General features: G+C 51.1%; 5 protein-coding genes across 13 annotated transcripts; 1 reads left to right on the plus strand and 4 right to left on the minus strand.

The window, feature by feature from the left end:
* Positions 1-7,379: 7,379 nt before the first annotated feature.
* TIMM17B (translocase of inner mitochondrial membrane 17B) lies at positions 7,380-11,122 on the minus strand (the record flags this gene model as incomplete). Its single annotated transcript, XM_079727919.1, has 6 exons — positions 7,380-7,753; positions 7,844-7,954; positions 8,041-8,169; positions 9,090-9,153; positions 10,208-10,307; positions 11,097-11,122. The coding sequence occupies 6 exons, from the start codon at positions 11,120-11,122 to the stop codon at positions 7,665-7,667; spliced, it is 519 nt and encodes a 172-aa protein (XP_079584045.1). The 3' UTR covers positions 7,380-7,664.
* A 189-nt stretch (positions 11,123-11,311) lies between these two features.
* Positions 11,312-15,199, plus strand: PQBP1 (polyglutamine binding protein 1). The gene is made up of 7 exons (XM_079727784.1): positions 11,312-11,434; positions 11,788-11,872; positions 13,675-13,786; positions 13,983-14,095; positions 14,277-14,561; positions 14,754-14,817; positions 14,985-15,199. The coding sequence occupies exons 2-7, from the start codon at positions 11,806-11,808 to the stop codon at positions 15,139-15,141; spliced, it is 798 nt and encodes a 265-aa protein (XP_079583910.1). The 5' UTR covers positions 11,312-11,434; positions 11,788-11,805; the 3' UTR covers positions 15,142-15,199.
* Positions 15,200-15,258: 59 nt separating this feature from the next.
* On the minus strand, positions 15,259-23,008 carry SLC35A2 (solute carrier family 35 member A2; the record flags this gene model as incomplete). Of its 7 annotated transcripts, none has more annotated exons than XM_079727790.1 (5): positions 15,259-15,533; positions 16,843-16,989; positions 18,478-18,629; positions 21,221-21,403; positions 22,918-23,008. In XM_079727790.1, the coding sequence occupies 5 exons, from the start codon at positions 23,006-23,008 to the stop codon at positions 15,366-15,368; spliced, it is 741 nt and encodes a 246-aa protein (XP_079583916.1). The 7 variants fall into 7 exon arrangements, with proteins under 7 accessions (XP_079583916.1, XP_079583917.1, XP_079583914.1 ...); XM_079727788.1 differs by having other exon boundaries at positions 15,378-15,533; positions 16,843-17,579; XM_079727786.1 differs by lacking the exon at positions 15,259-15,533 and adding an exon at positions 15,700-15,760 and having other exon boundaries at positions 16,843-17,579.
* Positions 23,009-25,572: 2,564 nt separating this feature from the next.
* PIM2 (Pim-2 proto-oncogene, serine/threonine kinase) lies at positions 25,573-29,881 on the minus strand (the record flags this gene model as incomplete). Its single annotated transcript, XM_079727925.1, has 6 exons — positions 29,686-29,881; positions 29,443-29,552; positions 28,696-28,746; positions 26,452-26,824; positions 25,834-26,010; positions 25,573-25,736 (listed from the first exon to the last, which is right to left on the minus strand). Exons 1-6 carry the CDS (start codon positions 29,744-29,746, stop codon positions 25,573-25,575), a joined length of 936 nt encoding a protein of 311 aa, XP_079584051.1. The 5' UTR covers positions 29,747-29,881.
* A 3,531-nt stretch (positions 29,882-33,412) lies between these two features.
* On the minus strand, positions 33,413-59,614 carry OTUD5 (OTU deubiquitinase 5; the record flags this gene model as incomplete). 3 transcript variants are annotated; one of them, XM_079727146.1, is made up of 9 exons in its annotated part: positions 33,413-33,990; positions 34,305-34,418; positions 34,507-34,708; positions 36,186-36,389; positions 40,246-40,394; positions 40,491-40,647; positions 40,735-40,799; positions 49,150-49,243; positions 59,021-59,614. In XM_079727146.1, the coding sequence occupies 9 exons, from the start codon at positions 59,612-59,614 to the stop codon at positions 33,869-33,871; spliced, it is 1,701 nt and encodes a 566-aa protein (XP_079583272.1). In that variant the 3' UTR covers positions 33,413-33,868. The 3 variants fall into 3 exon arrangements, with proteins under 3 accessions (XP_079583272.1, XP_079583273.1, XP_079583271.1); XM_079727147.1 differs by having other exon boundaries at positions 33,413-33,993; XM_079727145.1 differs by having other exon boundaries at positions 40,246-40,431; positions 40,483-40,647.
* Positions 59,615-60,948: the final 1,334 nt, after the last annotated feature.

Here is a 60,948-nt window from a genome sequence, read left to right on the forward strand (position 1 = left end):
TGCGCGTCCGGAGCCTGTGCTCCGCAATGGGAGAGGCTACAACGGTGAGAGGCCCGTGAACCACACACACACACACAAAAAAAATGGTTGAGGTAAATTTAACATTATGTGTACCTCACCACTAAAAAAAAAAAAGGAAAAAAAAAACCTTACGTTAACTTTCCTCAGTCTTGTTTTTGTGTCCCTGAGAATTGCTTTGTTTAGTTACATCTACCCAGAATCAGGAGGGCTTTTTTTTTTTTTTTTTTTTTTTTTTTTTGCGGTACGCGGGCCTCTCACTGTTGTGGCCTCTCCCATTGCAGAGCACAGGCTCCGGACGCGCAGGCTCAGTGGCCATGGCTCATGGGCGCAGCCACTCCGCAGCATGTGGGATCTTCCCGGACCGGGGCACGAACCCGTGTCCCCTGCATCGGCAGGCAGACTCTCAACCACTGCGCCACCAGGGAAGCCCCAGGAGGGTTTTTATTCCTGGCCCAATATCAGTGATGATTGGCCTTTGGCCAAAATCTGGAGACACCAAGTCACACAAGCACCACCCTTCTGGAACACTGCAGTTCTTGGGAGAACTTCTCAGTCTAAAACCGTGCCCCTTGCAGGCACGGTTGCTTCCTTCATGTTTTCTCACTGTAATGTCAACACATTATCTAAGTGGCAATTTTCACCAGGGAAATTTTGGAATTGAAATAACCACTTTGAGAAACTTTTGCCATGAACAAGATTGTCCATTTGAGAGATTCCTTAGAACAAAAAGAGCAAAAAACCACACGAAGAGCTTGCTTGTTTTATTTTTTTTTTAATATTTATTTATTTATTTGGCTGCACCAGGTCTTAGTTGCGGTACTCAGGATCTTTGTTGAGGCCTGCAGGATCTTTAGTTGCGGCATGTGGTATCTAGTTCCCTGACCAGGGATGGAACCCCAGGCCCCTGCATTGGAAGCGTGGAGTCTTAACCGCTGGACCACCAGAGGAATCCCAAGCTTGCTTGTTTTATCTGTCTCAAGGAGAGAGATCATTTTGTTTAACATAGGAGACACCCTCCTCTTCATTTCTGTATTTGGGGATTAAGAAGTGCTTATTTTTTAATAGTATGCCTTGATAAAATTGTCAAATTGCCTGAATTATTGTTTAAATCAGCTATAATAACTCTCTTTTGAGTATGTTTATGTCAAATCGCATTTTCCTGCAGCCAAAATTCTTCCCTTCTCCTTTCATAGGGAAATGTAACTAGCCTTTTACAGTGATAATTTCATATTCATCTGAAGCCACTACAAAACCCTTATCAAGGGCTTCCCTGGTGGCACAGTGGTTGAGAGTCCGCCTGCCGATGCAGGGGATACGGGTTCGTGCCCTGGTCTGGGAGGATCCCACATGCCGTGGAGCGGCTGGGCCCGTGAGCCGTGGCCGCTGAGCCTGCGCGTCCGGAGCCTGTGCTCCGCAACGGGAAAGACCACAACAGTGAGAGGCCCGCATACCACAAAAACAAAACAAAACAAAAAAACCCTTATCAAAATGGACAACAAATGAAGGAATTTCTATATAGCTTTCCATTACTTGTGTAAACAAAGAATGTTGCCTACCATTCCAATTCTACGAGGAGCCGTTGCAATCACTCACCTACAAGTATACCCTGAAAGGAATTCAGGGGGAAACATTCTATGTTTTGGATATATGGGCCCCTAGATAGTTAAGATGCATATCTAAAGAAGAATTTCAATGACCCCAGATTCTTGCATCTTCCCATATATAGATAAGCACTAAAATCCTTAACTGAGATATGGTGTGTGTGTGTGTGTGTGTGCGCGCGTGTGTGTGTGCGCGCGCGTGTGTGTGTATGTGCGCGTGTGTGTGTGTGTGTGATTAGCAGTAATCTTTTACCAAGATGCATGCTTGGCTACATGTATTTCCCAGCCAAAAAAATTATACATTTACTAGTTCCTCCCCTACCTCTTTGAAGCAGTTCCCAGTTTTCAGAAACACTGAATAAAACTCAACTCACAGCTCTTATGTTGTGTGTTTTTTCTCCAATTGACACTTGAGATCACCATAAGAAGAGTGGAGGTTAACAAAAATGCTTCATGATAATAGCCACAATAGCAGAGATAAATTGGCCTTCACACTGAACCAACATTGATGGGGTAACTTTAAGGGTCTTGCTGAGATGGTTCCCTTGCATGTCACACCTCATAACAATCATGACAAAGACTGAAAAGGTAGGGTGTGGATAGAAACCAATAGCTTGAGGCCCTTTTGAACACCTCCAAAGGGCTATGAGCAAGTTCTGGCTGTGGTTTATTTTCCAGGTGAACTGAGTTTTTCCTACTGGTCAGAGTTATCACTGTAAAGGTAGGAAAACTGCTTGCTTTTGTATTCCCGACTCAACTTACCTCTCCAGTAGCAGGGACAGGCATTGCACTTATTTAAAGAACTCTGTTATTTAAAAACTCTGTAAAGTTTTAACTTCCTCAGAAACTCTACAGCCATTATCACCTATAATCTTCAGAAAAAGTAGAGAGACCTAATGGAATTTGGAAAGTAAAATCAACAAGCTTCTAATCCTAACCCTCAAACTTCCAGGGACTAAAGTATTGCCATTAGCCTTGATGGAAATAAGCTCTAACCCCTCTGGGGACCACCTATAGTTAGCTACTTCTGAGTTAATAACAGACTACCCTAAGTGTTTTGTAATTGCACCTCAAATCCTAGATTCTACTCTCTTACAGGCCAATGTGACTTCATACTACTAGAGACTCGTGTGATGCCTCCAGATGTCTCCATAATAGGTTCAAGCTGCATTTCCAAAAAAGTCTGCATGATCAAAGGGAAAACTGCCCTTGAGCCTCAGCGAAAAAGACCTTATTAATAGGCTTCAAACTGAGGATTCTTAGGAATTCTCCAGAAGCTGATGACTGCAGACTTGGATGGCTTCTGCTCAAGGTGACAGAACAAGATTAACTTTCTGATTCTTCAGCACCTTTTTTTCTTTTTACTTCACTATTAATCTTGACTATTACTGTACCTTGATGCCTTCTAGTAACCAAGTAAAATCTCTCTCACCCTGTTACTTTTGACCTGCTATGGATTCCCTCTGTCACTTAGGGAAAAAACGAAACTACCTTGTGTGTTTTCTCAGACTACAGTACTATGAATTTGATTGCTGGATCTCTCAATCTTGATCTCTCTCTCACTCTCTCTCTCTCTCTCTCTCTCTCATGCAGACTCACACACCTACCTCAATCTGACAAAAATGTAATAGCTCATCTTTTAAATACCTCAGAAGGTAGCTTTCTTTCTATAGGTCCTCTCACATTTCCCTTAAAAAAATAATCCCAAACCTTGATCTTGTAAAAATTGGCTGTTGGCCTCAGAGAATACTTCTGCTGAAGTCATTACAACCCTATCAGCAAGACCCAGCCCATCAGGAATGGGAGCTAACAGTTGGGGCAGTTTTTTCTCTTCAAACACACTCTAGCCTGTTTTGCTGCTACTGTTTAACTCCACTCAAGAAATCCACTCTAGAGGACTTCCTTGGTGGTGCAATGGTTAAGAATCGCCTTCCAATGCAGGGGACATAGGTTCGAGCCCTGGTCCGGGAAGATCTCACATGTCGAGATCAACTAAGCCCGTGCGCCACAACTACTGAGCCTGCACTCCAGAGCCTGCGAGCCACAACTACTGAAGCCCGTGCACCTAGAGCCCATGCTCCACAAGAGAAGCTACCACAATGAGAAGCCCACGCACTGCAACAAAAAGTAGACCCCGCTTGCCGCATATAGAGAAAGCCTGCACACAGCAACAAAGACCCAACGCAGCCAAAAATAAATAAATAAAAATAAATAAATTTATTAAAAAAAATAGTTCACACCATCCATGAAAACCTTCAAGTAACACCCACAATTAGGATGGATAATGTGTTGTCCCGGAAATTATGTTGCAAGTGACCTCTGAAACTCTATACACCGTAAATAAGACTATAAATCCCAGCTTTGCCACTTTCAGGCAGTATAACCACGGGCAAGTTGCTTTACCTTTTTGTGCTTTCAGTTTCCTCATATGTATAATGAGCGTAAGGAAAGGAAGGTTCCTCTGTCACCTCCGAAGTGATCACTGGCATATCCTTCCTCTTCTACAGGCTTGCAGGTAATCTGATGACACTGCAGATCCCGTGGAGATGGCCCCGATCGGTCAGTTCCAGAGGTTGGCCCTAAATGGGCTCCTTGGGATGGTTGCCAGGTCCCGACATCAGAGCGTAGATCTCTAAAGGTGTATCCCTGGGGAAGGCAGGGGTGGAGCTATCAGGGCTGTCCTGCCCAGCCAGGTCCCGTTCTCCAACTGCCACTAAGAGAACAGAGGAAATGAGAACACTCAGACCAGCAACTCCCAGACTCAGAGTAAGGTATGCACCCAACTCTTCTGACTCTCTTACTTTCTCTCTCTCCCACTTCTTTTTTTTCTCTGCCCCTTGCTTCTCTTTTTTTCTTTGCTATCTCTGTCTCTCCCAATATGTCTCTATCTCCTCACTTTCATTCCCTCTTTTCCCTGTCTTTTTTTTTTTTAATGTGTACTGCTTTTTCTCTTGGTATCTCTTTCTCTGCAACTCCATTTCTCCTTTGATGTCTCTGTAAACTGGCTATTTGTCTCTCTATCTTTTCTGTCTTTGATTTCCCCTTGTCTCTCTCCCCAGCCTCTCAGGGTCTCTGCCTGAGGAAGTGGACAAAGGGATTTCCCCAATCCACTGTCAGGGCTGGAACCTCTTGCTCTTCTCTGATTCTGTCCACCTCTCTAACCCTCCTCATCCACCAAATATCTTCCCTTCCCCACCGCATGCAGACAGGTGGATGGCAAACCCCAGGACTCAGGGAGGGTGAGAGCCACCAGCCAGAGAAATCAAAGCAGAGAAATGAGGAAAAAGAGCTGAGAGACAGATCAAGACATAGAGGCAGAGTTGGGGCTCAGGCGGGGAGGGAGACCGGAAGGAAGAACCTGAGGGAGAGCCACTGAAATCCTTATTAGAAACAGATGGGATTAAGTTGGAAATGAGAGAGAGAGAGAGGGTGAGAGAGAGAGAGAGAGGGTGAGAGAGAGAGAGAGAGAGAGAGAGAGAGAGAGAGACTGCAATGCAGTTTGGGCATCTCTGCCTCTCTGAGGCCCCTGAGCTGGAGGGTAAGTGGGCAGGCAGCCTGAGGAGGCCTGGCCTGACAACCCCTGTCGGTTCAGCCCCTCAAACCAGCTCAGAACTCTACACCGCCACCTCGCCTTCTCTCCCGCCTTGGCCTCCTTGACGCTGAGGGTCTTCCTACTTGCATTTCTGACCCTCAAACGGCTTCTTCTTGCTCCTCTTCCCGTCTCTGCCCTTTCTCCTCGTCTCTGTCTCTTTTCCTTTATTTCTTGTATGTCTCTCTGCCTCTATCTCTGTCTTTCTACGTGTCCATTAGTGTCTCTATGTCCCTCTGTGTATGTCCCTCAATTCCTATTTCTCTCGCCATCTGTTTCTCTCACTCTTGCCTTCCCCGTCTCCTGCCTTTTCTGGGTCTCTGCAATCTCCCCCCACCCCCGGTGGAAACCATCCGGGGTGTGACCCCGCATTCCCTTCTTTTGGGAAGAGCAGCAGGCCCGCAGTCAGGTCAGGGGGCGGGGCCTGAGGACTCGCCCTGGCTCCAACTCCCCCCAACTCCGGAGACCTGCACGACACCGGACGCCCCAGCGCCACCTAGGAGCCGGGTGACACCGCGGCAGCTAGGCTCCCACGATGCCCCACCACCACTCGATGCCGCTCTACGACTCTCAGCCGAAGCCCAGTCCTCCGCTACTAAACCCAGTACTGGTCCCGCCCGGCCCAGCCAGCAGCCCCAGGAGCCAGAGCACAAGGCCCTGAACTTCACCATGAACCGTTCCACGGCCCCACGGCTCCAACATCCTTCCAGACCCGGAGACCTTGAGCGGGGCCCCCAAAGTGGGAGGAGGGCGGGGCGCCCGGGCGTTTGAGGTTCCCGAAGCGGCGGGACCTTAAGGAGCAGGAGAGGGCGGGGTCTGAAGACGGGAAGAGGTAGGGTCTAGAGGCTGCTGAGGGCGGGAAACCTGGGCCTGCAGGAGGCTTAGAGGGCAGGGCTGAAAGATAGGAAGGGGGTGGACCTGGGGGCGGGGCCTGGAGACTTAGGGTCTGTGAACAGCACAGCAGCCTGAGGTGGGCGGAACCTGAGGGCTCAAGGAAGGAAAAGGCTCAGAAGAGCTAGCGGGCCTGTGTTTGATAGGAGCAGGGTGGGGTCTGGAAACGCAGCGGGGATGGGGCCTGGAAGTGAGGAAGGGCGCGGCCTAGGTGTACCGAATGGGCGGGACCAAAGGAAGTGGCCTGGAAATACAAGGGTTGCAGCCTGGGATACCCAGGGTCTGACTGGCATCCCGGTCCTACCCAGGCAGGTGTGTTGCTGCTGCTGGCGTGGCCATGGAGTCGGCAAGTTCGAGGCCAGGGCCCTGCTGGGGCACTGAGAGCTGTGTGCACGGCGCCTGCTACCCGCGCCTGGCACTGAGTCCATCAAGCAGCGTTGCAGTTCTACCTCCGAGGACCACTAGGACCTCGTTGGGGCCTTGGGAGGCCTGAGAACTCCGCATTTGCACCCCCAGGGAGCGAGTTTGTATAAGAGAGAGGGCATTTCCACCTCTTTGCAATGGCTTGCATAAAAGGGACAGTTGGTGTGTCTCCCATGAGGCCATCTGCACCCCAGTGGAGGCGTCTGCCCCACACGTGTTTGCATGCAAGAGACAGTGTTTGGAGCCGATGTCCATCCGAGAAAATCTCTCTCCCATAACCCCCACTCCACCCCCGAAACGAAACCTCATCTGGTACCCTTAAATACTGACAACCCTGAGCATCGCAGAGCAGGAATCTCTCTGTAGTGCAGAAGAGAAGATTAAGGGCACTGTCTTCAAGGAAGCTGGGTCTCCCCGACCCCTACTTCCATCCCAGGTCCCTGGTGAGGCCACATGGAGGGGGAATTATCTTCACGAACGGGGTGACTGGTATCCAGAAAGACAGAGTTCACTGTGAGGTCAGATTTCCCAGTCTTTGCAATGGGGACACGGGGGAGAGGGGTCAGAGGTGCCGCATGCTGAACCACCCCTCCAGCCCAGCAGTCCTGTGTTCACTCATTTCTTTCCCAAGCCTGTTCCTCTTCTGTCTGCTTGTGATTCAACACTTGGCCCCCTTATTCATGTACTATTCACATCTGGATTCATTCCCCCTCCTACACATTCATCCCACAAACCTTTACTAGAGCCCACTCTCTGTGGGACTCCAAAGCCTAGGGCCCCCAAGTCCCTGAAGAGGGTTCTACCCCTTGTCCTAGCGAGCAGCTCCAATGGGTGGCTCAAGGAGTACATACATAGGCATTTCAAAACTGGCTTTAAATACTGATCAGGGCGCCATGCAAAGGGACTGGGGTGAGAGCTTGTTACATATGAGTGGGGGCTGGGGTGCCTGAGAGAGAAGGGACCCATCCATTAGGGCAGCTGGGGTGCCCTACCCCCAACCTGGGATAAGGGAACAGAGTAGAGGCCCTCTCTGGAGGGTCCCAGGGCCACCTGGGAGCCAGCCCTCCCTTCCGAGGTAGATGATCGCGGAGGGAACCAAGGAGGAGCTCCCACGGTGGCGATGACAGGCGGTCACTTCCTCAGTGGTATTGCTGATAGCTGGGGTAGCCTGGGGCCGGGGTACCCTCCTTAGGGGGCAGCTGGCTGGGGTCCTCCAGGAATGGCGGTGCTGGAGTGGGGAGAATTAGATAAAGGTGAGTGGAGGAGGCAAGGCAGAGCATTTCCCACCTCTCCCTGGCCAGCTTCACCAGGAACTCACCATTGCGGAACTGCTGGGCGGTGTAGCGAGTGAGGAGGATGCCAACACCCTCGATGAGGGCCAACAGAATGCCTCCCATCATTGCTGAGCCCACCATGGCCAATGGGCCACCTGGAGGAATGAGGAGGCACGGGGAGACAGGTGAGAGCAGGCAGAACAGGGTGGAAGGGGCTGGGGCCTGGGGATGGGGCACTCACTGCGGGCAGCCAGCACAGCCCCGGTCAATGCTCCACTGGTGATGGAGTTCCAGGGATCTTCCTTGCCCCGCAGCCGCACCAGACCGCAGTCGATGGTGGAGAACAGGCCCCCCCACACTGCGAAGCTACCTGTTGGGGGACCATGGCCTAATTAGTGTTTGTGGAGAATCCCCAGAATATACGGCTCAGGGTCCAGGGACTCCCAAGGCCTGAACGCTCTGGCAAAGAACGGGGAGAAAAACCCAGAGGCAAAGGCAGATGGCAAACTCCTAGGGGAGAGCCCCCATCTGTCTCTGTGGTAGCTCCTTCAATCTGTCTGTAATTGCCATCGGCACTCCCTTCACCTTCATAGGGGGCTGACAAGTGTTTACGGGCAGATTTATCTGCTTCTATGTGGCTTTTTTCTTGGCCTCGCCATGCACTCATTCCTCTCAGTTCTCTGACCAGGGATTGAACCCGGGTGACGGCAATGAAAGCCCGGAATCCTAACCACCAGGCCACCAGGGAACTCCCTTCTATATGGCTTTTAACAGAGCAACTTTGATTTTCGTAACTACCACACAGAATTGGAATTCTGACCTTGGTTTCAGGGAGAAGGAAAGGGGTTAGCAAAGCCAGTTAACAATACAATAGTTAAAATGTTTACTCAAGTCTTACTGTGTGCCAGGACCTGATCTACGCACTGCATGTTACTTGACTTCTGAAAATTTATATTAGTTAATACTATCAAAGCGCTTAACAGAGCAGCCGGCACTTAGTAAGTACTACCTAAGTTACATAAATTACAGAACTTACTGCTTTGTCATCCCCATGTTGCAGATGAGGTTCAGAGAGGTTAAGCCACTAGCCCAAGGTCACACAGCAGGGAAGAGCCAGGTCCTGGATTTAAACTCCAGAACTCACCCATATGAAATTGTTGGGAAACGTCACTCCCCCAGGAAGTCCCAGGCAGAGTTGGGACTAGAATCTGGACCCCCAACTTGCAGTCTAGACTCAAAGGAGCAACTACCTCAACTCTGTTATCACATCTGTCTCCCCAAACCTCTCACCTCCAATCTGAGGGGCTCGGATCCTCACAGCGTTGACACTGCCTCTCATTCGGTGCCGAATTCCCTGGAGGAAAGTGAGGAGGAAGGAAATCAGAGCCCAGTTGAGGCCACTGGCAGACAAGGTTTCTAGCTTTTAAGAGAGGGATGGGGGCAGGAAACCTGGAGGGGTATCAGGGGTAGAGATGCGGGGAAGTGACCAAGAACTAGGGGGCTGGGGAGCACCCCAATATAGGTGCTCTCAGAGCTGGGATGAGAAATCATTCATTCATTCATTACTTAGCACCTATGTGCCAGGCACCGTGCTGTATGCAGGGATACAGCAGTAAACAAGGTAGACCTGGCCCCTACCCTCTCAGAGCTCACATTATAGTCGGGGAGACAGATCCTAAATAAGGGTACAGATAAGATAGCTTCAGACAGAAATAAGAACCCTAGAGGAAATAGGATAAAGAGCTATGACGGTGGCTGAAGGGTCAGGAAAGACCTCTTTAAGGAGGGGGGCATTTATGCTGAGACCTTGAGGATGAGAGGGAGAAACCTGGACAAAGATCCAGGAAAGAGAGCTCCAGGAGATGAGGGGAGGGACAGGGCTAGACAGAAACTGCAGAGACCTTGACAAATGCATGGCATTTAAAGTCATTACATTTGATGAGGTCTCCCAGGAAGGGGAGGGGGTTTGTCAGGGATAGAGAGAGAGAGAGAGAGAGAGAAGGAATCGACTACGTTACATTAAAAGCATTTTCTCAGCTTTAAGGCTGTCCTCCTCCTGCCAATTAAACTCCTGTCACTTCCCTCTATCCAGGCTTCCAACCCAGAATCTGCCTCTAGGTAAAATCTGACTGGCTTTGCACACACACATTTAGGTTTTGGTGATGACCCTTTTGACATCACAGCATTTCCACAGAGGAGCTCCAGTTGGGTTGGGGGGTGAGGGGCAGAGGTCATGTTTGCAGTTCCTCCAAACTTCCAGATCCTGGAGCCAGGCCTGGCATATAGTAGGTGAGCAGGCACCAGAATGAATAAGTGCATGTGACTGGCAGCTCCAAGCAGTTTTCAGAACAGTATCCCATGTGGGCAGGGCAGGACCCCCGCACCACCCAGGGAAGGCCAGGACTCACGACAGGGGCATTGCGGAAGCCCTTAATGGCCTGGAAGACTCCACCGCCGATAACACCCATAGTGAAGGCGCCACCGCAATCATCCACAATTCGCCATGGGCTGCAAGCGGGAAGGGGAGGATGGGGTTAATGTGAGCCCTCCCTCTTGCCGTGTCACAAAGACTCCAACTGGGAGAAACTAAGTCACCCAAATGGGAAGCAGAATTTCAGATAATAGATTATTCTCTCCCTCATTTAAGCAAGAAGTAGTGCGAAGGAGGGAAAATATTAGTCTTTGCCCTGTGCGCCCCTCCCCTTCGCAGCCAACCAAGGAATCAACCGCTTTACTACTATCAATGATTAAATGAATTGATAACAAGCAAGGAGTTGGCAAGTTTAAATAAGCGCTACAGAAGTGTTAAGCTAGCACTGTTACTAAAGCAGAACGGGCTCGCACCTCCTTTTCCCACAATGAGCACGTCCAACCAAGCTACGCCCTCTTTTTTTTTTTTTTTTTTTTTTTTAAACCCGTACAACTGGGAAAAACCAAGCGCAGACCGGGGGGATGATCCAGCACCGCTCAACACCGCACCACCCCCTCGGCTTTAATGGATTTGGCCAGTGTGTCTTTTCGTTAACAAAGAGAGACTGGGTGGTACGAAGGCAAGGGAAACGTGGAGTGGTTCGTCCTTGCACTGCACCTTCTCCTTTAGGCACACAGTTGTGGCCCCTCTTAACGGAGCCCGAGTAGGAGGAAGCAAGTGGAGGGGAGCAGAAGGAGACAACAAACGTCTAAGAGTCTCCCGAGTCTGGGACGTGGCGCTGTGTGGCCAGTGCCTCCCCCGCCCGCCTCCCACCGCTGGCCGTGGCGCCCCAGCAACAGTCCCGAGGCCTGCACCCCTCGCCGTACCAAGGCTCCCGAGCGTACTCCTCCATGGCGCCGACGTCCGGCCACGCAGTCTGACACCGGCCGGGCCACACCCCCACCGTAAATGCTCACAGGCGACCGAGCGTTCCACCTATTCCAGGGCAATGATTGGGTCGTTTTGCCAGAGGTCAGACCAAGGCGCACTCTCATTGGCCAGCAAGGTTTGCGTCATTTGTTCGTTGCAGCCTGAGCGTGGTGCAGTTTCCAGGCTCAGAGAGAGGACTTTGTTCTGGGCTTTGGGAGAAGAGAATCGTGTAGACGAGAGAGAGAGAGAGAGACGGCCAGGCTGTCAGCTTTCCATTACCCGCGTGACTGTATTGGTAATGTCGGGGTGGGCGCATTTTTTGGAGCTGGAGGTGTTGCACTCTGCTCCCCCATCCCAGCGCTTTGGTTCCTTCCACCCAGTAGTCTTCGGGGGAAGTTGGGTGAGCCCATTTCTGGGGCGCGGTCCTGGAGCACCCGGCCCGGGAGAGGAGGATTGTTGAGAGTTTTGGTGATATTGCCATTTATCCCTTACACCTTTCAGCGTAGGGTCTGTCGCCCAGCTCCTAGTGTAGGTGGGTAGGTGGGGATCCAGATGAGTACTTGCTGGGGGGGGGGGGGGAGGCGCTTGGTTACAAGATCAGATTCAGTCCTCATCTGAGGTGTTTTTGGTCTGTCTGTTCTTCCCTAGGTCTGTCTGCTATCCGCTATGCCGCTGCCCGTTGCGCTGCAGACCCGCTTGGCCAAGAGAGGCATTCTCAAACATCTGGAGCCCGGTGAGAGAGCTAAGAGCAGATAGGCCTACCATGTGGCAGGCTTGACAGGCACTTTGTTGTTGATACTGCCACTTGATACCTAGCATGGACCTACTTCGCACCAAGCAGTGGGGTGGCAGGCATTTCATTGTTAACAATGCGTATTCCTGACACCCATTCCTACCGTATGAGGAGGCGGGTGGGGACGGGGAATAGACATTTCATCCTTAATAATACTGGCAGCTGACGTGTATTTTGGGGTCTTCTATGTCCCAAGTTTAATCCATCCATCAATCCCTGGAAGTGGTTACAAATTATCTAATAGTAAGGATAGTAACAGTTGACAGAAGCTGACATCTACCGCAGCCTCCTGTGGGCCAAGCACAGTGGCAGGATGCTAATACTTTGTTCTTTACCATACTAGTAGATAACATTATTTTATTTTATTTTTTTATTATTTTATTTATTTATTTAATTTTTTTTTTTTTTTTTTTTTTTTTTTTTTTTGCGTTATGTGGGCCTCTCACTGTTGTGGCCTCTCCCGTTGCGGAGCACAGGCTCTGGACGCGCAGGCTCAGCGGCCATGGCTCACGGGCCCAGCCGCTCTGCGGCATGTGGGATCCTCCCGGACCGGGACACGAACCTGTGTCCCCTGCATCGGCAGGTGGACTCTCAACCACTGCGCCACCAGGGAAGCCCGATAACATTATTTTAGACCTACTGTGGAGCCAGGCACTGTGCTGGTGATATGTACCTTATTGTTCACCGTGTCAATAGCTGACATGTATTTTGGGTCTACTTAAGTGTCTGTCATACACATTATGGTAAACAGTATATAAAATAATGATAGGATCTATCATTTAGGCCTACTGTGCTGCTGTTGCTAGTATTTCTACCTTATTGGAAATAATAGCAAAAGCTGGCATCTAGTTTGGGCTAAGGTGTTCCAGGTACTGGAAAACTCATCTTATTTTCACTTTATTGATAAGTGACATCTATTACAAGCCTGTTGTGTGCCAAGCATAGATCTTTGGTTAATAATACTGATAATGATCATTGATATGACATTTACTTTAAGGCTGTTGGTACCAGGCCCTGTGCTGATTGTATATATCTTACTAACAATACCGATGATTATAGCTGACATCTATTTTGGGCCTGTTGTGTGACAAGCACTCTGCTGTTGCTGACATATACATTTCATTGTTAGCTATATCCATAGGTGAAATCTATTATAGACGTATGGAGGTCCAGGTACTCATACACCTTTTTTATTCTGTTGATAGTAACTGACAACAGTTGTAGGCCTCAGGAACTGAATAGATTCAGAGAAGCGTTTGGATAAATCCCTTGCTATCCAAACTCGCTAGTCAATATACTGGAGTCAGAAACCTCATATTTGCCAAGCTTGGGAGCTGAACAGATTTGGACATATTTTTAGATAAACCCCTTGCTGTTGAAACTAATTTTATCCAAATAGATTTGGATAGTATGGTATCACATACTATCTGAACTCAGGAACTGAATAAATATGGATACATGTTTTTTAATGAATCCCTGTCTAAAGTCTGAAACCGGATAAGTTCAGGTAACATTATGTCATATCTGAACCCAGAAACAGAACAGATTTGGGTAAATTTTTTGGTAAATCCTGATATTCAGATACTTGGATTTGGAATGTGAGCAATATTTTTTAGGGCACTTGAGACCTGGCACACACACGTGGTCCATGTGAATGTGAGTGTGTCTCCTCAGGCCCTGACTGCAGGGTGGGGATCCCTCTGGTCCTTACTGCTGTCCTCCTTCCCTCCTTGTCCTGCCAGAACCAGAGGAAGAGATCATTGCCGAGGACTATGATGATGATCCTGTGGACTATGAGGCTACCCGGTTGGAGGGCCTGCCACCAAGCTGGTACAAGGTGTTTGACCCTTCCTGGTGAGTCTGGGGATGCAGGGGCGTGGGCTGGGGGTAAATGGGGGCCACAAGGGAAGAGATCTGGGGGTCCTCCCTGTAGGGTCCTGGCATGGGGCAGGTACAGGCAGAGATTGGGGAGACAAGAGCTGAGGCTACAAGGAGAGGATATCCGTGCTGACATTCCTTCCCTCCCTCCCTCCCTTCCACTGCCCTGCAGCGGGCTCCCTTACTACTGGAATGCAGACACAGACCTCGTGTCCTGGCTGTCCCCACATGATCCCAACTCCATTGTTTCCAAATCTGCCAAGAAGCTCAGGAGCAGTAATGCAGGTGAGTTGGCAGATACAAGGGTGCCTCAGGTGTTCTAGCAGTTCTCCAAGAGGAATCAGGTAAAAGACCAGGGCAGGTAAGACCAGGCAGACCCAACCCCAGGCAAAGGAGGCTGTTGAAGGCAGAGGCTGCTGGGTCCTGAGGTGGGAGGAGGAAGGTCACAAGGCTTTCGAGTCACCAGATGCTGAGGAGAAGTTGGATCGGAGCCATGAGAAATCGGACCGGGGCCACGAGAAATCGGACCGAGGTCACGAGAAGTCAGATCGTGGCCATGAGAAGTCAGAACGGAGCCACGAGAAGTCTGACAGAGACCGGGAGCGTGGTTATGACAAGGTGGAGAGAGAGAGAGAGCGGGACAGGGATCGGGACCGGGACCGCGGGTATGACAAGGTGGACCGGGAAGAGGGCAAAGAACGGCGCCACCATCGCCGGGAGGATCTGGCTCCCTACCCCAAGAACAAGAAGGGTAAGCTGGGGTGAGGCAAGGGGGGCACCAGGGGGGCACAGTGTAAGGAAGCCCTCTCTTGGCTTCACGCGAGTGCCTGAGCCTGGGGCCTGGCAGCCTCAGGCTCCATTTCTTCCGGGGATGGGAGAGCTCGGTGATCCGGGACTCCTTGTGCCCCCGTCGAAGACCCCACTCTGCCACCTACTTCCACAGTGGCAAGCCGGAAGGATGAAGAATTAGACCCCATGGACCCCAGCTCGTACTCAGATGCACCCCGGTAATTGACCACCCCCTCAAGAGCCCTTCCTTTTTCCTCTTGACTCACTGCACCGCTGACCGTTCCTTTCTTCCTGTCTCCTTTCCCCCTTTGTCAGTTGTGGGTGGGAGGTGCCTGCCACAGTACACATATTATACATTCCCGCCCCCACCCCTTGTCACCCCCAGGGGCACGTGGTCAACAGGACTCCCCAAGCGGAATGAGGCCAAGACGGGTGCAGACACGACAGCAGCCGGGCCCCTCTTCCAGCAGCGCCCTTACCCATCCCCGGGGGCTGTGCTCCGGGCCAATGCCGAGGCCTCCCGAACCAAGCAACAGGACTGAACCTTCCCCACCCCGGCCCGCCCTGGGGTTTTGAATAAAAGCTTTTCGGTGAATCATGCCCATGAGACCTGAGTGCTTCCTTCTCTCACACTTTTGAGACTTCCCAACCCAAGCCAGCAAGATGCAAAACACGTTTTATTTACAAAAACTCACCTAAGAAATAGTGTACGGGTAGCAGGGGCGTGGGGGTGGTTGGGTCCTGTCTGGGCCAGAGTTTAGTCATGTCAGCCCTGCGTGGAAGAGGGGGTGTGGGGACAGGGGGTTCGGTGTCTACCCCTCCCAATACTGATCAGAGCGTTTGGTCCTGGTTGGACCAGGGCAAGAAGGGAGAGCGAGGCCAGGCCAGCGTCTTCAATCCCAGCGGCTAGGAACCCTTCACCTTGGTGAGCAACCTGTGGTGGGAACGGGGAGGAAAGAAAAACACAGAAAGCTGGGGTGGGCTGGCAGGTGGACGTCCTGAGCAAGCGAGGATGACTAGTGAGGCTGGTAGTCCCCAGGGTTAGTAACAGAGCCCGTGTGGAGAGAGCGGGTCCCCTGGGTCAGAAAGCTACACGTGGACTAAATAAATACAGTATCTTTATTTGGCATTGGGTATCCTGACATTTGTTCATTACAGTTCCTTAAAAAAACAAACCAAAAAATCAGAACAAATTAATCAAAAATAAAGATCCAACGGCCCCATGTACATATAGCAAAGACAGCCCAGGCACTGTGCACACGCACGCGCGCGCGCACACACACACACACCCATGTACACCCTGGGAGACAGTTAAGGGGTCAATAAGCTTTGGGGAGTGCAGGGGGCAGGTTCCACATTTCAACAATTTAAAGACACCCCTCCCCATGAAGTAAGGGTGCCTCATACAGCCAGTGGGGTATCACGAGTGTGGCTGGCAGCTTTATTTTTCCTCTCAGGATATCTTAGAAAATAACCCTGCATCCAGCAACTGACGGTGTCTTAGATTGCATGAGATCAGGCCACTTCAAGGACCTCCCTTCTCCATTTTTTCCCACACCCTGGATCATTCATCTGATTACACCACAAACCCCCAAATCACAAACAAATGGCCCCTACTGCACCCTCCCCTTGAATGGGCTGATGCAAAAATCTCAGCTGTCGCCCCCCTTCCTCTCTCCCTGGGTGCTCACAAGAGGCCCATTTTCAAGCCCCTGTGTTAGGGAAGCTGCCCCAAGGCCACAAAAAGAGCTACTAATATGATCCAGTGTGGTTGTCAGGGAGGAGAGAAGGCCTCAAGCTATCAGAATCAGAACCCCACACGTAGGCATCAGTCATTACTAAAGAGCTGTAGGATTTTTGTCCAATTTGTCCCTACAAAGGTGGAGGGATTGCTGGGAGGGACTCTCCCAGGCATGAGACACAGGACGCCTCTGGCTGAGGGGGGCAGACAAAAAAAGCCTTGAATGACAACACCCCCAGCCCGGTCCCCAAAGGGGTTAGACTGAGACAGAGGAGGCAGCTCTAAAAACCCCTGGCTACAAGGAAGGGTTCACGGGATGCCCTGCCCTAGTCCCACAGGCTTCCAGGAGTCTCGACAACCTGGAAGCAAAGACCCTTCCAACCCCAGGGGAGCCAGGCCCTGGTGGCAACTTGGGTCCTGCAGATGCCCAACACCCTCCACCCAGTGTCCCTCCCTGTCTCCCCCCACCACCACCGCCAGCCCTCACTTCACCAGCACTGACTTTGGCAGAAGGGGCTCCGTGCTGACGTCTCCACGGTGGGAAGACAGCTGCGGTGGCGGTGGCTGCCCCGGAGGCTGCTGGCGAGTGCAGGGCCCAGAGGTGGAGGCAGACGCGGAAGCTATGGCTTTGGCTGCACCTCGGGGCAGGCTGTAGAGGTAGACGGCACCGATGACCAGCCCTGCGCCAAGGGCAAACAAAGGGTCCACGTGGAAGCCAAAGAGGCGGATGGAGGCAACAGTGGACAGCACAATGGACAAGGAGGTGGCAAAGCCCTTGAGGATATTGTCGGCATACTTGACGACAACAGCCACCAGTAGCCCGCCGAAGGCCTGGTTGAGCACCACGCCCCAGACAGCAGGCGTGTACCCGAAAAAGAAGCCGCGGTGGGCTACAGCAGTGCCCTCGGTCCACCAGAGCCCCACCAGGCCCAGGGCTGTGCCGAAGAGGCCCAGCTGCAGGTTGCGCAGCCACACGGAGCCTGAGCTGCCTTTGAGGATCTTCTCAAAGTAGACACCTGCAAATCCCGAGGACAGACAGGACGCCACGACAGCTGCTAGGCCCACCCCAGGGTTCTGATCCAGAGGCCGCGGGCCCCCACCGCCGGCTTGCTGTGCCTGGACAATGGCGACTCCGGTGAAGAGGAGCAGCAGGGAGGCCCACTGCAACCGGGAAAGGCTGCGGTTCAGCATAAGCACGGAGAACAGTGCCGTGGTCAGGATCTTCAACTGGTACGTCACCTGCGAGTGGCATGTGGAAGACACTGAGGGCTGCTCCCGACCCCCAACATGTACATGTCGGGGACGGCACCCACTGTGGGCCCCCAGGCACAATGGAGGGACAGGGTGGGGTAGATAACCATAAAAACAGCAAAAATATCCAGCCACTGGCCACTGACTGAGATGCGGCTAAATAGCTCTGAGGTGCCTCCCAGAAAGTACACAGGAGGATGGCTGTGCAAGAACGTCCTGGGCCACACCCAAGTCCACATCCCAACCCCATGTCCTAGCTGTGTGACGAGGGACAAAGCACTTGCCCTGTCTTGAGCCCTGACATACCATCTGTAAATACAATTGATGTATGTGAAGCACCTCACACAGCAGGTAATGAATGAATGGTAAACATCCTGATGAGGGAGGTCTTGATAAGGATGTGTTGATACAAATGAATCAGCCATGAAATGACGTCAGTAAACATTTACATAGAGCTTACTATGTGCCAGGTGTGGGTCTAAGCACTTCACATGAATTCATTTAATCCTCACATATGAAGTGTGTTATTGTAATGTCCAATTTAAAGATGAGATGGAGAGGTTACGTGACTTGCCCAATATCACACAGCTGGAAAGTAGAGCTGGGATTTGAATCCAGGCCCTTTAACCATCTTAAAGGTTGCTTGTAAATAGCCTAAAGCTTATCCATCACCAACCAAGGGCTCTTCCCAGATATTACTTCTTTTAATCATCTCAGTGAGTAGCTACTATTACCATTTCCATTCCCAGTTCTCACAGATGAAGAAACAGAGGTTGAGGAAGATCCAAGGACATTCTGGAGTAAACACAGCCCCTGCTCTCTGCAGCCCTCCCTCCCCAACATCCTATATCCCCCACCCCAGCCAGTTCCTGGGCTTGGGGCTCACCTGGAAAGTGGCAGCTGGCAGGTTGGAGATGGCAACATACTGGAGGTTATTCTGCAAGGTGTAGATGAGAGAGGGCACTGCGAGCTTGAGTGTGTCCACATACTGCACCAGGACAGCCTCGTGGAGGAAAAGAACCAGGTGCTTCACGTTACCTAAGTGGAGGGAGGAGAGCCCTGTTTAGCACTGACTTCCAAAGATGGGGATCCTCTAAAGGACAGGACTGGGCCTGGTCCTGTGTCTCCCCACCACACTCTGACTCCCTGAGGGCTAGAATGAGGTCTGCGCTCTCGGTTTCTCTACAGTACAACCATGTCTCCAGCAAGCCTTTCGGATGCTCAGTCTGAGAATCACAGACCATATTTCGCTCATCTTAGAGCCCACCTCCCTGGCACAAAGCCCCGGGGCAAGCACTCAGTACAGTTTGTGCAATGAAATAATCAGCACTAACTAGGAGCTTGTGAAGTAGAAGCTCTAGGAGTGTGGGTGGAAGGCTGTTTAACCAAGCAGAGGGAAAGTTTTAGACTCAGCTTTTATTATTTTATTTTATTTTTTTAAAGATTTTTTTGATGTGGACCATTTTTAAAGTCTTTATTGAATTTGTTACAATATTGCTTCTGTTTTACATTTTGGTTTTTTGGCTGCGAGGCATGTGGGATCTTAGCTCCCTGACCAGGGATCGAATGAACCCACACCCCCTGCATTGGAAGGCGAAGTCTTAACTACTGGACTGCCAGGGAAGTCCCTTAGACTCAACTTTTAGACTTTTTCTAGTTCCTTCGTAGCCTGAGAGCTGCCTGAGGGCAGGGGCCATCTTCCACTTGGCCGCCTCCTTCTGTCAGCCCCACACACACCAAGCATTTGCCCCTGTCACATGGAAGAATGCAGGCTTGACTCTAAAGCAGAAAGTCTGGTTGGGACCTGCTCCAATCAGTAAATGGGAATACTTTCCTATATAATAAGACCTTTGCAAATCTCACCCCACTTTTTTGCAGTTCATCTTCTAAGACTCATCTGAGTGTCCCTCCTCAGGGAAAACCCCACAACCACTGCACAAGGTTACTGCAGGAACTCCTGCTGATGCTCATTCACAGAAAACCCCACAACCACTGCACAAGGTTACTGCAGGAACTCCTGCTGATGCTCATTCACAAAACCCTGCCCTTGCCCTACATGGCATTAATCCCAGGAGTAATTATCAATCTCTAACCCTTTACCCAAATTCCCTGGGCCCAGGGGTTTGGGTGTTCAAAAATGTCCAGGTGTTAGAAAGGTAACACAGCATATATGCTATATATTTCACATAACACACACCACGTATATGGGGCTGCACGCCGTAATCAAGCACATTCATATTTCTGCAGTGACCCGTGACACATTCACACCAAATGAGAAAACTAAAAAAAAATAAAACGGGGGGGGGGGGTTGCTGAAATTATAGATAAGAAATGAAAGCTGTGATTAACCTGTAGCTGTTTGTTTCTCCCCATCTAAAGTATCAGCCCCCTGAGGGCAAGATGCACGTCTGCATCGCTAACATGTCCACCTCCACAGCCAGAACACGGCCCGCCACAGTGTTCACTCGAACCGTCTCAGAATCAATCTAGAACAGAGCAGATGAGTTCCTAAACTGCTGCCTCCCAGGGCCCTGGTGCTAATGAGTGGGTGAGAATGCTTTCTTCAGTGTAAATACCTAGGGCAGAGCCGCATGCGAGGCCTTTATAGAGAAATGACTGGGCAACATTTTAAAGAAGAAGGCCTTTGGGGAGGTGTTTAAATTAGTAAATAAATTCAACTTATAGGAAATATAGAGGACAGAAGAACATGTTAAATGAGACCACTGGGAGGCACTCAGCAAAATCCAGGCTACCCAAAGTCTACAAGACAAACAATCTTTTGTCTTCGAGAACAGAGAAAAAAAAAACAGTTGGAGGGGAACCTAGAGGCTAGCCGACCTAGAAGACACCAACCAATTACAAGGCACTGACTTTATATAAACCTGATTCAAACACAATTTTTAAAACTTTTATGACATTTGAGAAATCATTACGAATTTAAACACTGACTGGATATTTGATTATTTTATTAACTTAAAAAATTATTGTTAATTTTTTGATGTATGATTTCTAGCAGTCATGACTGATTGAAGTCATTATTTTAAATGTACCAAAATATTTACTCAAGATAATAAGAGGGAATTTACTTCAAAATAATACTTCATGTGGGACATACTTCAATATAACAAGGTGCAGGAGTAGGTAAACAGACACATAGATTGGTAGTGAGTGGATAATCACTGATGCTGTTTAACGGCAGAGTGGCCAGGAGTTGATCATTGTTGAATCTCGGTGATGGGACGTGGATATTTTACCATTTTATTGTTTTCTCTGATTTTGTGTTTGAAATTCTCCAAAATGAAAAGTTAGAGAGAAATCAATAAATCATCATGTAAGGGTCACCTGCTACCTTATGGGCACAGGCTGTCTCATTCCTTCAGTGTTTCCTGGCCAGCTCCTGGGGAGTTAGGGGTATAAACATGTGGATGCAGCTACTCATAGCTGGAGGTACAAGGCAGCCAAGCCGCACTTACACAGTCCCCAGGCATTTTCATAGACACAGAGATACTCCCCCAACCAAATCCTCCACGTGGGAGCGGGTACGCACACACACACACACACATACACACACTGCCACCCACCGACTCCAATGCAGCCCCCTCCCTGCAGCCCCCCTCCCTGGCTCATACCCCTCTTCTGTGCGAAGAGCAGCAGCAGGCAAGTGAGACCTTTGAGCACTTCAGCCATGACCACAGCAGTGGTGGCAAAGAAGCGGTCCCCAGGCAATGTGCGGGCATAGCGGATGCTGAGGATGAGGGAGGCATTCTGGACCACCAGCACAGCTAGGGATATGTATTTGAGGCGCCGGCGAGCTGTGGGGAATGGAAGGAGTAAGGGGGAAGAAGGGGTCAAAAACTGCTGTGGCATAACCACACTACCACCCTCCCCTCTCCTTTCTCGACCAGGATCCTCCTAGCCACCGCTACTTCCTCCTTCTGCCTGCCTATCCTGACCCAACGTGAGTCTCATCCCTGCCAGCTTCCACTGCCTCAGCCACAGGCAGGAAGAGCCAGAAAGGGAGAAGTGGGCCTCTCCCTGTCCAGCCCATACCTGGAATCCTTGCTGAGGTGTCAGGAAATGGGTGGGGCAGGTCCTGGACACCCACCTCAGCCCTCTCTCTCCCTCCCCTGAGTGAGAAGCAACCCTGCCCTGGGCAGAATACCAACTGTATCCTCGACATTTATTGAGTGCTTACTGCGTGCCTATCACTGGGATAAGGGATTTATATGGATCACCTCAACAGACCCCTACATGGCTCTGATCTCTGAAGGAACTATCAGTGTTCCCATTTTATGGATGAACAACCAAAGATGTATATGAAATGATGGTTCTATTTAGTGAGGGATTGTCTTATGTGAAAAATGATACCCTAATACAAGGAATGAGATCACTGTATAAGGCATGTCCATCCCCTGAGGAACTTTCTCTCACCTAAATTATTCCATTCCCTTACACTCAGAATGGTCTCTCCAACCCCTCCCGCCTATGATGACTGGTTCCTCCCTGCCCCAGAATGGTCTAACAAATATAAGAAATGATTCCCTCACTGTCCAAAGGATTGAACCCCATGTAGTAAATGGTTACTCCACTAAGAATGGTCTGGGTCCCTTAACGATATAAGGAAATATTTCCCTATACACCAATCATCCTCCCCCCACCGCATACCCCCACCTCCAGCCAAGGAATTACCCCTTGTCCTGCTCACACTCACAGTGAACTCTCCCCATTATAAGGAGTGGCCTGGCACCCTCAGAACGTCCTTTCTCCGCCATATAAGGAAGGCCCCTCCCACTGCAACATACAATGAACTATCTCCATCAGGAAGGGACCCCCAGAACGGTCTTCTCCCCATATAATGGACATCCTTATCCTCAAAACATTCTAAGTCATATAAGGAAGAACCCGCCCCACCCTAACTCACAATACCCCTGTCCCTTTACAAGGAAGAAACCACTACTCTCAGAACAGCCCCTCCCTTCTGTAAGGAAGAACTCTCCCGCTCTCAGAATGGTCTCTCCCTTGTATAAGGACGGACCCCCACACACACTCAGAATGGTCTTAGTGGTCTTAGCCTCCCCAAAAGGAAACACCCGCCTCCAACTCAGAATGGTCTCTACTCCCCATTTGCAGAAGGGACCTCCCCATCACCCTCAGAATGGTCTCTTCCCCGCCCCCAAAACACACGTCCTCCTCCCACCCCCCACTCCCCACACATAGGTTGGTCCGTACGGGATGCTCCCTCTCGCCTCAGTGAGGAACCTTTCTGACCCCCCAGCGATCCCGCCCCCCGGCCCGCCGCCGACTGCTCAGCCACAGCCTGTCTCACCCGCAGTCGCGGTCCCAGGCTCCAACGCCCCTGCGGAGACCGCCCCTGGCCCGGCCGCCGCGGGGGAACCCCCGGACCCCACCGCTGCCATGTTGGCATCTGCCTGGCCCGTCCCCTCGGCAACAGTAGGCCACTTCCGTGTCCGTTACTTCCGGTTCCGGGACCCCAGGGTGGGGATGGGGCGAGCGAGAAGCTGCCCAGAGCGGTGGCTCTCCTCGTTCGCTCCTGAACGCTAGTTTAAGAGTGGCCTCAGGATTTCCAAATTCCGTTGGGATCCGGAGACAGGGCACGCAGCCGGCTCAGTCTCCCGCCGTCTTTACAGAGCCTCTTTAGCCTACTCCCATTACTAAACCCGCCCTCATCTTCTTTGACCCCGCTTTCCATATCGCCCGCCCATTCTGTCTCCTCGTCTCTTTGGTTCCGCTGTCCGTCTCCTGTCTCGGCTCTTTATTGCCACCTTCTGATGGCACCGCCCTTTCTGCATCAAAACTCCTGGGTCCTTCCGGGTTGGACTGAAGTTCTTTCCCCTTCTGCCGGCGAGGCCAACCCCCGCCCCCTGGAGAGACAGCGGGCTCCTGGGAGGGAAGTGAGACTTTGAGGGAGCAGGGCAGGTGAGGGTCAGGCAGGTAAGCGAGCAGATAAAGGCAGGGCAGTTGAGGATACACTAGTGAAATGGCACAGGAGAGTTCAGGCTGAGAAGGGAGGACAAGTGAGTCACCATTAAGAATAGAAAAGTGAGAAGGGGGTAGGTAAGCCAGCAGGTGAGAGGTTTACAGCTTAGTTGTTTTTTTTTTTTTTTTTTTTTTTTTTTGCGGTACGCGGGCCTCTCACTGTTGTGGCCTCTCCCGTTGCGGAGCACAGGCTCCGGACGCGCAGGCTCAGCGGCCATGGCTCACGGGCCCAGCCGCTCCGCGGCATGTGGGATCTTCCCGGACCGGGGCACGAACCCGTGTCCCCTGCATCGGCAGGCGGACTCTCAACCACTGCGCCACCAGGGAAGCCCTGTTTTTTGTTTTTTGCCACGCTGCCTGGCTTGCATGATCTGAGTTCCTCGACCAGGGATTGAACCCGGGCCACCTCAGTTAGGACTAGCACCTAGTCCTAACCACTGGACCGCCAGGAAATTCCCTAGGTTAGCTGTTGAAAGCAGGGCAAGAGAAGGTACAGCTGAGGTCGGGACAAGTGCAACTATGATAGAATAGGGCAGGGCAGGTAAGTCAAGAGTTGAGGAAGTTGAAGTGAGCGGGATGAACAGGTAAGAAGACAAGGAAGAGGTGAAAAAGGTAGGGGCAAAACGGGTGACTCCACCTTGGAGGTTATTAGAAAACAAGGGCGGGCTAGGAAGATTCCTGTCAGCGCTCAACCCCCACCCTGCCCTCACCAAGCCCCAGAAAGGGCTTTTCTTCTCCCATGGGGAAGGTATTTCCTCCCCTGGGGTTGGGGGAAAGGAGTTTTTTCTGCCTCTGAGCTGACCATCTTTGATTTGGGAATGTGTCCCATACATCTTCAATGTCTACGGTATCTCCAAAGCAGCCCTTCTGCACATACGGGGTGCTACATAAGAGCTGAGGGGGAAATCAAGTTTTTCTTTCACCTTAAATGAACCCATAAAAGACCTTCAGGATGGCACCACAAGACTGAGGCTTCCCGTGGGCAGAGAGGTCCAATCCATCTCCCTCTTGGCTCAGCATTCAGTAGATGCTCCACGAATGCCTCACCACGTCTACAAATGGCCAGTCGCTTCTGATTCTATTATGTTTATTAAATAGTGGGTTTCCACACATGGCTTTTTAAATAATCCAGGCGGGGGAGAAGGAAGAGGAAGATACAGTTGGAGCTCTCCTTCCCCAATACATAAGTATTTACATTTCAGCAACTGGACAACCCTGGCTCAGGAGGCAACAAGAACCCAAAAAAGGTGGAGGGTGGGGCCCTAGGAGAACAAACAACAAGATTTATTTCCCCCAACCCATCCCCCCAAAACCATCCACCCCATCCTAGTGGACTCTAGTAGTGTCCATCTCCCATCCCCTCCCAAATCATGAAAGTGGGGTTTCTCCTCACCAGAATAAGAGCACTTGGGATAACAGAGTAGGGTCCCCTCACACACACACACACAAAAGCCCTGGGACAACAATAGGGCTTACCTCCCCCAGAATAAACAACCCTGGGTTGAGGTAGGCAAGCAGCTTGACTGAATATGGGACCCTAGGCTAGGGGAAAGTGTCCCTTTGCTAAAATAAGAGCCGCTGGAGTATTGGAAGGAAAGCACCCTTGCCCAAGTCAGAGCATTTAAACTAAATTTGTGTGGTGGTAGCAGGAGGTGCCAGTGTAGGGGCTACTGCTCATCAGAATAAGAGCCCTGGAGGCTCAGAATGTAAGTAATTTCAACCAAATAAACACCCTTAACAAAACAAGAAGCAAAGAAGGACCCCCCCTCCAGAATAACAGAGCATACGTTCTGGGAGGAAGGCTCCTTAGCAGGATTGGGATGGGGACTAGGTAAACTTGGCTTATGTCTTCTGACCCCTGATCCCCAATCTCTGACCCTAGTAACACTGGATTTTTAATGACCTGTAAAACCAGATCAACAGATCTATCCCTGTGGCGTGGCCATGGGATGGCTATTCCAACTAATGGGGGCCCTGGCCAGGACTAGGGCAGTAGGGACCAGGCCAAAGGGGTGGAACTCCCTTTGGGAGTGTTGAGGGATGCATCCTCGGCTGGTATCTGCATCCAGGGGTCCAGCAGGATCTCCTCCAGTGTGGGTCGGGCAGAGGGTTTGGGGGCCAGGCACCGGCGGATTAGGGCACAACAGTCTGCAGATCAGAAGCACACAGGAGATTAGCAGTGAGTTGGGGGCACCAATCCCTGGGAGGGATGAAGTTTGGTGGGCTAGGGCAGGTGGGGCCTCACCTGGGGAGACGTGGGCAGGAAAGTGGAGCTCAGCGTCCAGAATCTCCTGGTCTCTCTCAAAGGGAATGTCCCCACATACCATGTCATAGAGGAGGATACCCAGTGACCAGACAGTGGCTGGGAGTGCGTGGTACTGGTGACGAGAGATCCACTCCGGGGGGCTATACACCCTTGTCCCTGCACACAAGCCACAGGTTAGACCATTCTCTGATAATGCCCTTCTCCCATCCCACCCTCCCCAGGAAGTATGGTTGCTTCACTAGAATTAAGAGAACTCACTGTATGAGCAGGGTCCCCTCACCAGAATAGAAGCTCAATGGAATAAAAGCACTTAAAAGGTACAGTAGGACCTCCTTACCAGAAAAAGAAGACTCAGGATTAATAGCAGGATCCCCTCATCAGAATAAGAGCCCAGAACAAGATCAGGGCACTGTCAGAAGATGGACTTATTAGAGGGCGAGGCTTGAAAGCCCCTAATATTAAAATTCAAGAACCTTATAAAGGTGTACTATAGATCAAGGGTTACAGGATATCCCAGCACTGGAGGTCAAATGTCAAGAGGCCAAAAAGATAAAAGGTGAAAACTCCCCCCCCCCCAGAGATTTAGGGAAGCCTTACCATCAAAGTCAGTGTAGGGTTCATCATGAAGCAGGGCGCCAGAACCAAAATCAATGAGTTTGGCACAGCCCCAGCGGAGGTCCATCAGGATGTTCTCATCCTTGATGTCACGATGGACAACTCCACGGGCATGGCAGTGCCGAACAGCTGCCACTACCTGGGCAAAGAGACAGCGGCTTCGGCCTTCACCCAACGGGCCCTGCTCTGTGATGTAGTCAAAGAGATCCTGGGCAGGCAGAGGCCGCTCAAGGACCAGCATGAAGCCCTCTGGTGTCTCGAACCAGTCAAGCAGGCGGATCACACCAGGGTGTCCACCACCTGCACCCACCTTCCATAGCAGTGCCACTTCCAGTGGGCATGTGACTGAGTCTGACTGGCGGGGGGGGAGCAGGGAGAGAAAAGAGAATACAGACATCAGGCTAGCAGCTTTGAGGCTGACTTCTCGCCTGAACTTAAATCATAGCTCCTCAGCCTCCTGACTGTGTGGCCTTGAGCAACCTGCTTCCTTCCCTGGGCCTCAGTTCTCTCATCTTAAGGGCTTAAAACTCACATAGCCATTGGGAAGGCGATTCAAGCTTAAGGCTATGGGGTGGGGAGGGATAAATTGGGAGATTGGGATTGACATGTTAACACTACTATATGTAAAACAGATAACTAGTAAGGACCTACTGTATAGCACAGGGAGCTCTATTCAATACTCTGTAATGACCTATATTGGGAAAGAATCTAAAAAAAGTAAAAGTGGATATATGTATATTTATAACTGATTCACTTTGCTGTACAGCAGAAACTAACACAACATTGTGAATCAACTATATTCCAATAAAAATTAATTTTAAAAAAGCCAAAGCCTTTGCACATCTGGCATGTAATAGGAGCTCAGTTCTTTTTTTTTTTTTTTTTTTTTTTTTTGGCTGTGCCGCTTGCAGGATCCTAGTTCCCCAACCAGGGACTGAACCTGGGCCACAGCAGTGAAAGTGCCGAATCTCAACCACTGGACCACCAGGGAATTCCCTCAGGAAATGTTTGAGGAATAAATGAAGGTGGTTATTTGAAGGCCTTAACAAAATAACTACACTATTACGTAGTAATTTATCTGTTTTGTCCACTGACATCTGTAAAGAGACTAGACTAGTACCTTACACACAGTGTTGCTTGATAAATGTTCGTTAAATAGATAAAAGCACTTTATAGCATAGAATCTGACACAGTTAGCACTCAATAAATACTATTATTGTGTGATGGTTTGTCTGCTTTGTTCATTGCCATAGCTCAAACACTAGAACAATGCTTGGTAACAGGGCAGAGCTCAATACATAGTTGTTAAATAGGTGAAAGAAAGAGCACAAAAAGAGCTCTCAATAAATGTAATATTTTGCCAAGTGCCTAGAATTGTACCTGGCACGTTCTAGGTGCTAATATACAGTTGTTAAGTGGCTAAAAGTGATTAACTGCAAAGGAACTGGCACAAAGTAAGAACTCATTAGTGTCATTATGTGATATTTTGTCACTGTCACCAAGCATCTAGAACCGTGTTGAATGAAAGTACTTAGTGGAACTTGGGACACAGTAAGCTTTTATGATGAAGCAAAGTCTGAGGCATACAGTCGGTGCTCAATAAAAGGCATACATGTTACTGGTCACAAAGCCCGCCCCACTCTCGAAGCCCTGCGCGGGCACACGGACTGCCAGAAGCAGCCTTCCTGCCTGAGCTAGGGCCCTCTGCCGGCCAGTGCACTGACTTGCACAGCCGCAGACAGGTTTTCTCACGGTGATGAAAATTCCGCTACTGCGCAGGCGCACCTTCTCCCTCTGGGTCCCACAGCCTGCTCAGGCGCAGTTTCCCCAGAGCCCGCCAGGGAGCGCTCCCGCCCCTACAACTTGCCCAGACCCGCCCTGTTGTCCATTAGCGCTCTAAGGCAGAAGAGAAGCAGCCACCGTCACCATGGCAACCAATGACCTCTGCCCCTCTTTCCTCACCAGCATGCCCTGCGGGCAGCCCCTGAGGCAACGTTTGGAGGCTGAGAAAGGAGGGTGGGAGGGGAGAATCCAGGGCTCTAGGGGAACTGGGGTGAGTCAGAACTGTATGGAGGTGTGGATATCACCACAGGGGAGTAAACATGGGCTGGTAGGAGTGTTCTTCTCACCGTTACAGGGCCCAAGGAGTTATACAAACCATAGAAAGGCGAAATCCATCGTCAGAGATGGCGTCGCCAGGTCAAAAAGGACTGCAAAGATACTCACCCAGGGGGACCAGCCCAGCACGCGATTCCGGGGGATCACTTTGATGGCCACCTGAAGAAGCGGGCTGAGATGAGGGGGCCAGCACATGACCCTCAGACCTCTCCCGGTCTGGACCCTCACCCTAGTCTTTCTGGTCCCAACCAACCACTCCACACCACAACCCCAAATGAGCTGGAGCTTCTCCCCTGCCCTCCAAGTCTCCAAAACCAAGTACACCTCTCCCACCATCTTTGGCCCTGGGCTCTTCCTTCTCAAGGCTTCAGGACCCCTCACTCCACGTGACGAGTTCCGAATTTCCTAACGCCCCAAACCCTCGATCTTCCCATCCAGCCCCAGGACACCCCAACCCTGTAGGGGTGGTCCTGGTCCTCACGGCTCCACCCTGGACACCTGCCTCCAAAATCCCAAAAATCTCAACTCTAGGTCCCCACCTTCCCACATATTTACACCTCTCCTGGATCGCAAGGTCTAGAGTCCTCACGGCCCCCCACTCTCCAGTCTCACTCCCTGGACTTCCAGCATCCTTGCCCTGAAACACCCCCTTCCCCCACATACCCACCTGGACCGCCACACACACACAGGCGCGCGCGCGCACTCAGACACCCTCAGCAAACCGGATCCCGGCCCTCATGACCCTACCACTCGCACACTGTAGGCTCATTCCCCGCTCAATTAGCATCCCAGCCCCGGGGCTCCCGCCGCTGCCACACACACACCTGGCCCTCCCAAGACCCTCGTGGTGGATACCTGGAGTCGGTCTGTGACGCGATGTCCTGCGAAGACGGTGCCAAAGCCCCCCTTACCCAGGAGGGGGCCGAGTCGGTACTCGGCCTCGAACGCTTCCCGGTCCTTGCCTCCTACGCAGGCGGAGGCGAGGAAGTCAGGGTGGCGGCGTGCTGAGGCCGGCCGCGACCCTCTCCCCCTCCCCCCGCGCCGCCCTCAACCACTTCAGCCCGCCCGGCCTGGTCGCGCGGTAGGGGAGTCTCTCACCTGGCGGCGGCGTGGGGGTCATGGGGGCCACCGGGAGCCCCTGAAGAGGCTTAGTCAACATGGAGGAGGAGCTGCGTAGATTGAGTCCGTTGAGCCCGCAAGGCGTGGACGTCCGGGGTAGCGAGGCCGGGGAACCAGGACTGAGGGGCACCAGGGTGGAAGGTAAGGAAACTGGTGGCCCAGAAGAGCCGGCAAAAGGCGCAACGCTAAAATTCGCCGCGCGCGCCAGCCCCGACGCTACTGAGGCAGGGAACGAGCTTCCCGAGAGAGTCGCCCCGGGCGACGGCCCCGCCCACTTGGCTTTGATCAATCCGGACGCAGCACCTGCTGTACCCCAGCCAATCGGAGCCAGCCCTTATTTGCATGCCACCCTCAACGTTTCAAGTACCCCGTTATGCAAATAACATGCCCGGATCTTCCGCGGGGGCGGGGCCTGCATGCAAATGAGGGGGCGCGTGCGAAGAGGAAACTGGTTTTGGGAATCCCTTTTGCAGCAAGCGCGTTTGTTTTGGTTGTTGCGCGGAGTTGTTTTTATATATGTGTCTGTATGTGAATATATAAACTTAAAAAAAAACTGCACCCCCTCCTTTCCTAGGAAGTTGGTCGGCCGCCGCTGCCTCGAGATTAGCGCGGAGATAACGCCAGGCCTTCTAAGGGTTCTAAGAATCCCGGCCTGTGGTTATCCAGGACCCTGTCTCTGGAAGGGTGCTCCTCAAACCAGGACCAGAGCCCTCTAAGCGCCCGGCGGCCTCCGCCCGGAAACTGAAGCCGGGGATCCTGGAAGAACCTGTTCAGCCGTCAGGGAGGGCTAACCTCCCTGACAACCACCTCAGGGGAAGCGCTGGTCCAAGGCACCGTTCCCATGCCCGGAGGCCACGGCCTGTGGGGTGTTTGTGGAACCCTTAACGTAGACAGACCTGGCTTGACCCAGCCATGAACCCAGTCAGCAGGTCTAGAATCTGGAATGGCGAGGGGGGTGGGGTTCTTGGGGGTGGGAGCAAGCCAGAGTGGTGGTGGCTTGGGGTGTGCTTCTGGATGCGAGAGAGAGGGGCTACGAGGGCTCAGCGAGGTGGTAAAATACCCTCAGTCACAAATTTGGGAAAAATAGGCCTCATGCTGCAGGCGGACAGACATGCACTCCAAAGACACACACACAGAAAGCACCATGTGAGAAATACACATACGGCCAAACACATTCACATGAACTCGTCCTAGACACACATGTACATATGTACTGTCACACAGAGGCTGAAATCTACTGTCAGGCAGGCATGCTGCCAGAAAATTATGTCCCAGAATGACACCAGAGATGCACTGTTACAGAAAGGCACTCCAGATAGATTCACATAGACCTACACTGCCATGTGACAAAGACACAGAAATGTCCTGTCAGACATACCGCCAGAACTTGTCACAAAGATACTGGCACCATCAGACATACAGTGTCACAGAAAGACTTGTACTGTCCCAGAAATGAGACCCAGAGTCTGTCACAGGAAGACACACAGATGCTCGAGACACACATGCACTGCTCCAAAGGCAGACATATACTTATGTGATAGAGCCACAGATAGGCAGTGTCACAAGAACAGACATGGATTGACCCAGTCACAGACACACACACACACACCAGCAGACATGCAGTGTTGTCACTGAAACTGTCCAGAAATAGCTACCCAGAATCTGTCACAGGAATACAAACGGACATCCACCCTATCAGAAAGAAACCACAGATGCACTGTCACAGACAGACCCACACAGACATGCACTTGTCTCAGAAACAGACACAAACTGTCACAGATAGAGTCCCACACTCAGTCACCATCTGACACACCTGGAAATAAGCCCTTGTCATACACACTAGAGAAAGACACTGTGAGATGCACATAGAGACTTGGACTCACCACAGTCTCACACACACACACAAACACCCAAAAAGCAAATACACACATGTACTCTCCCTTATTCATCCAACATTTATTAGGGGTCTACTGTAAGCCTGCAAGGCCCTAGAGGGGGTGCAGATATTAAGAGATACACAGAAAAGTCAGGCATCACAGCCCTTGCCCAGGAAGGTGATAGTACAGTTACTGGGAAAGGAGTAAAGACATATTTGTAGATAGAAGTGAGAATGTGGACGGGGTCACACAGGACTTCTCAGGAGACCCTCTACCCATCTTGAAAGACAAGGTTGGAGGCTTGGGACAGAGGAAAGGCAAATTCCAGGCAGAGGCCAAGGAAAACTGGACAGAGCGGCAAGATGAAGTAGGCAGGGGCCAAATGGTGCAGAAATTTCAACATTAGGATAATAAATAATACCTGCTAACATTTGAGCTCTCAGAATGCGGCAGGCACTGCGCCGTCGTACATTATGTTGACCATATACACTCTCTCAATGCTCACAACCAGAGAGAGCATGAGGTAGTAGACATTAATCACCCCTGTCCTACACATGGGACACTTGAAACTCAGAGAGACTGTGATTTGACCAAGGCCACATAGTTAGAAAAAGCCGAGGTTTCAAACCAACTCTCCAACATATGTGCTTAACCAGTGGATTCCACAGAGACACCCTGCAGACAGCCACACCCTCACCTGCAGAACTGGACACACATCCTTCCACAAGGGCCCCATTATTGAGGGACATCAAAGACAACTGACAAAACCTGAGGGCCAGCCATCCTTCTCTGCCTTGGCTTTACCTAGTCTAGGAAGGGAAAGGACAGAAGTGTCAAGAGACCTGGGGAACATGAACAAAAAAAGGTTTAGCTATTCCTCGGTTTCTAAAACCAAGTGTGGGGGGGTCCCCTCTGGTCACTTCCACTAAACTCATGTTGCTATGAAGCAACCGTTGTGGCTGACCAAAGCATTTCCTAATCAAACAATCACAAGGAAAGAGCAAACATATTGGGGCGAGAGGCAGGCAGAGAAGTTGGAGGTTCAGTCCCTGCCTTTAAGCTCACAGTTCTCTGCTCCCATCACACCCCAGGAAATAGAGTGGGCAGGCTACATCCTGTGCCAATACTGAGGCAAGGGCGATGGGCAAAGACAGAGCTTTCTTGGTGGTAACAGGTCCAAAAGCTGGTTTAGTAACCAGTGAATCAAATATGAACAAACTCTGGGCCCCCAGAAAGACCCCAATGGAGAGCGTATGGCCCTTAGAGGTCAAGCCAAAAGGTCTGTGCCATCACCGCCTCATCAGAGGCTCACCCACCCCGTCCCACACAGAACAGAGGCGCTCAGGGGAAACTGACATTTGGTTTTATTGTGCCAAGGACATTACAGATGGTGGATCTTGCTGACACCTGCAGGGCATGGGTGCCCCATCTGCCAAGGCTGCTCCCACCCCCCACACTCAAATCCTGGGCGGCGGCCGTGATCCTCAAAGGTGCCCCCCACCCCGAGATTCCAAAAAGACTGGTGGTGGTGGTGGAAGCATAAGGAATGCAGCAAGGTCAGAGTCTCATTGTCCAAAGCCCACTTGACCCCTGCCCCCCCCTGCCCTCCCACCCCACCCTGGCTCACACTAGACCCTGCCCGCCTCCACAGAGCTGGAGGCCAGGGACATCAATCACATCTTCATGCCCCATGGCCTGCCTGCCCCCAAACCAGAGAGATGCCACTTTCATAGAGCCAGTGCTGTTGTCTACATCACTTTTTGATTGGTTGATTTTATAAGATAAAAGTACAGTTTAATAGAGAAAAATTTCAACAATGACTGGGGTACTGGGAAGGGGATTTTCCCACTTTCTCCTCCCACCTCCTCGGCATCATTTGTGCTGGGGTGACAAGTTTCTGATCTTGGAAGGAATCGGGGACAGGGAGACTTTCCTCTGTCTGAATGTCACTCCTCAGGGGCTGCCTGGCTGCCAGTTGGTTTGTCTCTGTGTGCCTCTCGCCTACCTTCAGCACCCTTGCCCGAGTCCCCTGTGGAATGCAGGGATGGTGCTGTGCAGGGGGCAACAGGGCACGTCAGCTGGCGAAGAGACAGGTGATGATGGTGGTGGCAGCGATGAGAGGGCGCGCAGGGGTGGGCTAGCCAGAGGGAAGTGGGGAGGAGTGAAAGGAGGGGAGAGAGGGAAGAAGGAAGAAGGCAAGAGGGAAGAAAGCCAAAGAAGGTGGGGTGGCACCAGAGGGCAGGAGTGTGGGGGTTGGGAGATCATCTCCAGTCTCTGGGTCTCCATCAACTCTTGTCTGGGGGTGGGTCTCTGTGCACTTTGTTTTTCTTCATACTGTCTAGGTATTCCTGTTGGGACACTGCCAGCACCGACGCTAGGATCTCATCATCATCCCAGTCGTTCAGGCCTGCTGGGCAAGAGGAAGGGAAAAAGGATGACAGAGCACTTTAAAGCCTGCCTTCTCCTTGCCCTTTGCTGATCCCTGGCTCTGGAGAGATCCCATTCAGGCCCCCATCACTCTTTTCTCTAAGGAGAAGACTCCTCTAGGCCTACAAAACCCCACTCAGATCCGCCTCTGGGACAGACTCTTGGACCTGAAAAATTCTCTTTTCCTGGGGAGATGGCCAGAGGCCCAAGAAGTCCCCTTTTCAGGACTAGCTGGTTTTTCCATCTCTCCCCAACTCCCAGCTGGCCCCTGGACCCTAGACAGACGAGGCTTACCAAAGGCAGAGGGGGACATCTGCTGAATGAGGGCCCGGCACTCCAGAGCAGGGTAGAGGGACACGAGGGGAGAAGTAGCCCGGTCGGCCCCTGTCGAGAACTGGCTGCTCGTACCTGGGGCAGATGGACAGTCAGAGGCAGGGCCCAGGACCTAGGCAGGACCTCCTGACCCCTGCATGCTCCCTATCAGCAAGTCACTGACCTGGTGCACAGGGTGAAGGAGGTTTGGCAAGAGCTAAGACAGTGCCTGGGGAAGGGGGCTTGATGCCCAGCTCGGCATGCAGCTCAGGGTGCTCGGGTGACGAGGCTGAACTCCGCTGCCTTGGGGACCGGCTGGTCCACTCCTCCAGACCACTGGAGGCTGCCGCTGTGGCAGAGCTGCACGTGGCGCTGGCTTTCCGGGGCTGCAGTGAGGAAGGAGGAGGAGGTAAAGACCAATACCAGTCGCAACCCTCCTCTGCCCCATTCCCAAAGGGCTCGCTCCCTCCCAGGATCCTGGCTATGATATAGCTTCTACATAGGCCACCACCATTCTTGTTCACACAATGGACCACGGGATGAAGGTAAGCTCTTTTAAAGCCCCTCTCATACCCTTACAGCCAACCTGACAGGAAACCTGTTACCTCCACCTTCAAAACAGATCCAGAATCTATCCCCTTCTCACCCCCTCCCTTGCCAGCACTGTCGTCAGTCACCAAAACTGCTATAGCAGCCTTCTCCTTGTTGGTCCCCTGCTTTCACCCTTGCCCCCTAGACTCCGTTCTACACTCAGCAGTCAGGAGGATCCTGTTAAATCCTAAGTCAGATCCCACTCTTTCTCTGCTCACAACCCTCTCATGGCTTCTGCCTCATTCAGAAAAAAAGCCAAAGTTCTCACCACAGCCCACAAGCCCCTTCCAATCTGGCTCCACCGCCTTCTGACTCCATCTACTACTACATTCTCTTCTGCCACAATGGCCTCCAGGCTGCTTCTGAATCACACCAGGTGTGCACTGTCTTCAGGGCCTTTGCTCTAGCTGGCCCTCTGCCTTCCCTGGCATAGGCACTTAATCCCCTCACCTCTGCAAGCTTTTGCTTAAATCTCACCTGCTCTGAGGCCAACCCTGACCATGCTATTTAATACTGTGAACTCCCAGCCCCACTCAATCCTACTCATCCCCTTTATCCTGCTCTACATCTTTCATCCATACTACCTCTCAATTAATTTATTCATTATGTTTATTTTGTTCCATTCTGCATAAATGTAAGTACCACAAGTACAGGGATCTGGGACTGCCTGGCTCACCAACGTACCCCTATACACTGAGAACAGTGCCTGGCATAGACCTGCAATAAATATTTGTTCAACGAATTACTCAGCTCTTGCCAATGTCTATTAATCACTCTATAAACTCCTTGTGATTCCTCAAATGCCTGGCTGTCATGCCCTAAGAATTCAACCTTTCTGTGTGGAGACTCACCAGAGCCCTCACCTTCACTGGTCTCCCAGCCAGGGTCAAGGGTCCCACTGATGCATGTGTTTCCCTTAACAGACAGAATCACTGAGGGTGGAGTGGGCCAGACCTGATTTTACATCCTCAGCACAGAGCCTGCCACACAAGAACGTTCAGCAAAAGCCTGTCCCTCTGAAACTATCCATGAACCCTGCATGTCACCACCAGTGGCTGCCCTCCCTCACTCCTTAAAAGAGCTAGTTCTGCACAAGCGTTGAGAGTTCTAAGGCACAATGCCAAGACTATGGCCAAGATGAGGTACAGACGGGGCTGGGAGCTTCCTTCTCTCCCAGATGCCAAAATTGCTAGTTTTTTTCTGCCCGTTTGTGGGCAGAACGTGGGAATTAACAGGTTCTTAGCCAGGCTAGTGACAGAACCCAGGACCCACCTGGCTGGGGCCACGGACTTGGCGAGCCTGTTTCTCCTGATCCCTCAGCCACTGCAGGTAGGACTCCCGAGCCACCTGCTCCTCAATGGCCTCATTTGTGGCCTCCCAGTCTGTGGCCCGCTTCTTGTCTTCCAGCATCTGCTGTTCAATCCACGATTCCTCTGATGTTTTTATGGCATTCTTCATCAGGGACTGCTCTGCAAACTGCAAGAAGTGGGGGGGGAACAGTGACGTGGGCTGACACTCTGAACTCTGGCCAAGAGCCAGAACTGGCTCAGGGAGGTGGGCCCACAGGCCCGGAAGAGAGTAGGCACAAAGGCAGGTACTCTTACTAAGCAACCCCCTGGGCAGGCTGCCTATTCATCAGGGACTGGGGGAAGGCAGGCTTGGGTTGTGGGACGTGTCATTCCAAACTCCTATACTCAGAAGCTCTGCTCCCAACCCCAAGACACCTCAACTGAAGTACTAAGCCTGGGGCAGTCAGGTGTTCTCCAGCCAGGGCTAGAATTTAAAGAAGCCTCACCCAGTGACGACTCAGTTGTTGAAGCCTTCCTCACCTATGCCCAGATGGGACAAGGAGAAAAGATCACCCGAGAAGTGAGCTCTGTGTCCACAGGGTAGAGGGAGTATTGGGGCATTTAACTGGACAAGAGAACAGTGTCAGCATGGTGTAAGGTGCTGTGAGCTGTGGAACACTGTGTGAGAGTGTTCTCTGTCAGGCTGTGAGACATAACAGATTTTTAAAAACAGAACAATGAAAAGTATCAGTGCATATCCCAGGGAATAAATGTGCAGTACTGTTCAGTGAAACTTATTTTAATGCACATATACACACCACACACCAATGTGTGCATGCACTAAGTAATGATGTAAAATGTAATTTTTTACCCATGGATAACAGTCCAAAAAGAATGTAAAACTCTGTCAGAATAGGCCAATTAAAAAACGGGGAAAAAAATCTAAACACAACTTCAAAGAAGATATACAGATGGCAAATAAGCACATGAAAAGATGCTCAACACCATCTGTCATTAGGAATTGCAAATTAAAAATAACAACAAGGTACCCATCAGTTAAAGATACCAGTAAGAACTATAGCTTCATGTAGATACGGATGGTTACATATAGAAATATTTCTAGATATGTGTATACACACAGATTAGTATATACACATATACTTCCTTGTTTTGTCAGCTGAAAGGGCCTAGAAACAAGGATACCCCAATAGCAAGGAGCAAACTCAGCACCCAGATGCTGGTTTCTAATAACATTCTCCAATAAAAGGAACTAGGACTCCTTGGAGAAATGGCTGGTTCTAGGAATGGGGCAGGAAATATACAAGGTGAGCCTGGAGCACCTTGTAGTGCCAGAAAGTAAGTATTCAAAACAAAATAAAACAGGGACTTCCCTGGTGGTGCAGTGGTTAAGAATCGCCTGCCAGGGCTTCCCTGGTGGCGCAGTGGTTGAGAGTCCGCTTGCCGATGCAGGGGACGCGGGTTCGTGCCCCGGTCTGGGAAGATCCCACGTGCCGCGGAGCGGCTGGGCCCGTGAGCCATGGCCGCTGAGCCTGCGCGTCCGGAGCCTGTGCTCCGCAACGGGAGAGGCCACAACAGTGAGAGGCCCGTGTACCGAAAAAAAAAAAAAAAAAAAAAGAATCGCCTGCCAATGCAGGGGACACGGGTCAAGCCCTGGTCTGGGAAGATCCCACATGCCGCGGGGCAACTAAGCCCGTGCGCCACAGCAACTGAGCCTGCGAGCCACAACTACTGAGCTTGCGTGCCACAACTACTGAAGCCCGTGTGCCTAGAGCCCGTGCTCCGCAACAAGAGAATCCACTGCGATGAGAAGCCCGTGCACCGCAACGAAGAGGAGCCCCCGCTCGCCGCAACTAGAGAAAGCCCGCGCGCAGCAACGAAGACCCAACACAGCCAAAAATAAATAAATAAATAAATAAATAAATAAATAAATAAATAAAAATAAATAAATAAATAAAATAAAAACGAACAAACCAAGAAACACCCCCCGCTGCCAAAACACACCACCACAATGATGGAGGTATGTCAGAGACGCAGGAACCAACAGAAAGAGCTCCCAATAGCCAAAATTGGAACAATTTGAGCATCAAAATAAAAAGTGTTGGATTATAACCCGAAGTGTAAAAGTATTAAAGATATACCCATCAGTCCACAATGATATAAATGACTGAATAAATTAATAATGGAGGATAAGAGACAAATCTCCCTTGCAGAATTCCAAATAATTTTTGCAGATACTCTGCTCTCAAGGAGATGGAGTATAACCACCACCCCCCCTTTTTTTTGGCTGTGTTGTGCGGCTTGCGGGATCTTAGTTCCCCAACCAGGGATTGAAGTCGGGCCCTCGGCAGTTAAAGCGCAAGTCCTAACCACTGGACTGCCAGGGAATTCCCTAACCCCACTTCTTAAGTGTGGGCTGTAAATGACTTCCTTCCAAACAGTACAGCATGGAAAAGGGGGTGGTGTGGGGGAAGAGTAATTTTACAGTGGAGAAAACTTGATAAACACTACTTCTGCCAGATGATCAAGGTCGACATCAACAGTTATAAATCACGTTCACAGTATACACTGTTGATATGATGTGATGAGAACGGCACTTTACCACTGTGATCCTCCTCCCTGAAACCCACAGCCCCAGTCTAATCATGAGAAAAACATCAGACAAATTCCAAAAGAGAAACATCCTACAATATAGCTGACCAGTACTCCTCAAAACTGTCAAGGTCACCAAAAACATGAAAGTGTGAGAAACCATCACAGATAAGAGAGCCTAAGGAGATATTATGACTTTAGTTAATAATGATATGTGAATATTGGTTCATATATTGTAACAAATGTAGCACAGTCATCTGATATGTGAATAATAGCAAAATTGTGTGCAAGGGGGAGGAGGGTATATGGGAACTCTTTACTATCTTCTCAATTTTTCTGTAAATCTAAAACTATTCTAAACGCGTCTACTAAAAAAAAAACTTAGGGCACTCACATTTTTAACAAAAGGAAAAAGAAAAGATACACGTGATCAAACCACAGAAAGTCACGGATGAATCTTAAGTGTACAGTGTTACTTGAAAGAAGCCATTGGAAAAACTACATACTGTATGATTCCAATTATATGACATTCTAGAAAAGGCAAAACTATAGAGTCTGTAAACAGATCAAAAACAAGGAAATTCAGAAAAACTGTCACAGAAATATGGTCTTTAGTTAATATATCAATATTGGTTCATTAAGTGTGACAAATACACTATGCTAATACGTTAATCATAGGAGGGTATATGGGAATTCTATAATCACAATAATTACATAAATCTAAAACTGTTCTGAGATTAAAAATTTAAAAAACAAAACCAAAAAACCTTTATGTTAGAGGGTGTGTTGGTGTTAGGGTGTGTTTCCTAAAATGAGGCAGGAGCACTTTCTGTTTGTAGGAAGTGAAACCTGAATAGAAGATACCAAAATCCCCAGCAGACAACTGTTTATGAGACAGAGAATCAGAATCTGTCAGTGTGTGCTGAGAAAATGTACTGCCACCTTCTGAGCACCTACTAGGCACCAGGCCCAGTGTTAGGCACTTTCTGTATCGGCCAAGCTGCCAGTAAAATTACTTGTACAATCTGCCTTAGGTCCCAAGCCAGTAAGTGGTGGGGCCAGGCCTACACTCCAAGTCTCTGTGACCACAGCTGTCTGTACCTGCTGAGGTTCAGAGGAGGATCCATGTGGGTGCCAAGACACCCAGACCAAGCCCTGGCTCACAGTTCCCAAGTGTGACTCCATATCCCCAAATGCCAACCCTTAACAGGCACAAAAGATGGGTGAGTCAGCTCAGACAGGCAAACCAAGACCACAGAATGAGCCCTGAGAGACCACCTTGGGTAACTTCCTAACTTCACAGAGGTGAGACCTTACGGGCGACTCAGGGAGGGGACAGGATATTTTTGTGGGCTAGGGGCAAAACTGAAACTCCAACAGAGATTTCTGGTCTCTATATCCAGCATCCATTCTGGGCACAGGGACCTGCTTACCCCCGGTTTGAATGATGGCAGGCCCAGCCCCACGCCAATGGTGGCCTTGTTAGGATTCACCACTGAATTGTAGTGGATATTCCGATGGTAGCTGACACGGATGGGTTCATCCTCATTTTGATGGATCCCATGGAATGTGTTGATGGGTTCTGCAGAGAAAGAGAAGGAGGGAGCATCCACAATGGGCTGGGTGGGGCAGGCTCGGACCAGGCGTGATCAGTCGCTCACCAACACCACAGAAGTACCTGTGCTGTACTGGTACACCTCCACGGGCCGGTTGTACATCTCTGCCATGGCCTGCATCTCAATGTGGTTGCCATGGCAGTTGTTTTTCCGCTTCCGGTTGATGTAGGTGGTAAAGTCCTCTGTGACATAGTTAGAGAAGTAGTCGGCATTCTTCATCTGCAGAATAGATCAGAGGAGCAAGCTCTATGTGGAGAAGAGATCCTCCCACTCTGCCCCCGCCCCAAGGTCTCTGCAAGGTCTCACCAGATAGTCCATGCAGTGCTTTCGCACAACCTCATGCATGTCCTGGTCTCCATACACCTGGTCAGCTGTGGGGACAGAAGGAGCGGCTGGGGTCAGAGCTGCCACCAAAGAAGAGTTCTGAGTCATAGAACATCCTTGGGGGTGGAGGGCTGGGGGCCAGGGAAATGCCCTTTCCTACCCTAAGGCATGGAGAGTTCTTGGCCTTGTGGGCTGGAATAGGGTCATGAAAAAAGAGGCAGGCAGGGACAGTCTTTAAGAACAAGAGTACAGGTAAGAGGGACACAACCACAGGCCTCTTGAGCAGATGACTCTGTCAACAAACATTTTAAATCCCTAAGTGGCCTTAAGCAACTTCAATTCCATATACACCCCCCTTCGCTTTTCACATGAGGAAACTGAGGCTCGGGGAGTTTGTGGCTTGACCAAGGTCACACAGAAGTCAAGTCTGTGACAGATTCTAGAATTCAGTTTCCTGACTCTCAGGAGTGAGTATGGCCTTTATAAGGTTAAAAAAAAAAAAAAAAAGGAAAGGAAAAGAAAAACAACTGGGCTCTAAGCCCAATTCTGCTAGGTACTAGTGAGCAAAATGACCAGAGGCAAATGACCCAAGTGTTCTGACCTTCATATGCCTCACGTGTAAAATGGGATGGAGCTGGATGACTTCCTGGCAGGCCTCTTGTGGGATTAATAAGATAATAGGTGTGAAGTGACTAGCACTGGGTTTGGGACAGAGCAGTCACTCAGAGCCCCCTTTCCTGTAGTGGGGCCTGAACGTGCAGTACTGTGAAGGTGATAGAGGTGAGTAAAATCCTGCCCCTATCCGCAAGAAGCATGTAGTCTATAAGAGAGATAAGACACATATGCATCTAACTTAAGCTTAATTCAGGAAAGGCAGCCTGTGGCCCCAATGGTCCAGGCATTATAGGGTTTTGGTCACAATAAGAACTAGGCTCCCTCTGCCTCACTTAAGGATGTTCAAACATGCCGTTCCCTTTTCAAGACATTATTTCCACCCTCCTTGTCTGCCTACTTGTCAAATAGCAATGTATTCTTAAAACAGTTCCCCACCCTCCAGAGCACCTCTATCACCAGATTTATCAAAGGTGCGTACAGACTTCATCTGCCTCATCACACTGGGTTCCCACTGAGGGCAGAGGGCAGTTCACATCCAAGTCCACCCCCAGCTCAGAGCCTGATGCAGTGCAAGAAATTGGGAACAGTTTGCTGAGTGGATGGGAAGGCTGGGGGAGCCAGGGAGCCTTCTCCCTGAGAAATTAAAATGGGCTTGAAGATGAGGCACGCCTTATGTCCACTGGCTAAGAAGAAGAGGGAATTTCCCTTTGTCTCCCCGGAGGACCGTTGCTCTGACGGGATCTCCCTGGGGCACTGGGGCACTGGGGCAGGGGCAGGGGCAGGTCCCGCAAGGAACACTGCAGAGTTCTTCCACGACAGCCAGTCTACCTCTGTGAAGAATCGCCAGAAGAATCGCCAGAAGAACGCCTTCGCTGCCCTCCCCTTCCTTCCCTGGAGGGTTATGTGAGATAAGGAGAAAAAGGCCGCTCTGATATAGAAAACGGGGCCCATGCCTGTCTCACGTCCTCCTGGAGGTGCAGAGACCTGAGAGGGATGGGGAGTGGGGGCTGTGAAGGCGGGAAGGGGTAGTCCCTTCACCGATGTAAACAAGGATGTGGGTTCTGCGGCCACGCTCTCCCCTGCCCCACCCCCCAGCGGCACTTCCAGCAAGTCACATGCCCTGTGCACAGGCTGGGGGCCCCCTGCCGCTGCCTTTCTTAGAAGCCAGGACCACAGAACCCGCTGTGGCTGCCGGAGCTGCCCGAGGAGCTATTTCTGTAGAATAAACTTGGGGTGCCAAAGAGGCAGTGCTGTCAGCAGCTGCAGTAAACAGGAACTGAGACAGGAGTGAAGGGGTTAAAAAATAGGAGTTGGTCTGTCAGGCTCAGGGAGGTGGCTGAGATGCTCCTAGGGAAGGGTCAACCGGCATTTCCCGGCCTGGGAGGTAGATCTACCCGACCTAGATGCCAGATGCAAGAAGTTGGGGGAAAGAGGGGAGACTGTGGACAGGGAAGGGAGTTGGGGGAGCACCTTCCCATGAGGGTCCCCCCATTGCCCTGTGACTCCTTTGCCTGACAGAAAGGCTCTCCTGCCTCCTAGCTATGTGGCACTGGAAAAGGCCTTTAACCACTCTGGGCTGCAATGTCCTTATGCATCAAGTGGGGGAGAGTAACGCCTCTTCCTCTCATGGGGCGTTGTTAAGACTACAGGGGATGGTCTGCTGAACACCTAAAGCATACTAGGTGTTCAAGAGACAGGGCTCCGTTTGTCATAAGGAGGACGATGACTCCTTCAGATAGCTAGCCACCCACAAGTCAGCTAGAATGTCACCGGAACCACTTATTAAGCCCTTCCTCATTTCTGTTGCACTTCATCAGCCAGAGGAAAGCCCCAAACTCGAAGTCTAGGTTGTCCCTCCTCATGAAGGCAGAACTGGTTCTCTACCTTTGCTGAATCCAAAGGTCCACAAGCCTACATTCTGTGCCTGTAGTTCAAATCTTTAGCAACCAAATAGGCCTCACAAAATGGGTTCCTTACATGTGGGCAAAGTATGACCTTCTCTACTTATCTATAAAATGTAAAATACCACCTTCTCTATGGTACATGTATTTAATCACAGCTTTTGGGAGGGGGGAACCCACCTCACTGGTTATAAGATGTACCCTAGGGCTTCCCTGGTGGTGCAGTGGTTGAGAATCTGCCTGCCAATGCAGGGGACACGGGTTCGAGCCCTGGTCTGGGAAGATCCCACATGCCACAGAGCAACTGGGCCCGTGAGCCACAGCGACTGAGCCTGCGCGTCTGGAGCCTGTGCTCCGCAACAAGAGAGGCAGCAATAGTGAGAGGCCCACGCACCGCGATGAAGAGTGGCCCCCGCTCGCCGCAACTAGAGAAAGCCCTCGCACAGAAACGAAGACCCAACACAGCCAAAAAAAAAAAAAAAAAAAAAAAAAAAAAAAAAAAAGATGTAGCCTAGTTTGGGGATCATCAACATGGAAGAAAATGTGCATCTCTGATCCAAGGAAACAGAGCAACAGAACTAGGCTCCCTCTGCCTCACTTAAGGATGTTCCAATGAGGCAGAGTAGAAGGATCTTTTGAATGACATAAGGCAGGAAAAACACCCAGTGCAGGGCTAAGAACACAGACATCCTCATTCAGGAGATGCTTGTCTGATTTTGCCAGCCCTACCTCTGTCCTCCAGAAAGCCCTCCTCCTCCCGAGAAGGTGGCACATGGAACCCGGGGCTGAGCTGGATTTCCCTGTGGGGTCCAAGGTGGAGGGAAAGGGCCCAATGGTCCTGCAGAGGTAGGGGAATTCACAGCACTTGTTTTGATAGAAACCGAAACTCCTCCTCTTGCTGACACTGCACTTGTGGGCAATCTGCACCTGCTCTCCCCTCCCAGAGTCCAGCTGGAAAGGGGTCCCCACTACCTCACCTCTGTCCCCAACCCAAATAGGGCTCAGAAATCCTCAGTACAATACTACAATTGGTTCCACCAAGGCCTTTTCACATTCTAACTCATTCCATTCTTACCCCAAAAAACCCTACTTTACGCAGGACAGATACTGAGGTACAGAAATGTGGCATAGTTGGCCCAAGGTCACACATTTGGGAGGTTGAAGGAGAGGCCAGGCTTTCAAGGAGTAACTGGTAACTTCACGCACTGAAGCCCCAGGTGACATTACCACCACTCCCAACCCAGCTATCCACTTAGCCACCTGACTCCCTAGGCCAGGCCTGATCCTGACTGCCTCAGTTTCCCCACCAGCACAAGCAGGAATCAGCTGGAACGCAGGAAAGGCCTGAAAGTGGGCAGAGATTACAGATATCAGGGGCTGTACCCCTCACTAGGGCCACAGAGGTCAGCATGGACTTTCCCTCCCCACACCCCACTTCTGTCCTTTCTCTGAGCATACAGAGACACCAGCATAGAAATGCACATGTGCATGCACACAGCCAGCAGATCCTGCCAAAGATGTTCCCTGAGGCCAAATACCCACACAACAACCCTCACAACTGCAGAGAACTATCGTATCCAACAAGTAGATGCCCTTGCCACCAACCAGGAAAGACTGAAGGCTGGACAAGATACGAGGCTGTGCAAACTGAGGACCCCTCCACACCTCCTTCCTAGCCTTTGCCAGGGGGCCTGATGGGAGGGGGGGAATAGCCAATGGCTCTAACAGACTTGTCTCAACCTCCCTCCCGTGCTGCCTGGGGGAAGGTCCCCCAAAATGTAGTCACTATTTGTTGAGGAATTATGTGGAAGAGCAAGACAGGAGAGCCTGGACTCTCTAAAGAGTTTAAGGGGAACTTCATTGGAGTTCCAGTGATTAAGACTCCATACTGCCACTGCAGGGGGCATGGGTTCAATCCCTGGTCGGGGAACTAAGATCCCATATACTGCATGGTGCAGCCAAAAAAAATAGTAATAAAAAGTTTTAAAAATAAATAAAGAGTTCAAGTACAAGGCCCTACAACTTGTTTTAGAGGCACCTGGGGATTACCCCCTACCAGGCTGCTGCCTGCCTGCCTGCCTACCTGCCTGCTGGAAGAGCCACAGCGAGTTCCATTGAGGACAGAAAAGGAAGCTTGGTGTGTGCAGGGAAATCTAAAAACAAACCACACAAATGTGTGTACAAAGCAGTAGAGGGAGACAGGACCTGCTCTATTCCCTGCTCCTCTCCTGGCCCAGTGGGAACCCTGGCCCCACTGAGGAGATGAACCAAAAAAAAGGCCTCACCTGCCTGTCAAGCAGCTGTGGTGCATACCTGGCCTGTGGCCCCAGCTACCCCAACTGGCACACCCTCAGCGGGGGAGACAGCAGAACTCAGCCCTCTCAATAGCCTGGTCTCTGAGATGCCTGCTCCTCTACTCAAGAATGCCCATTGCAGGACTTCCCTGGTGGTCCAGTGGTTAAGAATCCGCCTTCCAATGCAAGGGACGTGGTTTTGATCCCTGGTAGGGGAACTAAGATCCCACATGCCGCAGGGCAGCCTGCATGCCACAACTAGAGAGCCCGCACGCCACAACAAAAGATCCCATGCGCTGCAACTAAGACCCGACGCAGCCATAAATAAATAGATAGATAGATAGATAGATAGATAGATAGATAAAATGCCCATTGCAAAGATGGGAACACTGAAGGAGGCAGGGCAGAGAGAGGTCAACAGAAGCTGGTGTACATGGTGGCCCATGGGATTCTTCTCCTTCTGGCCTGGTTCAACCTCAAACACCAATGTTCTGATACTGGCTGTGTGACCTAGATAATAAGGCCCTGACTTTCTCTTAAGGCCTATTTCCCTTTTATAGAAGAGTCAAAATTGATCTAAGATCCATTCCTCCAATGCTGATAGTCCATGTTCCAAGACTAAAAGGTCCAGAGCAGTGGGCCTCGCTAATGTTTCCGGGCCCCATCACTGTAACGTGCACAGTCCCAGCTGTATCCCCAAGGTCCACGCAGACACACGCACATGTGGCTGCCACTCTGCCCACAGAGGCCGAGGCCAAGGCTAAGACCAGGGCCAGGGCCAGAGGTTTTGCTGAGTCAAAGCCATATAGAGAGAGGGAGGGAAGAGAGATGCAGACTCACGTTTCCAGGAGGAGGTTATCTGAGCATAGCAGGGGCAGGGTGGACCACAGGATACCTCTGGGACCCAGGCTCCCAATTCCACTCCACCCAAGCCTGTGCCAATGCTCACGAGTTCCCAACAGGTGGTGGTGGAAAAGAGAACTGGGCACAAGCAGTGGATATTGGTTCACACTGGGGACAGCCAGACCTCAGAGGTAAAACAGAGGGTAGAAACCCACCTGCCTCAGGATTCCTAAGAGTAGAGGACCACAGGCTCCTAGTTGGAAGAAGTAAGACCCAGAGAGGTCAAGGAATAAAGCCAAGGTCACCCAGCCAGTTGACGGCTAAGCTAAGAAGCTAGGGCTTCCCTAGGGTCATAGAAAGAATGTATCCTTTGGATACCTCTTGGTTCCCATGCAGTTCTGCCACTAATGACCCTGAGCATGTCACCTCCCTTTCGTGAGCCTCAATCTTCTCACCTGTCTCATGGGATAATGATCGCAATTTTGCAGGTGAACCTGAAGCACCCTGAGGAATGCCTAGCAATCACTTGGGGTCAAGGAACGACAGAGTGGTCTCTGTGTTGGTCCCCCCTCCAACTCCAGCCGTCAGTTACGTGGTCCTTCTACTATTCAATATGTGGCAGCCTGTAGCCCTCCTCACCAGAGCCTAGGGTAACTACCACCTGTCCCTGTCCCAAGCTAGGCTGGAAGCAAAGGGGCAGCAGAAAGCTTGAGGATAAAGTCCCCTCCCCAGGCACATGTCCTGTGCACTCTGCCCCAGGGAAACCTCAAGGTGAGGCCTAGAGACCCGGGGGTCATGTACTTCTCAGGGAGAGGCTGTGGGGCTTCTGAGGTTTTACGAAGAAAACCCAAGGGCAGCCCAGTCAGAGGAAATGTGTAGCCATAGTGCTGATAGGGAAAGGCCTTCAACCTGTCATGGTCAGCTCTTCCTGTAAACTTAGGCCCCTTACTGGAAGGCCCCAATGAGGGGGAAGGGTCAGAAGGTGTTTGGGGAGAACAGCTAGACGGACACACACTTAAATTTTGTTCTTGACATGGGTTACTGCCAAGCCAGGTCCTCACCAGGCCCAAGGTCTGCCTCAAAGACCACCCAAGACCCAGATGCCCAGCTGCATTCTCTGACCCTCACGCCACCAGCAGCCTTGCTTACCCCACATTCAACCTAAGGTCTCGGCACAGGCCTAACACCTAATGGGCCCCCACCTCTTCTTTCTTTGCCTTCCTTTGGTCCAAGATGCCCCCAAACCTAGCTCTTTCTCTAGGAAACATCCCAGGGAGAACATGGACTTGAGCCACAGGGATAGGAAGGTTGGAGTTTTCCCAGCCCAGCAGATTCCATTGCCTGAACCTCTTCTGCTTGGTAGAATAGGGAGGCAACCAGTCACCCCACCTAACTTTCTTTCACCCACTCAAACATCTGTGGCTCTGAGGCACCACTAATAATAGCATTCAAGCTTTATCAATGCTATTGTTCCATGAGAGTCTACCAAGTCAGGCACTAAAGGGATTTACTAAAGTAATCTCATTTAACCATTATAACACGACATCTTTTAGCCTCATGGTACACAGGTACCTGAGATACAGAAAACAGGCTCAGGGAAAAAAGAGGTGCTTGCCCAGGGGCACACCAAGAATCAGTGGTAGAGCCAGAAGTGGAGCCTGAGTCAGTCCAGCCCACCAACAGACATGAAGGGTGTGCACAGACTAAGAGAATAGCAGACCCAAAAGGGATTCAATGAGCCCTTCAGAATCAACACCATTCACAGATGGGAAAATGGAAGTTATGAGTCAGGGGAAGAACTAGAAGAAAGGGCTTCTGACTCCCAGCTCAAAGCTCCTGTGGGAGAGCACTTTTCCTTGGGAGATATCAGAGCTCCAAAGGGAGGATCAGATCACACTCCCAGCTTCCCTTGGACACCAACACAGGACCTCACAATTGCTTGTTGAGTCAGAGATTCAGAGCCAGAGAAGCTTCAAAGATCTAGCTCAAACTGGACAGTAGATGGTATTAAGGAATTATTAATTTTGTTAGGTATGATAATGGCATTTTTGTTATGTTAAAAGAGAAAGAGAGGGCCCTTATCTGTCAGAGAAACATACAGAAATATTTACAAATGAGATGATCCATGATGGGGTTTTGCTTTAAAAATACTCATTTCAGAAGAGTAAAAAAGAGTGGGTGGGGTAGTGATGAAACAAGCCTGGCAATATGTTAACGATTATTTTGAAGATGAATGATGGGTACATGAGGGTTCATTATTCTTCTTTCGTGTAAGTTTAAAAAAAGTCCTATGATTCCAGGGTGACAGCTGTGTGCTGCAGTTAAGAGGCCTCAGACTAACCTAACCCAGACTCCGACTCCCGACTGTTCTATGTACTCTCTGACCCTAGGTAAGTCATTCCCTATTTCTGAGATGCTTTTCTCATCTAACAACTGGAAGCAATAGTCCTACACTTACCTAGCTTGGAGGAGAATTAAAAGGGTTTACTGTAGCGTCTGACAGAGCAATCTGTCCCTAAGTAATGTTACTTTCTTTATCACTATTATTGCTGTTATTACTCTCATACCACCATACTACCTCATGACTGAGGGGTAGAGGCCAGATACTAACTTGAGGCTGGGGACTGGAGTCCCTAAAAGATCAGCTAACTCTGCCCCCAACCCTGTCACACGGGTTACTCCTGACAACTGGGACACAGCTCAGGGGCAGCCCTAGGCCCTTGAAGGCTGAGGCAGAGACTCACCTACAGCCCGGAAGAGACAGGCGCCGTCCTCCTTCATCTGCTTGATGATGAAGCCCTTCTTGTCTCGCAGGGCCTTTTCAAACCAGTGCTCCTGCTGGAGGGAAGAGGTGGGGGTCAGCAACAGGAAAGGCCTGTACCCTCGCCCCAGGGCCCTGCCCCTGAGCTCTCAAGGGGCCCAGATGATTGGCTGAGAGGACAATGGGCAGGGTCCAGTTTTCTGCCCTGCCTGACAACTCTGTGCATGTGAAGCAGGAGGAGACCCTTTCTTTTAGGGAATCAGTCACTGTGTGAGCAGAGCAGACTTGCTCCCAGAGGGGTCTCAGCTGCCCTGAGAGCAGAAGCCCCATCTGTATTCTGACCACTGCTAACCATGCTGGGAATCCAGTGTTGGGCCTTCCCCTAGGCAGCCAGAGGCCCAGACCCAGCAAGTGCCTGGGGGGAAAACCTGGCTCTACCTCGAGGAGTTTCACTTGGGGACCCTCTAGTCACTTAGGGTAGGGGAGATGTTTAGGAGGGAGTGACTGGCAAGAGTCTAGTTCCACATACAGCTAGGGAATTCCAAGATATACTGTATAAGGCAAAATATATACAAAGTATGATCTCACTTGTGATAGAACACATTTAACATATATATATATGCATATGTATACAAACACACATGCACACAAAGTTGGGAAGACTTTACACAACAAAATATTATCCCTAAATGTTGGTATTACAGGTGATTTTACTTCACCACCTCCTTTATAAAAAGAGGTATACAATACCTTACCCAAAATTCCAAACTTCTAAAAGCTTTTAAAACCAAGTCTTTATTTAACTCATTTAGCATCACAATCCGACCTGAGTTGACAAGAACCCATTTATTCCACTTAGAGGAGAATATTCAAACATTTCTATGCAGAAACATTCAGGTGTTTGACTATGAGGTGCGGCTATAGACCCCACGGGAGGTGTTACATAATACACAGTACATATACCAGGTGACTTTCCTAAATTCTGAAATTTTTCTGAATTCCAAAGTACAGCTGGCCCTAAAGGTGTGGGGTTAAGTGAATCTGTACAAGTGTGTATTTTCAGATGTTTTAAAAAAAAATAATGGAGAGGGACTTCCTGGTGACCCAGCAGTTGAGATTCCACGCTTCCACTGCAGGGGGCACGGGTTCAATCCCTGGTCAGGGAACTAAGATCCCGCATGCCGCCTGGTGTGGCTAAAAATAAATGAATGAATGAATGAATGAATGAATAAATAAATAAATAAAGGAGAGATGAATAGGCGGAACATATAGGATGTCTAGGGCAGTGAAACTATGCTACATACTGTAACAGTGGTTACATCATTATACATTTATCCAAACCCATAGAATGTACAACACTAAGAGCAAACCCTAATGTAAACTATGGGCTTTGGGCGATTATGATGTGTCCATGTAGGTCCAATGATTGTAACAAATGTACCACTTTGGTGGGGGACACTGATTATGGGGGAGGCTCTGAATGTGTGGGGGGGCAGGTGGTATATGGGAACTCCCTGTACCTTCTGCTCAATTTTGCTGTGAACCTAAAACTGCTCTAAAAAATAAATCTATTAAAAAATAATGTCCAAGTGTCACTTAAAACATGTTTTCCATCTCAAAACAAAACAAACCAGAAGCAGCAGATCTTTCCCAGCCTCCTCGCGCCATCTGCTGGCCACCAGAAGAAGCCAGCCTGAGCCCGCATCAGGTCTAGGGACCAGAAATTCCAAGGCTGCTCCTTGGGGACACGACCCAGCCTAGGGATTTACAGGATCTGGGCTAATGCCAATCAGACAGAGGAGGTCACCTCTCTGCAGGCCATTTTTAGCCAGCTCAGGTGAGAGAAATTCCTGGCAAAGTAGGAAGCACAAGGTTTAGAGGCTAAAAAGCTCTGGGTTCCAACCCCAGCTCTGTCACTCACTTGTTGCATGAGTTCAGGTAAGCTACCTGAACTCTCCAAGCCTCAGCCTATCAAACGGGGGATATGTGATCTGCCCGACAGCTGTCAAGAGGTTCAGAGGAGCTTCAGGACCTGAAAAGGCTTTCTGAACAACATACCATGCACTGGTGAGGTGGTCATCAGTAACAGAAGAAGGGGCAAGACCAGCACAGACAGAGATGACGTACAACTGAGAGGCCTTCAGAAAGTCCCAGGTGAGTGGCTAGACAGGAGGGGATGAAGGGAGGGTGACAAGGGAATAGCCAGTAGCCCCACCATCAGGGCCCGCACACCAGGAAGCTGTGGCTGGCTTTCCAGAGATGACAAAGGCACCTGGAGGCTCTTAATGGGCTTCCACAGCACGAACTCTTGTTTGTGTACAACATTCCAGCAGTCCAGGTGTCCCTCCTGCCCTGAGGCTGTCAGGCTGGACTGGCCTACTCCAGCCAGTTCCCCTATCCCTGACCTGCAGAGTCAGCCATCTCCCAGCACCATGGTGCCTGCCCTAGCCAGGGGTCTTCAGCAGGGAAGCTGCAACTATGACTACAACCCCAGACTGGACAGAAGTAGTAGTTCTAAAAAAGCAGGGCACACAGCAACCTCCTGCCCTCAAGCATGGGGGGAAAAGAGATCGAGAGGGGACAGGGGATCAAAGAGGACGAGAGTGGCTCCTACTTGCTCATCCAACAAAAGTTTACCAGGTAGCTACTAAGTCAGACCCTGGGCTGGCAATGAGGACAGAAAAATGAATCAAATTTGGTCTCAACCTCGATAAATTCATAAACTGCTAGAGGGGTGGGGAAACAGGCAATGTCCACACTGAAGTGTGAGCAAGGGCTTTGAAAGAGGTGAACACAGGGGTGCTATGAAACAGAGGAAGGGACCTGGCCAGTCATTAAGGCTGGCACTTGAGAGGAGGTGCCACCTGGGTAAAGGAGTAAAACACCAAGACCTCCAGAAACGCTTGTTAACTGGATAAGAGATCACTTCTGTCACTCCAGGGAGGCCAGAGGCCCAGCAATGAGTTCAGCAGAGCTAAAGTCCTGGATAGGACTAGGCAAGTAAGCAGGACAGGGCCAAGAAAAAAGATGAATTCATATTAGCCGAATGCCTGCCCATGCCAGGTGCCAGATGCAAAAGGTGACCTCATTTAACTGTCCTTACCACAGCTCAGGTGGCAGGAAGCATTATCTTCATTTTACAAAGGCAGAAAGGAACTGGGGTTTGGGCACCAGCAAAGCCTAGTGTAAAGGCAACAAGAGAAGCCTCATGAGTCACAGCATGGAGATGTACCTGGCAGCCCATTTGGGAAAATCCTGATTTGTCCTTAAAAATGAAGAAGGCCTGAGCATTCCCCTTGCACAAGCAAGGCTTTGGTACTGGGGCAGCCAGACTGGCATCTGGGCCTGGATCTGGAGGCCAGACCACTAGCCACCCACTGCCTTTGGCACCAGCAGCCTTTAAAGCAGGCTCTGGCTGAAACCCCTTCTCTCTCTCCCTCTGCGGGCAGAAACAGGGAGGTCATGGTCCTGGGCTCCAAAAAGAGCTTAGAGTCCCAAGAGCTCAGAGCACAGTCTTTTCCTTTCCCCAGATGGACAGGAGCCTCCAAGGAAAGTGCCAACTTGAGAGTCGTTTAGGAAAATGGCCCAGGAAGGAAGGGCTGGCGGGAGTGAAAGGTGGGAGCTGGCCCAGCCATAAGCTACATCAATGTCCAGGCCTAAGAAAGTCAAATCCAGACCCTGGGACTTCCCCGGCGGTCCAGTGATTAAGACTCTGTGCTTCCACTGCAGGGTTCAATCCCTGGTCGGGGAACTAAGATCCCACATGCCGTGCAGCACAGTCCAAAAATTAAATAAAAAGTAAATAAATAAAATAAAATAAAAATACAAAAAGTCCAGACCCTGAATCTTCCAAGCCCACTGCTGAACCTGTGGGTGACTCCCTCCACATCTCTGAGCCTCCACAAAGGGGCTGGGCAAAGCTCTCTGACACGAGGGGATCCAAGGTGCAAGACTGCAGCCTACTGGTCCAAAGGCACAACAGAAGTTGAAGCAGGCTGTGGGACCCAACTGACTGAGGTTTCAATCCAACTCCACTAACTATTAGCCATGTGATGAACTGCTCTGAGCCACAGTTTTCCAATCTGTGAAATGGGATAACAAGCCTCCCAATAATAGGGATACTGGGAAGACTCAAATATTATACGACTTTGCCCAGTATGAGAGCACTTAATGAGTTCCCTTCCTCGCCCTGGAAGGGAAACAAGAACACCTCTGTAGTAGGCTGAATAATGACCACCCAAAGACATCAGGCCCTAATCCCTGGAACCTGTAAATGTTACAGGAAGAGGATCTTTGCAAATGTGGGTAAGAATCTTGCGATGGGGAGATTATCTTGGAGTATCAGGGTAGGACCTAAATGCAATCACGAGTGTCCTTAGAACAGCAGAGGAAGACCTGATACAGACAGAGGAGGAGACCACCCATACACAGAGGAGAAGCAGGCAGAGGTCAGAGTGATGCGGTCAAAAACCAAGGAATGGGAGCAGCCACTAGAAGCTGGAAGAGGACTGGATTCTCCCATAGAGCCCGTGGAGTGAGTGTGGCCCTGCCAACACCTTGATTTGGGCCCAGTGAAACTGATTTCGGACTTCTGGCCTCCAGAACTGTGAGAGAACAAATTTCTGTTGTTTTAAACCACCCAGTTTGTGGTAATTTGTCACAGCAACCACAGGAAACAAATACAACCTCCTTGTAGCACTCCCTTGTGTGAGCTGTGAGGCAACGTGGCAATGCTCATATCCCACAGGATCCACCCTGTTTGCATCCCCCCAGGGAAAGGGTTAGAATTAAGGCTGCAGGGGCCTGGAATCCCCCCTCCCAGCCTGGGAAGCTGCTGACTCTGTCTATTGATGAATGAGTTGCCACTGAAACGGGGAGGAGGCAGGGGGAGATGGCAGCAGCAGTGGCAGCTCATGGACAGATGTCTTCCCAGAACCCACGGCCAAGAGGTTTTTAGTATTCTGGGCTACACAGCTCTGTCCCAGCAAGCCTGGTGCCAAGACCACCCCTCTCTCCCCCAAAATACCCAGGAACGCTGGCTCTGCTCCACGGGCTAAACATAGGCAACACATCCAATGAGAAACAGACAGACACACTGCTAAGGACTAACACAAGCTCTCCAGGGCAGAGGAATCGGAGAAGAGCAAAAGGCCCCAAACCTACTGCCAGGCCGCTGGGGTGGGGGGTGAGGGGGATTAAAAAATGAAGATTCTATTATTCTGCAACAAAAAGAAACAAAGTCCTGATGCATGCTACAACATGGATGAACCTTGAAAACATTATGCTAAGTGAAAGAACGAAGTCACAAAGGACTGCATGTTGCATGATTCCATTTATATGAAATATCCAGAAAAGACAAATCAATCAAGACAAAAAGTAGATTAGTGGTTGTCAGAGGCCGAGAGGGGATGAGGGGATGGGGGATGACGATGATGCAGGGTTTCTTTCTGAGGTGAAAAAATGTTCTAAAATTGACTGTGGTGATGGATGTACAACTCTGTGAATACACTAAAAGTCACTGAATTGTACACTTTGAACTGGTGAACTGCATGATGTGTGAATTATATCTCAAGAAAGCTGTTAAAAACACACACACAGGGGGCTTCCCTGGTGGCGCAGTGGTTAAGAATCCACCTGCCGATGCAGGGGACACGGGTTCGAGCCCGGGTCCGGGAAGATCCCACACGCCGCGGAGCAACTAAGCCCTTGCGCCACAACTACCGAGCCCGTGTGCCACAACTACTGAAGCCCGCATGCCTAGAGCCCATGCTCCGCAACGAGAAGCCACTGCAATGATAAACCCGTGCACCGCAGCGAAGAGTACCCCCGCTCACTGCAACTAGAGAAAGCCCGCACGCAGCAACAAAGACCCAACACAGCCATAAATAAACAAATAAATAAATAAAAATTTAAAAACACACACACACACACACACACACAGGGACTTCCCTGGAGATCCAGCGGTTAAGACTCCACGCTTACACTGCAAGGGGTGCAGGTTCAATCCCTGGTCAGGGAACTAAAATCCCATATCCCGAGTGGTGAAGCCAAAAAGTAAAAACAACATCAACAACAAAAGAAAACAAAACACACACACACAAAGGCCTACAGCACTGGCTGGGGAGAGGGAAGCTGGTAACTGCTTGAAACTTCATAGCATACTCCCAAAAGCCAAGGGGCCCCACTCAAAACTTTCACAATGGATGGGGGGAGTAGGGAACAGAGAATTAAAGAGATTACAACTAGCTTCAGAACAATGAGTACAACCTCCCTCCCCACCACTACCCATTTTATGGATGGAGAAACTGAGGCCCAGAAAAAGGAACTGCCAAAAGATACAGGACTCAAGCCCAGACCACCCAGACCACCCAGGCAGAGACCACTTCCTGCTATACCACTCTGCCTCCTCACCAGAGGAATCAGCAGGTTCCTAGACGCCAAATGAAGGGTCTTTGCCAACAAAGATCAGTTGTTGCAAAGGCTCCTAGGAAGAACCCAGATGATCCTGGGAAAGCTTCAAGAGAAGAATCAGCCAAGGTCCAAGGTGGGCCAGGTCAGGTATTCAGACACTCAATAACCTTGGGCATGGGTGGACTTTTGGCAGCTAAGCAGCAGGTCCTGGGATTTGAACTCAGGCCTGCCAGCTCCAAAGCCTAAACTTTTTCTACACACAACCCTACTTCCAAACCATCCAAGAGGTCTCCCAACAGGCAACCCCCGAGCTTATTCACCACAGCAGAGCTGGCCACAAAAATCACTGTCTGCCAACCCTGAGCCTCACACTGACCAGGCCACTTGTCCTGACCACCAAGCTTGGATGGTTGAGAGGGAACACGGGCAGGGGAGAGAGGAGAGGAACCCAGTTCTGCCTCGAAAGACACCTACTGTTCCCTGTCACCTCCAGGCCCAAAGGGCTTTGGTGTGAGCTCCCTAAAATCCCAAAGCTAAACAATACCTCACCAGCTCCTTACCTGACCAAAGAGAAAACTGTGGCTCAGAGAGCACAGGCAGAACTATTCTGGTTCATCCAGAAAAGCCCCATCAGAGCCAGGGTGGGAACCCAGGCATCCTGGCTTCAGTGTCAGGTCCACCTCCTCCCACCACTTCAGCACATGGGCCCCCTTCACAAAATGCTCTGTGGGGTCCTCAAGCTCAGGACGCTCTCAAGCCATTCTTTTCATAGGGAAGACTCTCGGCAAGGCAGCCATACCTGGGAAAGGAAACCCCTGACAATACCACCTTCCTAGCAGTGGGACCCCCAGGGTGTCAAAAGGGCTCCCAAAGGCAGTAGATACAGTAACAGCATCAGGACAGACAAGTCTGAGTAGTCACAAGGACCAGATTCACCATCTGGGCTCCCTCTCAACAACTCCCCTCTTTCCCAAGGATCTAACTGGCCTCCGGGTTACAAATGCCCCCAGTGATGGTTCAGGACCAAGCCTAGGGCAGCAGGAAAAATCTCCCCTCTTTTCATCCCCAAGTTCAAACAGGTGAAGCAAAAAGAAGCATCTTCTTCCTCCCTTTGTCCCAAGAAGTGGGAGGACAGGAAGCCTCTCCTCCGTCATTGGGAAGGGAAGGTATCATGCAACCACAGAGCTTTACTTCCATGTTCTTATGGGAACAATTACAAGGGAGGGACTCCTAGCCCAGGAGATGCAAAGGGGATGTAAGGAGGTGTCTTTCTAGTCACCATGGCAGCATATGACTTTCTCTCTGTTCCTGGCACTCCTCGTTTCTGTGGAGAAGGAAAGACACACTTTACTGCAACCAGGGAGAAGAAATAACTCTTGGTCCTCACCCTGGCAGATGATTTATCCTGCCTGGAGAAGTAGTAATGCATGGAAAGGGAACAAGAACGGGGGCTCAAAACCAGGCCCTGGCCCTGGCCCCCGTGAAGTACACAAAGATTTACCTGAACCAAGAGAGAGAGGAATGTGGGTGGAGAATTTCCTACAGTGGGGATGTCCCAAACCCCTTCCCTGTCTCTGGGAAGAAAAAAGCTTATTGAAAGCAATTCAGGAAGCTGAGAATATTTCCATGATCCAGGAAATTAGAAGCATAGCTGGGTCAGGGAGAGACTCAACACATCTCCTAGATCTTGAGGGCAGGCCTCAGTCCTCACGTCCCCAGTACCTGACAACTTTCTCACAGAAAGTAAGGAGAACTTCCTAGCCTGAGCAGGCTCAGGTAGGGAGTTCTTATGACTGTGAAAAGCATCCAGGTCCTTCTGTCCAATGGGGGAGGCCTCAGGCCACAATGGGGAGGACTTCCCGTCCCTCTCCCTGGTGAGACAGGATTGCCTGGTTGGGGGGGAAGGGAGGGGAGGAGGAGCCTCATACCCAAGGGGGGAGCTCAAGCCCCTCCCTAAGGTGAAGGATCTCTTGTCCCAGAGGGGAAGCTCAGGCCCCTGCGAGGAGGCTCAGACCCTTTCCCCCAGAATCCCACCTTACCCATGTCCCCAAGAGTAATGAGGAGCCCGCAGGACTTAGTTCAAAGTGGAAGGCGGGCTTAGGCTCAAGTCCCCAAGACATGAAATCTTATGCCCCCAAAAGGCCTCTAAAACTGGGGTACACGTATGCTGAGAGAAAGTTCAAACTCATGAGGGGAGATGCAGAACCCTATTCCCCAGGGACTCTACCCATGCCCCAAAGGAAGAGTCTCAGGGCTCATATCTGGTCAGGGGAGACCTCCCGTTCCTGTGGAGTACCTTAAGTTCCTTGAGGGGCAAGTTTGGACCTCACCTCTAGAGACACACTGGTCACTGGGGTAAGTATGCATCTCTTGTCTTTGAGGGAAAGCTCAAGAGTCCTTGGCACAGTGTGTCTCAGCTGCCCAAAGAGAATACTCAGACCACTCCCTGAGGAGAAAAGTCCCCTAAAGACCTCTGTGGAGGGGTATCAGTTTCCTGAAGAGGCTTCAGACCCAGTCTCTGAAAGCCCCAGTCCATAAGCAGGGGGAATCCTAGGTTCCAGTATCCGAAACAGTGAGTCCCATTTTCTTGAAGAAAGGTTCAGGCCTGGTGCTGGGGGCGGGGTGTCTAGACCTTAAAAAAAGCTTAAGCTCCTAGAGAGAAATGCAGGCTCTTGTCTCCAAAGAGGTCTCAGACCTCTTAGAGAAAGCACAGACGCGTGTCACTTAGAAGGGGATGAATCTCATGTACCCTAGCACACTTTCTGGTCCCAGGGTGTTGGTTTTGACCCTTGTTCCCATAGGGAAGGGGATCTTAGGGGGGTATGTATGTGTGTGTGTCAGGCCCCTGACTTCTAGAAGAGGGAGTCTCAGACCCCACTGCTGCATGGTCCTGTGCTGTATCTCCCTGAGAAAGAGAAGGGGGTTGTCCTATATAGAGTGTCTCAGACCCCTGAAACGGTTTTGGCGTCTTGGGGACACTCATATCTCTGAGCTCTCCACCTTACTTGTATTCCCTGGAGAAGAAGTCTTAGACTCTTATCCCAGAGGAAAAGAAATCTCAAGTCACTGAACACAGACCAAGGTCCTCTGGAGTCATGAGACTCCCCTCTCAGGAGGCATTCCAACTTTCCTGTCTCTCCTGGGGAGTTCCTACCTATTGACCCTACACGATGAGGTCCCTGGGCCCAGAATGACAACTACGGGCCCTAGAAGACACCACAGACCCCACTTTTAAGTCCTCCATCTTATCTGGGGCCTCTAACCCCAAGTCCTTGGCGGGGGAAAGAGGGTCTCTCACACCCCCACTACCAGAGAAAAGAGTGCCAGGCTCAGAGAGAAGACAAAGGCCCCTTGGAGCGATCTCAAATAGCCTTCCTTGGGTCCCTACGCAGTCTGGGCATCCCGTCCACCACACCCAGTCACCCGTCACCCCCCGTCCATACCTGCTCAACGGTGGCGGGGTCCATGGTCTCTATGCGCGCTGCAGCCGCTTCATACTCATCCTCACTGTTGTAACCTGCGCCGACCTCCTCACGCTCAGGGCTGGCCCCGCCAACCGCGCCAACCCCAGGGGCTTGACGCCGCCGCTTGCTGTGACCCGGCCCAGAGCAGCAACCACCCACGCCAACGGCACTGCCCACGCCCACCACCACGCCCGCCGCGCCCACGCCCGCTGCCGTGGTACCCAACGCGTCACCGGGACCGCCGCCGGGACCGCCGGGGCCCCCACAAGGAGGAGGAGAGGCCTGCTGTGGCCGGGGGCCCGCCACGGCGCCAGGCGGCACGGCCAGCGCCCAGCGATGGAGGGCACCCGGTGGCCCCGGGAGCGGGCCCTGAGGCGGTGGCGAGGCTCGAGGACGGGCGCCGACGACTCCCGAGTCACGGTCGCGATCGCCGCCGCCCACACCCGTGCCGCCGCCGCCCACGCCTACACCCCCGCCGCGGCGAGGCGCCGGGGGCAGCGGCCCGGGCGGCGGCGGCTCGTTGGCGGGGTCGGCGTCGGGAGGCGGTGGTTTCTTTTTGGGGAGAATAGTCATGGCGGCACCGCCGAGTACCCCCCACCAAACTCGGCGCGGGGCACGCCGGGAGAGGACCCGGATGAGGGGGGCTACAGTGGTGCGCGAAGCACGACGGGATCGCCGGGACCCGGATAAAGAGATCGAGGCACCGGTTCTCGAGCCGTCGGCGGCGCGCGGGTCACGCGGCCGGAGAACCCGGATGTGAAGTCCAAAATGAAGACACCGCGGCGAGCTTGTCGTAGCCTTCTCTCCAAGTCCAGCAAGTTTATTGCTACGCTCTTTCCGGCCTTCGGCTTCAAAGAAAACAGAACCAAAACAAGCACCTCTTCGCCCCGCCCCCTCGCAGGTTCTTGAACTACCGGGTGGGGCCCGGGGCGTTGCGCAGGCGCGCCGGGGCACAGCCCCGCCTCTCGCTCGGAAGTACGTGGGCAAAATCTTCGCCGCCGCCACAACAATTGAGGGCACCAACCAATCGAAGCGGTTGCGTGGGTCCTCGATGATGCCCACGAGCCAATCAGAAGCGAACAATCGCCCTCCCCTGCCCTCTGTCTCAGGTTTCAGTCAAAGTCTGCACCCTTGTTCCTTGCCTTTCCTCTCGGTCCCGTCGTGCTCTTGTCTCCCCGAGGCTCTGACTCGCAGGCGGGGGCACTGCAACAGGACAGCGTGGCCTGCCCCGTGCACGAGTTTTTAAATCGCCTCCCTTCCGGGCTTCCAACTTGGCCCCAGTCAGCCGGACTGACTGGAAAATATCAACACTCCCAGAGCTTAGCTAGCCCCTGAAGCATCACTTCCGTTTCCACCCACCAGAAATCCGCATCCGGTAGAGAGGCGGGCACTGCTTCACCCTGGCAACAGGCCGGGTTCTGCGGTGATTGGTTAAGACGTGCCACCACTCAAGTCGAACGGGCCAACCCTGGGACAGACGTGCACCTTTGGGACAGTGGGTGTTTGGGAAGCAGACACGCCCACTCTGGCACCGGCGCACCGCTGCCCTCGTGTTGACCTCCCCGCCCCCGTGGCTAGCGCGCAGGCGCAGCACAGCCTTTTTCCCCACCCCACAACTCCCCTCAGCTGTGTTTACCTGAATCGAGCAAAGTTTATAAACCAGCTCTGTCAGCAACCAGCGTCTCGCAATAAGTTTGGTAAAATTCCTGCTACTGAACGGGTGGGGAGCTACAAGCTAATCCTAGCTGTGCCCCTCCTGAGTGATCTCTGGCAAGTCATTTAACACCCACCCCATCCTCAATTTCTACTTCTCTGTAAAATGGCAATGATAATCCCAATTTAAGGATCAGAGGTTAATGCTTGCAAAGGGTCTGGTGCTGTGCCTGGCATCTAGTAAGTGCTCAATA

Source organism: Hyperoodon ampullatus (genome assembly GCF_949752795.1).
Source record: "Hyperoodon ampullatus genome assembly, chromosome: X".
Lineage (NCBI taxonomy): Eukaryota > Metazoa > Chordata > Mammalia > Artiodactyla > Ziphiidae > Hyperoodon > Hyperoodon ampullatus.

Excerpts from the sequence above, each read along its gene's own strand:
- PQBP1 (XM_079727784.1), top strand. The coding sequence starts at position 11,806 with ATGCCGCTGCCCGTTGCGCTGCAGACCCGCTTGGCCAAGAGAGGCATT. Across the intron at positions 13,787-13,982 it reads AAGGTGTTTGACCCTTCCTG|CGGGCTCCCTTACTACTGGA; the intron begins GTGAGTCTGGGG and ends ACTGCCCTGCAG. Across the intron at positions 14,818-14,984 it reads TCGTACTCAGATGCACCCCG|GGGCACGTGGTCAACAGGAC; the intron begins GTAATTGACCAC and ends TGTCACCCCCAG.